Source organism: Cydia strobilella, chromosome 17 (assembly GCF_947568885.1).
Source record: "Cydia strobilella chromosome 17, ilCydStro3.1, whole genome shotgun sequence".
NCBI classification, from domain to species: domain Eukaryota; kingdom Metazoa; phylum Arthropoda; class Insecta; order Lepidoptera; family Tortricidae; genus Cydia; species Cydia strobilella.
In genome coordinates, this window is record NC_086057.1 from 4,581,553 (window position 1) to 4,653,641 (window position 72,089).

The window sequence follows — 72,089 nt, forward strand, 5'->3', positions numbered from 1 at the left end:
AAAGAGGGTCATTTTTTTTTATTGTTTCGGATTCCAGTCTAACCTCACAGACGGGCGTACCGGACCGCGACCTTGCTTCGCTCTCTTATATAGTCTGGCAAACACAACTTGTCAGGCAGTAAGACACCAGGAAAACTATAATCATCCCTTTCTTTTGGGTACTTGGGTGGGTCTTTAGCACCCAGTATGATTCTCTCTGTGTTTGAAATAGGACAGTCCGGGGAAAAACGGGCCAAACTATGACTGCGTCCTTAACTCACCTTTTGAGTAACCGTGTATCATAGACATAATTAATTTTAGTTAATTAACAAGGTTTTATAATAGAAATTAGTGAAACTACTGAAAATAACTGGCAGTTGGATTTGAAATTTGACAGTCCCTTGAGGAATATAAAACATTATCATTATTTTCAGTTTTGAAAAATGTAGTAATGTCTACATTCAAAGCAGCTATTTTAAAATTTTTCTTGGTTAACACATAATTAAGCTACTTTCATGTACCTAAGGTTGCTGTTAATGTTTGGCCTAATTCACCCGAAATTATCGTGAATTTAGTTGTGAGTATTTTAATGCATAATTCCATTTTTTTCTTAGTCGTTTCAAAGTTAAAGGCGCTTAACACACTGCATCCGATTCGCACGTCGCGACGTGCGAGCGGGATATTGCTATAATACGCGCATAGCGTTGTCTTGCTCAAACATCGGAGCGACGTGCGAATCGGATGCAGTGTGCCATGCGCCTAGCCCGACAAGTTACACCGTCGCGATAATGCATAGTTACCTCTGCCTCCCACTGCCGTGAAATCGCACGTAAGTACCTAATAGTACCTAGAAGATAAGTGCAACGATTTTGATAGCACAGCACGCAGTGCAAGTGTGCACGTAAAACTTCTATGAAATTATGACGTATAAAATGACACTCGCACTGCGTGTGCTATCAAAATCGTTGCAGGCCATGAATCTAGTATAACTGGATCGGTCATGAGGGGTGGGGGGAAATGACCGAACGGGGTAGTCTTATGTATCTTTCAGTAGGAGTAGCAGAGAAAGCGCTGTTATTGTTTGTCCTTGTCACAGTCTCACTTTTTTTTATATTCCCCACCGTAAATTTGTATGGTTTATGGTGGGCTACAAATCTAATACACCAATCATATTGTCGCATTGCGTATGTTCCGTTCCTCACGGGCGCACGCGTATAGCTCATCTATGTAATGCTAGGTCAATGTTGCAGACTTGTCTTGGCTATTCATACTCCTACAATGCAGTCCGCCTCGCAGGCGCTATTTCTAAAAAAAATATAGCTATTTTGGTGATTTTTGATCACATACACAGCGAATTCCTTTATATATTTCAATAAAACCTGCTAAGCCCGTGTTTTTCATTGTAAAGAAAATGGCGGACTGCAGTCCTGCATTAACATTCACGGTCCAATTCACTACATAGTCCAGCTACGCAGGACGTCAGACCACACCACAGACAATCCTGCGCGGCGGACTGCAAGCGCTGGGCCGGGCTTGTAGGACTTGTAGTACGCCACGTAGTCCATGACCACATTCACAATCCTACATAATGAGGCGGACTACCATGGGAGTGTGAATGAGGGTATTTCTACGCGATTTCACAAGCCCGCTCCAGACTACGCGCCGCGATTCGCGCACGAGTGTGGAGGACCCTTAAGGCTTTTTTGTGCTTGCTGCATGCCTTTGCTTAGTGACAAAATGGCGGCAAAAGGTTGAAATTCAATGCTGTTCCTTCCTTCCTAATCCAAAAACACTCAACTGCAAAAATAATTATTATTAATTAACACACTTATTAATAAGTTATTAATAATAACCCATCAAAATCAACATTAAGAACCTAATCAATTGTCAATATTAAATCAATGATATATGTCCACAGATTTGTCTTGACTTACCTGACTCATCCTCGCAAATGGCAATATATTCAACTTTAAGTGATGCTATGAGCTACAAAGTATACGATTTGGTGCCAAATTCTCTTACCGCCAAAAGTTTAATCAGTTCTGGCAGTACAAATTCAAACTACAAACGACGTAAAAGCAAGAACAAGTCAGTCTATATCTCTAATAATCATATGCACTTGCGTGCCCTCACTGAAGAAAAATCCGAAAACAAGCTCTTATCTTCTTTTCAACTAGCTGCGAAATTGTATAAATCTAATTCTGATGAATTCAAAACGCCTCAGAAAATGAGTAAGAAGAGCAACAAAAAGTCCGTGTTGACTCTTCCTAATGAGCCAGCTGTACTGCCTCAGTCTTGCACTGTAAGCGATATGAACGACAGCGAATATTTCAAACGTATTCACAAACCTAAGGCGCAAAAGACGAAAAAAAGCCAGCCTCGGAAGAAAAATCCCAAGCTACCAGATTACAACTGTGAATATTATGACAGAGACGCAGACTACTGCTCCCAAATGAACGTATACCTAGATTGTAGTTCTGTAGATGTTGTTAAGAATTTTAAAGGCGACTGCCGGAGAAAAGCAAGAGATTCTTATAATTCCAAAACTGAAACCAATGCACCGTCTCCATCTGATGTTTGGTCTGTGTTGAGGAATATGAATAGATTTCAATTTTATCCATCTCCACCCATGTCTGATGACAGTAACTACGAGATAAAGCCGAGAAAAAAAGTAGTCAAGAAGAAACTTAATAGAGGGTGAGATATCTTTGTGATCTAGTCTTTCCTATGAGAGAATTAATCAAGCTGCCAATCTTTAGTTACCTATAGACAATCAATTTAATTTAAAATTTCATAAAAAGTTGACTATGAATCAAAATGTTTCTGTTTCAGCGTTTATGAGACGTGCCGAACTGAGCAGATTTATTTCCAAACTGAGCTTAATGTTCCTGGAGATGGCAGTCTTTCAGCGTCTTCTCAGATAACCGTGATCGACAAAAATGAAGAACTCAATAAATTTTGCAAAAAAGTGGAAATTACATCTTTTGAACAGAATGTACCACTGGTTACTCCAAAGAATAAGAAGCAAGATTCGCCAAAGTCTAATAACAGAAGATGTAGAAATTCCAACCTTAAATTTACAACAAAGAAAAATTCCGCTAGCAAAGATACGCTCATTGACCAAAAATCTAAACTATCTGAAGTATCGATGAAGCCAGATCAAACATTAAATAGAGGTGATGGCAGCTTTGAAGATTCACAGACAAAACATATTTGTACGACAGTTGAAGTGCAAACCGAAACGGATAGTGATAGTAAGTATTTAAAAAAGAAATAAATATTATTAAGCTATATCACAATACTTCTTTTTTTTTGCCTTATCTCCACTACATGAGTTTGTCTGGAAGAGATCGCTCCTTAGCGATATGACCGCCTGTTGTCTACCAAAGAAGTTGTGCTTAATTTGAAAGTCATGTTCTTTTTCATATTGGTGAACAATAAAGAATATTTGTATCGTATATCAGGAATGTTGATAGATTTGATAGTATTAATAGAATTGTATGTTGCAGACAAAAAAGATGATAAACCTCAAATAAATTCTAACGTTCGTGTACACAATGCTGTAAGCAACACCGGGAGTATGAGCGGTGATATACCGAAACAAATTATGAACAGTCGTCTGGACATGAGAGCGCCTCCCCGACGTCCTTTACCAAGTCGGGTACCCTGGACTAGCACTCAACCGCGTCCCAATATTCCACCGGATCGCCCCTTAACAAATGCTTCTAAAGTTATACTCATTCCACCTCATGGCTTGATGTTTTCCAAACTACAAGACAGCCCTAGAGTCCCTTACCAGGCCACAGCGGATCCAATGCACCCGTTAACTCAAACCGCCATACGCAGAATTGTAGCCAAAATCAAATTCCCATTGGTTATTTTGGAAAAAGATCAAGTCAGTGGCACATTTGAACTAGAACATTACGATAACCCACAATTCAGAGGATTAGATGAGCATATGTGGCCTTTCATGGTCAATTGGATGGAGAAACCTAAATCACCTGAATTTGAAACGGCGGCGCAATTTAAAAAGCAAACTTTCAAGGACAAAGGGCCTATTTCGACAAACTTTGATTGTACAGTTCGCAACAAAAAGAAACAGATAAGTTCAACTCTCAGTAACGTGGAATCTAAACAGAATAGTGTCGCCAAAACAAAACCAGCATCCCGATTCCGAGATAACATATTGAAGCTTTTGTATAAGAAGACTTCTAATCAAACGATGGGTAATGATATCTTACCTAAACGTGTCCAGCGGGACGCGAATGTGAACCCGTTGCCAATCAGCAGCAATAACGTTGGTTCAAGCAAATGTAAGACATTGAGCGTAGTCACCAGCAGTAGCTCCATAGCAAAATCTCGAGCATTGATTCCACCTCGAGCGAGCGGTCCATCTCGAGCGAGGAGTCCACCTCGGGCGAGGACTCCACCTCGAGCGAGGACTCCACCTCGAGCGAGGAGTCCACCTCGAGCGAGGACTCCACCTCAAACGAGGACTCTAGTGAGAACAGAAAAACCAAGTTTTCCAACATCACCCCTGCCGCCGACATCACCGTCCAAAATTTTTATACCCCCGAAAAAACGTGAACCTCAAAGAATGTGGGGTAAAGCCAAATGGGCGAGTGATTTTATTGAAAATGTTATTAATAAGATTAAATGTGGCATATATACTAGCGAACCGCAAACGAAGAATATAAATTTGCAAAAACCTCCTCAGAATCGCACAAGCGATACCAGTGACTTAAACAATAGTAAGTGTGGTTTGTCTTAAGCAATTATGATTGTGTAATAAGGTATGGATCACACCAAAAAGCTCGGCATAAGACCAGTGCGCCGCCTCATCCCGACACGCTTAGTGTTCTTTGTAGGAAACTTTATACCGTAACACACACTGATTGGCTTCGGAACAGCATTGCCTAGCCTGTCTTCCAACTGGTTGTCACCGCGCTTGCGGCTAGCTGTCATCGCAGAGACGGCGCGCTTAACGCCCGCGGTTTCCCCCTCGGCACCATTGTTAACACAAGCACTGTAAGCGCACTGTCGCTCAGCTGTAAGCGCGTTGTCGACCAGCAGCAGTAGCCATTCCTACACGTTAAGTCGCTTCCGTTACGTGCTTGCATTGCGAGCGGATGATTTGTAATTTGGGGCGGCGCTGGTCTGATACCAAGCTTCTTGGTGTGCTCCAACTTTTAAGATTATTGTTAAGCTATTCTGTGAGTTACAGATGCAAAGGAGGTGTCCATTCAGGTGACCATGCCCATAATTACAGAAGATTTCACGCCAAAAGTCACTATACAAAAGAAAAGGGAACTTACTGTAATGTTGCCTGGATTTGATGATGCTATGCCGCCACTGGAAATAAAATCAATGACTCGGAACTTAATCGCAGTGAAGCATTGCATTATGAATGTTTTACTACAATTTGACGTGAACGTACCGCCAGAAGCGGACCAAAGCGGTCTCGCCATCAAGCTTTCTACTTCTTGCATACCTCTCTCTGCAACAAAGAGCAGGACCAAAGTATTTAAATGCAAAACTGGTATCCTTAATGCTGCATTGCCTGCTGAACTTTGCAGCATTATACCGAGGGTGATGACGCAATTTTTGAATAAAGACACGCCACCGCCCCTAACATTAAACGAACCAAAGAAAAATGCATCTTTAAGCACCATATCTGAATACACGACGACATCTGATATCCAGGAGCCAAGCATATTTCCATTGTTGCCTCAAATAAGAATGTCTTCAGAGCTGATGAGATTAAGAAACGGGAGATTCTCGAAAAATCCAAAGTCGTGGGCAGAAATGTCAAATGAAAACATTTACATCATTTCAATAAAGGAATTTCCATATCAGTACCGTAACATAGTAGGAATATTGTCACCGCAAACATCACTATACCGTCAAGACATTGTAGTACATCCGAGTTGCGCGTTAGTACTGAATTCAACCAAAACTCAATGTATTTCGTCGAATCTTCCAAGTCAAAATTCTGCATCTAAACCTAATTTATGCACAGATTTAGTTCCGTATACAGGTAATAAACTATCATATGGTGGATGTATAGTACAAAATACACAACTGATAGCGTTAAAAGAACTCTTCAATAAAATGTTACAAGTCAATACAAATTCTCTCTCGGAGTATTTACCTACCATCAAGATGCAAACCTTTAATAATCATGTCTACGTGAACTTGACTATTGGCAACCATCAGGGAATAGGTGCTTCTTTGTGCATCGACACTACACATTTTAAATATAAACCGCTAAGCATTGTTACTACGATAATGTCATCCACCGCTACTGTGAAATATGAACGTTCTGAGAAACAAATTGAGTACATAAAACTTGCGGAGATAAAAGAATCTAACAGAACAGAAACAAGAAAACTAGTGCCGAATTCATCAATGACTAAAATTAGAAAGAAAGGTCACGTGAGATACGTACATCTTTATAAGAAATGCAAATCCACTTCGCACATCGTAGCGGAACGAAGGAGCACGCCTTTGAGTAAAGTGACGAATTTGGACGAATTCTTTCAAGCAATGGGCGCGGGGAAACTGCTATCCAGTGTTTTTGATGGCAGTTGTGAGAAGAAACTTCTGGCGTTCGTTTCAGACGTAAGACCTATTGAACTATTTTAGATTGAATCATTTTGAATCCTTTAAACGCGGCGCGTTATCGTCAACCTTGCCGAAATGCACGGAGGTTGATGGGCTGTAGCTGCGCGCGTCAGTTGATATCTTTGGCGGTCAAGGTGTACCTAAAAGATACCTAACGCCATTACATCAGACAATATTTTTTCAGCTGAAAACTTACATTTCGGGAATAACACCGAGGCAAGCTTTATTAGTCATGTTACTGGCAAACAAGAAAGATACGTGCAATTTAATAAGATTTCGGCCCGTAATCCTGCAGGGAATAGCGGTCCATAGGATCACATGCGCTAGCGAGTTGAATATGGAAGTCGAGGTCATTGAAAAGGAGAAATTCAATAGTATGCCAGAGGTACCTAAGCGTTGATTTATGAAGTATAAAAAGTAGAACTAGCCAATTTACAAAATATTTAGAACAACGGTTACACTCACTTGAATTTTTTGTCGCTATTGCTAAGTGCACGGAGTGCAGCCGCCGCGAGCACTCGAGCCTGAAGAAGGACCCCCGATGGTCCCAAAACATGTCGCCAATAGCGACAAAAGAAACCAAGTGATTTCCGTTGTTCTAATATTTTAAAATATGTCTCAAGAAAGTTTAATTTTGATTAGCCAATTAATTTACCCTAATCAAACTATCTATTATATAGATAAATACATACTTAAGATAATATATAACATCCATATAGCACTAAGCCTAGTTCGGACAACGTTAGTAATTTAGTCGAGTGGAGAGTATTACGTGTCTGTAAACCAAATATTTTGTCGAGTAGATTAGTCAGCGAATTAGTCTTGTGGATCCATTTTATTCTATTTTTTCTGGCGAGTGAGCCTCCCCCACCACTCTTACTTATCTACTCGACAAAATTTTTGGTGTTCAGACACGTTTAGTAACTAAAATACTCGCCACTTGACTAAATTAACGTAGTCCAAACCAGGTTTTTTTTTTACATTTTATTTTACGTTTAAATTTTATAAGTTTTTATATTTGTATCATTAATTTCCACGTCACAATAAATAAAACAGTAAATAACATCCATGCATAGATCGTGATCGGCAACGCAGGCTTCGTCAAGTGGACACAAAAGCAAATCAGCAACAGGCTTCGTCATCGACTTACAAATGATGTAATCCGCAACAGGCTTTGTCTAGCTTAACCACTAAATTAAACTATTTAGGCTATGGTGCCACCCCGGACCGTAGCCGGCCCAAACGTCCCCATGACACTGGCAGCGTTGCCCCGTTGAATTGCCAAGGAGATCTGTTGGACCAGGTACGATCCGGAGCGAGGATCGCAACCCCTATCTCTCAGTCGCCGACCCAATTCCCACACAAACTCCTTAGCCTCCGCACCCCAAGGTCCTGCAGTCTCCACCGCAACTGGTATAAAATCATACATTGGTTCCAAGGCAGAGTACTTCGTATGCTTCTGCTTAGCCGCATACTCCGCAGCTGAACCAGCAGCACCGATGGTGTGACTCAGATGGGACGGGGCAAAGGTGCTAACACACGTTGCGTCCCATAAGAGGCACCGACCCTTCTGCCAAGGAACCAATGTAAGACCATCTGGCCTTTTGCCATCAGCCCGGCTCAATCCCGGAGGCTCCAGGACACAGGGAACATTGGCTGAGACCAAAGCCCTGCGAACTACCTCATTTATCGCATGGTGACGTGAAAAACGCCCCGCGCACCTCTGACAACTAAGGCCATGGTGACCGTCCTCCTGAACCATGGCTCCACATATACACCTATGTACCTCGCAAACCTTCGAACCCAATCGTAAGGCAACCGCAATCCTCAAAGAATCGTTATCTAGTAACGTGCCTAACTGAGGGGAAGGCAACGCATGAAGCCATGCTCCTGATTCGCACCTAGATGCGGCCTTGAGGCGCGCTAAATCTGAGCCAATAGCCTCGCTCAGCAAATCTGCAACCACCTTCTTACATAGGATGTCGTCCCAACCTCTTTGGGTCGCAGGATTGCTTGGCGGTTCCGTACCCTGACAAAACGATGACCACTTGACAAATGCCTCCGCAGCAAAAGGTATCTGGGAATTGCCACCATTGTCAGACAATATTCGAGTGACTAGTCCCAAAGTACCATGTGCCGAGGCAAGGAAAGCCACTACCAGGAAAACCAGGGAGGGAGGGAAACCAGGTTTTATTTTCTACTCACCATGCTGCGTCTTATCTACGTAAGCGAACACTCGTGAACGCGAAGCGAAGCGGGCCCAAGGCGTTCGCGTTCGCAACGAGATCGCCCACGTAGGACACTTATCTATTTATGCTAAATTATCATTCGACTAAAAGTGTTTCTGCGATACGTTATGCGAAGTGTATTTTCTGAAACGAAACCGCGAACGCGAGTGTGGAGTCGATTTCGCTGATTAGCGAACTAGACTCCACACTCGCGTGTGGAGGGCCCTTGACAAGCAAAGTTATACCAGATGAGGGTAACCCGTGATGAACACACAGATAAATCTGTCGAAGTCTAGTCAAAGGTCCCACTTTGTCGCTTACCATAAGGACGAGATTTGCTTGTATTTTTATACGAATATCCTGTCAAAACGTCCTTGGCAAGCGACAAAGTGGGACTTTGCAGGGAAACGCAAACGACACAAATGCTCTTATACCAGGATTCGAACTCGGGGTCTCCTGATTCGGAGGCAGGGTCACTATATAGCGACTATAGGTACAGAATAAGTAATAGTATTATCATCTATAGGCTAGGAGGCCGGACAACTCGTGCCCATATAAATATGAAGCAGTGAATTGAAATATGAGCTTTAGTTGTTTTTTTCAGTATCCGGACGTGCCTCCCTCGTTAGAAAGTAAGGAAAATAACGATAATCTTTTGGAAGAATTGATTTGGATAGCGAAAACTACTGTGAGATTTTTTTTATTTCTTTTCACACTGCACCCAATCAATCAATCAATATCATTTATTTGCAAGAATACTTAATTTTACCTACCACCACCACCTTAACTAATTTCTGTTCAGCCCAGTGGTTGGCTGGTAGAGAATGCCTCAAGGCATTAAGTCCGCCTTTTGTACTTTTTACTTGTTTTTTTTGCAATAAAATTTTAAATAAATAAATAAATAATATAGTTGGTCAAACCAAACTGGCAGTAAGTAAGAACAAAAAAAACTATACTCATCCTTTTCTCTTGGGTGCTAGTACTTAACCCTTAAATGCATAATGATGTATATATGCATCGTATATTTGATGGTCCGTGGCTCAATATGCAGCTATCCAAAATATTATTCCCTCAATCTATACAACATGACACATCTATTTCAATTTATTAAAAAGTTATACAAAAAATCATGCATTTAAGGGTTAATTGACGATTGTCCGCACGGCCTGATTTGATCGGACAATTTTACTAAATTGGCGAAAAATTGTCCTCGTCTGGATAGATTTAACGGACACACGGTGGACCGCCACACACGATCGAACGTTCGTCTGTAAACACTACGATCGTGGCCGACATTCCGTTTCACGAAACATCGTTAACAATATTTGACATGTAAAAAATACTTTGTTTCGAATTGCCAAAAATGTTTATTATTTCTACGAACGCATTTGTTTGATATAGTTGGTCAAGCAAATCTTGTCAGTAGAAAAAGGCGGCAAATTTAAAAAATGTAGGCGCGAAAGGATATCATCCCATAGAAAATTTGAATTTCGCGCCTATTTCTGCTGACAAGATTTGCTTGAACAACTATATTTTTGCAGTTCTATTTTTTTACATGAAGAGATATTGTAAACGATGTACTAATATTTCGTAAAACGAAAACGATCCTTTAGCCCGATATCGGAGCTATAACCGCGATTATCGAAGTTAGCATTTCTCTTTTCTCTCTGTCACTCTTATCTTATTATTACGCCTTCATTGAAGTAAAACAAACATGAACGCTGAAAACATTACACTCTTTTTTTTGGGCAGTCGTGTAAAAAGAAAGATCCCCGCAGTTGCGGACACAAAAGTCGCTTTCGTGCGCGCATCACGGGCAACTTAGTCGGTCGAGTCGAGTCGCGATTTATTTGTCGAAGAGACAAATAAATCGCCTGGCGACTAAGTTGCTCGTGCGCGCATACCCATGTGAACAAGACCAAACTTATAGTTGGGCAAGCAAATCTTGTCAGTAGAAAAAGGCGCTAAATTCAAATTTTCTATGAAACGACATGCCTTCGCGCCTACATTTTTTAAATTTGCCGCTGTTTTCTACTGGCAAGATTTCCTTGACCAACTATATATATATAATTTGGGCCGATTTATATTTTGTTTTCGATTTTTTTTCGGATTTCGATAAAATTTGGTGAATAGATACGAGTTCCCTATGCTACCGCATTTTTAATGCAATTTTACGTATGTTCTATGAAATCTCCCTCCGAGTTACGAAAACGTATGGAACTAGAATTACAGTTTTTTTTTGTCCCAAATGGGGGATTTCGTGTTTAATCCACCCAAAATGAGCCTCACCAAATTTTATCAAAATCGACGAAATAAAAAAACCTATTTTCGCCCGAAACAAAAAAAAATCTAGTTATCCACCTGACGACCTAATTAATGTACAGGCATCGGATTATCAGAGACAGTTCGACGGATCCTCTGAAAAACTGCTAAAGACCCTATTAGGGAAGAGAAAGAGGTTGAACCCATCGTACCTGCGAGTGATGGCGCGCTACGTGGGCCTCGGGCTTTTGAAAACTCCAGTGAATCGCTGAACTCTGAACCTGTGCAGTTTGGAATTTGCTTTGCTTTGAAATTGTTTGTGAACGTCTGTTTCGTCATGTATATTATCTTGTGGAATTATCTATTCATCATAAATTATTAGGTTCGGAATTTCTGGTTTTATTTTGGTCTTGTCTTGTCTTGTTACGTTACATGGCACACACACAATGTGGTGTCAGTGTGAATTAACAAATTAAATCTATCTTACTCTAACAAGTATATTGTTACACTTTCTCTTTCACACATGTAAAACTATTGAATCAAAAACAACCCACAGTTCCTAATCTTAAGGACTTCGCTCGTGCATGTGCTTTAAGTACCTTGCCTTGGTAGCCTAATATTTTGTGAATTTGTTTATTCGGTAAATATTCGGCAGTTCGACCAAACTATTCGGCCGAATACTAACATTTGGAAATATGCCAATACCGAATATTCGGCCCATCCCTAATTAAAAAGTTAAATCAAAAACAACAAATTAAGGTTTTACATTTTTTTTATTAGTTTTGAGTTGATCACTTTTGGGGAGCACTCTTGTCGGAGCTCTTGGAGTCCCGTATCGAAGCTGAGCGCCTGCGTCTGAGTTCCTCTTGGCGGCGGACCTGAGAAAAAAAATATATTGGATTTCTTATATTCCGCTGCGTTACCTACGATTTTTTTTAATTGCTGCAGAATCAGATACTCGATTTTACCAAAACAACTGCCATCTCAACTTTCACCTCGATGAAACGGAAACTAGGCCTTATTAGGATTTAATCGGGTTTCCTCACAATGATTTCCACCATATTTTGCTTGGAAGATGGTTTAGATTTTTTGTTACATCTAGCTTACGTAAGATGGACGACAGTACGATATCGACGTCATATCGTTTTTAGGGTTCCGTACCCAAAGGGTGAAATTGGGACCCTATTGACTATTACTAAGACTCCACTGTCCGTCTGTCTGTCACCAGGCTGTATTTCATGAACCGTGATAGTTAGTCAGTTGAAATTTTCACAGATAATGTATTTCTGTTGCTGCTATAACAACAAATACTAAAAAGTACGGAATCCTCGGTGGGCGAGTCCGACTCGCACTTGTCCGGTTTTTTTAAGAGGCGCTTTCAATCGCGCGGCGTTTTTTAAAAAGGTCTGTCATAAATGCCTGCAGAAAAGTAATTTCTCTAGACGTGTGTGGCTATTTTAATATCTCAGCTTACATCGACAGTATGCAGAGGGGTAAGAAACAGCACATAATCTTACAGCATGATATAATCTCCATAAATTGAATCATGGTTATATGATATCAGCTGTCACTACTTTTGCTTTCATACAAAGTGTCTTTTTGTATGACAGGAAGGTAGAACCCTCCCTTTTGCGTATGCACACTGGCTGGTTCAGTTTTGAACATTGTTTATTTATTTTATTTTGGTACATGGAAAACCAACAGCGCTATACATATCCAAAAACTATAATAGAATTAGAAAGCCAATTATAGGTTTTCACTTATAGAAACGGAATAAAATGTAACAAGCTTATTGCCCAACTTAATTACACATGTACCAGTTCATACAGCACAAGAACAGAGGATCGATATGAATATGATCGATTATTACAAAAAATAAGTAGAAAAGAAGGTAAAATCTGTTAGGTAGTGCATTTAGCCACAGTACATTAGCCCTGACCTGCGCCAGAATCATTGTCACCCATAAAGTATCTAATTTATTTATTTTTTATTATTAATATGCTATCACTAAATATTTCGATATTACAATTTATAAAAGCTTTATTTAAGCTCATGCTTGCCCTGCATAAGAAACTGTTTTTTCTATATAGTCATACTTGTTATGAACAAAATGCTGCACTTCATGATAAAAGCAAGCCGCTCTGCACAGTGATAGTAGGGACCAAACTGAGCGATTTGACCCGCAGCAGCGGCAGTTTCACCCCTTAGGAACAGAGATGGCGCCACTTCTTTAAAAAATATTTCAAAAAATTCTACAAGCTAAACCAATGAACCGATTTAAATGTTTAATATCTCAAATGAAAGCGCATTATATACATTACTTTAAAAAAAATACTCAGAAAATATATACTCAATACTTTTGATAAAAACGGGAATTTTAAGTTTGTTTTTTTACTCAAGTGATAGTTTTTACTTGATTTCTCAAAAAAATTGTATGGAATATGAATAGTTTAATGCATGTATATATTACTGAATAAATAACAATTATTATAAAAAAAACCCGACACCGATATCTCTCATACTTCTCGAAATATGAAAGTTTGAATGTGAGTGTAAATTTCTTTAAGATATATTCCAAATAATTCTACAAGCTAAACTATTCGACCGATTTTAATGTTTAATATCTCAAATAAAAGCTCATTATACATACAACTTATAAAAAAATATTTAAAAAACATATACTGAATACTTTTGGCAAAAAACGGCATCTTAAGTTTTTTTTCTTACTCGATTGATAGTTTTTACTTGATTTCATAAAAAAAAATATGGAACATGAATAGTTTAATAAATATATATATATAGTACTGAGTATATAAAAGTATTACAAAAAAACCCGACACCGATACCTTTCATTCTTCGCGAAATATTTAAGTTCAATTATGCACGTTCTTACAAATAAATTCTTTAAAAGAAATCTTCAACCGCAGTAAGTGCACTGATTTTAATATGAAATGTGTCATATGAAAAGAAATCACCCAATTTATTTTAATAAATAAAAAAATTAATAAATAAAAACTGAATAAAGTTTTTTCCTGGTGCTGAATTACAAAAAAATATAACAAATCTAAAATTAGGAATTATTTTTATTTAAAGTGACTACATTTGTAAACAAAAAACTTAAATGTCCTCTTCGGGTTCACCGGTAGATGTAGAACTGAAAAAAAAGTCGTTTTGAGAAGTACTCGTACCATTTCAATACTACAAAATCACCGATCATACATGAACTGGTTGCTGTAGATTACTGTTGGATAATTTTTGTGCCTGTAGATTTACTGTTGAATTATTTTTGTGCCTAGTTGATTACCATTAAACCTATAATTTTGTGCCAGACCTATAATCAGTGGTCAACATGCAAAATAACTCTGGATTGAAAATTACATTAACTTACTTTTGATTTGTACAGCCACCTTTGCATGATTTACACTGGGCTGTGCATGGTAAGCTGACGCGACGACACTCACAACGCATAGTTTCGCAGCCAGATTTGCAGCCACAATGGTCCAAGAGGCTTAATTGCGACCAAATCGCTGTAACTGCCGACCATTCCGGAGTCCTACATGGTATGGAAACTTCTGGTTTCATAGCGTTTCCCCATATATGGCCCGCTTGGTAAGCCGCTCGAAGTGCATGTTTATAGAGAGCAGCTGATGTAGGTGGCAGGCTTGTCACAAGCTTGTTTTTTGAAGCAAACAAATATTTGTGAACTTCATTTACGTTTATGTGTTCCGTTTGGCCAAACAATAACTCAAATCTAGGGTAACTTTATACTAAAATTAAAATATGTAGTTACACACCTGACAACTGACAAAATCAAAAACTTAAAAGTTGACATACTCCTATTTTCCCGTCTTTTTATAGTGGCCATAGAAAGGCAGCTTGATCTGAACGAATTCTTCCAGTACGAAAACCAAATTTGTCCACCTTCGTTGTCAGTCAATGGAGGGCGTCGTTCAGGGAACAAATCTGATTTGGCCGAGAAATTAGAACCTGCCAACCCTGCCACCTACATCAGCATGCACTTCGAGCAGCTTACCAAGAGGGCCATATATGGGGAAACGCTCTGAAACCAGAAGTTTCCATACCATGTACATCTTTTCGGGGATGGACTGAGGAAAAAGAGAGTTGGACTCCGGAATGGTCGGCAGTTACAGCGATTTGGTCTCAATTAAGCCTCTTGGACCATTGTGGCTGCAAATCTGGCTGCGAAACTATGCATTGTGGGTGTCGTCGCGTCAGCTGGCCATGCACAGCCCAGTGTAAATCATGCAAATGTGGCTGTACAAATCAAAAGTAAGTTAATGTAATTTTCAATCCAGGGTTATTTTGCATGCTGACCACTAATTATAGTCTGGCACAAAATTATAGGTTTAATGGTTATCAACTAGGCACAAAAATAATTCAACAGTAATCTACAGCAACCAGTTCATGTATGATCAGTGATTTTGTAGTATTGGAATGGTACGAGTACTTCAAAACGACTTTTCTTTTTCAGTTTTACATCTACCGGTGAACCATATAATTTGACATCACCTAATAATAATTAGTTGCCCGTTTATTTTTGTATTTAATACACTGACAATTATCTGATTCAATTCGGCTTATATGTATAAAAACTACTAAATTGACCTACTTTTATATTATACACATAGATTTAAGATTAGATCCTAAGTATGCATGTAATATTGCTATGCCCCCACGGGGTCCATGTGGAACTACCAAGAATTTGTAATACCTATAAAACCATGGTTACAATAAATAAATATGAAATATGAACCCGAAGAGGACATTTAAGTTTTTTGTTTACAAATGTAGTCACTTTAAATAAAAATAATTCCTAATTTTAGATTTGTTATATATTTTTTGTAATTCAGCACCCGGAAAAAACTTTATTCAGTTTTTATTTATAATTTTTTTATTTATTAAAATAAATTGGGTGATTTCTTTTCATATGACACATTTCATATTAAAATCAGTGCACTTACTGCTGTTGAAGATTTCTTTTAAAGGATTTATTTGTAAGAACGTGCATAATTGAACAAATATTTTGTGAAGAATGAAATGTATCGGTGTCGGGTTTTTTTGTAATACTTTTATATACTCAGTACAATATATATATTTATTAAACTATTCATGTTCCATAATATTTTTTTTAAGAAATCAAGTAAAAACTATCAATCGAGTAAGAAAAAAAACTTAAGATGCCGTTTTTTGCCAAAAGGGTTCAGTATATGTTTTATAAGTATTTTTTTATAAGTAATGTATATAATGAGCTTTTATTTGAGATATTAAACATTGAAATCGGTCAAATAGTCAAGCTTGTAAAAAAATTTGAAATATATTTTGAAGAAATTTACACTCACATTCAAACTTTTATATTTCTTGAAGTATGAGAGGTATCGGTGTCGGGTTTTTTTTATAATACTTGTTATTTATTCAGTAATATATACATGCATTAATCTATTCATGTTTCATACATTTCTTTTGAGAAACCAAGTAAAAACTATCAATCGAGTAAAAAAAAAAACTTAAGATGCCGTTTTTTGTCGAAAGTAATCAGTATATTTTTTTTGAGTATTTTTTTGAAAGTAATGTATATAATGAGCTTTCATTTGAGATATTAAACATTTAAATCGGTTCATTGGTTTAGCTTGTAGAATTTTTTGAAATATTTTTTAAAGAAGTGGCGCCATCTCTGTTCCTAAGGGGTGAAACTTGCGCTGCTGCGGGTCAAATCACTCAGTTTGGTCCCTACTAGCACTGTGCAAAGCGGCTTGCTTTTATCATGAAGTGCAGCATCCGGGCAAAAAATGGCCGTAACAAGTATGACTAATACCTAGTAATAGCTTGGTAATTACTGATGGGACGAAAATGCCTAAACGTCCTTGACGGAACATATTATTAAGAGATCTTATTAAGCAAATTTGAACAATCTACATTACCTTTAATAATATTGACTAAGTACCTATGTCTGCAATTTCCCGGCGCTTAACAAGTGGGATCAAATGATGTTTCTTAGACAGCTTGAGGTAGTTGATAGAACTATAGTTGACTCGCATTTTGTAACACAGAAATTTGATAAATTTTGACTAATCTCTCAATCCTATCAACATAAATTTGATACTGAGGATTGTTTACACTATCTCTCGACGAAATTGCTGCGCGTTCTGTATAGCAGCCTCGCCCGAGGAAAACTCACTAGCAAGTGCTATGCCTTGAGCAAGATACACAGTGTAGACACACGAGATAGAATGGCACGAGGTGCTCGTACATCTGCCTATTGAGTAAAAAGAATGTTAGAAGTTACCTTGGATTCCTTCTTCCTCTGAGCGAGCAGTTTGGCGTAGTCGGCCTCGGCGGTCTTGCGCTTGGCGAGGCGCTTCTTCTTCAGGGCCAGGCGGTGGCGTCTGCGCTGCAGCACCACTGGCGTCACTAGCCTCTGGATTCTAGGGGCCTGGAATATACAATAGATATAAAGTTTTTAAATTATTTAATTTAAACAGTGATTAAACTAAATCTAAACCTAAATTAGCCTGAGGCATTGTTCCCAGGACACTGGCCGCGTTCCCCCTCTGCACAGTGAGGCTGAGCTTCTGCGCAAAAAATGCGCCAGCTCGTAGGTCGCCAGACACCCAGACTAGTTTGGTAGAAATTTCTTTTACTAGTTTTCTCGTGTCTGACGACCAAGGACCGAAAGTTTCAATCGCAAGTGCCGCAAATATATAATTAGTTTTTAGAAATGCATATTTGCGGCACTTGGCAATTTGGGCGTCGTCTGCTGCCGACCCTGGCTTCCTGGCAGAGCGCCGGACGTGAGATGGGGCCAGCGTGTCAACGCATGTTACATCCCACGCCAGGGGCCGCCCTAGGAACCAAGGTACGAGCGAGCAGCCGTCGGGCCTTTTGCCATCCGCCGCAGATAGACCAACTGGCTCCAGGGTTGCTGGTATGGAGACGGTACCGAGTGCTCTGCGGATTAGATCGTTTAGAGCCGTGTGTCTATAAAATCGGCCCGCGCTTGACTGGCAGTGGAGTCCGTGGTGCCCATAAGCGTCAACATGGCTTCTGCAGCGGGAGCAAGCGTGTGGCTCGCAGACTTTTAAACCTAACCTGAGGCATACGGCTACGCGCAGTGACGCCGGGTCCAAAAGGGAACCAATGTTCCGCGACGGCAAGGCGCGCAGCCAATGCCCTGACTCGGGTTCCGATACTGCGAGCAGTCTAGCGCGTTCGCAGGGGTTCGAACTATTGTCCAAAAGGGATTTGTGGGTTGTTTTTATTTTTATCAGGTCCCAGGCTGCTTGGCTGGCTTTTTCGGTAGGTGGGCTCTCGCCGGGATTTCCAGCACTCCAAGTTGACTCTGCATCTGCCAAGCTCGCCACTACCACACCCGTGGGATTGGTGACATTAAGAATGCCACGGATGAGATGGGCGACGCTGTGGACAGACGAGAGAAAAGCGGGGAGAGCCAGATCGCCCGTAGAGCGAATGCCCAGGCCACCATAATTAATAGGCAGAGTAGCCTGGGACCAGCTTTGAGAGCTGAAAGAGACATTTAGAATTTTGCTAACCGAATTTTTTAATATGTTGTCTATGGATGACGTGAGACTCGAGAATTTCCAAACAGGGCTACAACGTAAAATGTATAAAAATTTAGGAGAAAATAAACACAAACGTAAGATGTAAATGGCTATATGGGCGTTAATTTTGAATAATAAATCTGAACAGTTGTGAAAGTTATCTAATTTTGAATTTATTGCTAAAGGGATGGCGTCTTCGAAAATAGGGGCGCCAAGTAACACGAGGGAATCTCGTGTAACAAAGGTGAAATTGGGCGCGACAGAGTTGAGACTTAGAGTCAAAGCAGTCCGGGCGCTAGCTGAAAGTTTTTCTGAGATAAAAACCTCACACTTATTAAAGTTAAGTGTGAGTCCTATCTCAGCGAACCGCCTTGTGATTATATTTAGGTCGTTTAATACTGAAGAAGCCGTCCCTGCAAGTGTCCCGTCATCCAGATACCATAAATTTAGTTCTGATTTTAGCTGAGTGATGATTGGGTGAATGGCGAGGCTAAAGATGACGGGCCCAAGCGGATCTCCCTGCTGGCACCCGATGCATGAAGCAATTACTTTTTCACCAAACATTAATTTGGACGGATTGCCGTAGCATTGTTTTAGGTATTCAAAAATTTCCGGGATTTCCTTTTGAATTTCGTCTAAAAGAGTGCTTCGGTCGATAGAATTAAATGCGTTTCTTACATCAACTTTTACCAAAATTTCGAAAATTGAGTTTTCCAGGAATGTCCGTGTGGCGTGTACTGCGGCCTCACAACCGCCTCTGACGCCGAAACCAAGTTGTTTGGGCTTGAATTTGTCTGTGAGGCGGTCGTGAAACTCGCGGCAACACAATTTGGACGCTAGTCGCCGTAGTGTGCTTCCCACCGCTATCGGACGAATGCCGCCGTCTTTTTTTTTTAAGGCTATCAGGTTAGCGCCGTATAAAATGGGAGTGATTTCGCTACAGATTTTACCTGAAAGCATTAAATTTATCAACGCGGTCAGCTCTTTGAGGAGGGTTTCTCCGGCATCTCCCATTAGCGGGCTAGTCAGGTCCTTGAGGTGCTGCGGGGTTATGCCGTCAAGGCCACCGGCCGAACCATTAGGAAAAGAGCTAATCGCCTGTAAAGTTTCACGTTCCGTAACTTGCAGTGGTTGCGAGGAGATTTGAGACGGCACGGGAAGTTGTACTGGTGAAGTTGAAATCGGATGCTTTTCTTTAAGAGAGGAGAACACTTCGTCGGAACGGGCGGCCAAGGTGTCACTAGAAAATAGAAGTTTTGTAGCGCCTCTTATGTTACCGTCAGAAACCTTATTTTCTATTGACTTAACTTTATAGTTTAAGTGAGTATTGCAAAGATTTAAGAATGGAGATTCCGCGGAATCTATGGGAAAGTCAGGATGGAGTATATTTTGTTTGATAATAGCTGATAAACTGCGATTGGATTGGTCTTGAGGGATATGAATATTTTTGTAAGTAAATGTAAGTAAGGCTTCCCATGCGGGTAAATTATTATTAGACACAACCTTGGCCACGCATTCCGTGAGGCTCCGAGCTACAGCAACCCTAGCGCCTTTTGGTATACGTTTAGCTAATTTAGTGTGAGCTTTTAGTACTGCTAGACGAGTACATAAATCTGCAGGGGGAGCCGCAGTGTTGGGAACAGAGGCCCCAGATCTGTCGACATGAGAGGAGTCGGTCGGGGGTAGGTCTATCCGAGGAACATGTTTCTTGGCAAGATGGATCTTGAGTCCATGTGCGCCCTTGTAGGGTTTGTGGTCTTGACATATAGGGCATTCCGTGAGCTGGGTGGAGGCAGGATTCATTAACACAAGACGACAAACATTACCAAATTATTAGCACGTAAGTAGAAAATATAAGTCAATGTTGACATTTTGACACCGATATCCTATGTTGATATGTAATAGACACTGAGATGTCACTTTTCAGATATATTTTTCGGGCGAATCGATTTGGTGTTATTAGTAGAAATAAGACACCAAAAACATGGCAAAACGTCTTTCACTCGCCGTTCTTCCCGTGCAGGTGATATTTACGGCAATACAACACGTAAAATTCGTAATAAATTTGAATTCATAATATTATATTTTTGCTTGTACAGTTGACATTTGACCGTAGTCCAAATTACACAGAATAATACTCAACTGTAGAGTGCGGAAAGAGAAGAGTTGTGAAATATATGACTTTTGTCTTATCCCACAGACTCTAGTCTAATTAATTCAATGTATATAAAGAACATAATCTAGACAACCATAATTGCCTTATAAGTGTCATATTTGGTAGTAAGCATGTACTTTGAATGTATGCATACCTGTTAGCTTGGCCCGGCGGCTATTTCAGTGACCAGGTCCAAAGGCAGGTAAAACAATACTCACTTTTCTTAAAATCTCAGTGCTGATTTTTATGTTTTAGAAGGACAATTTCCGTCGGCGGTAACCAAGCCGCTTTTAAAAAAGTTTGGTAACTTTACTTATATTCTCAGTTTTGATTTTTATATATCAGGGAAAAAAAGAATAGTACATTCGGATGCTAGTGCGGAAGAATGACATTTCCGCACGTGTATCGAACGACGCTTTTTAATACAGTTGCGAAAAAATAAGAAAAACAACAAGTAAGAAATTCGAAACTATTATATTATTAATTCTGTGACATCATTGACATTATGAAGAGGTGTTTTTCAAGACATTATTTTGACGTAATTTGCATCCGTCTGCCGCCCATTGGGGATTACATGCATCATCCAGATAACAAGACCGAGGTGAATGATGATCTACAGTAGAATCCGCATTTAATGAAATCGAAGGGAAGTGACAAACACGTCATACTAAGCGGATGTCATATGAAACATAGTTGATTAACTTCTTACTTTTGTTAATTTTTAAATTAATCTCAAACTCCTTTGTGAGAGATGTTTTATTAATCTTGTACAAACTACTTGTCACTGCTGAGAATAAAAACTAAAACAACTTAAACGCCACACACGCCCCAAACGTCCTCGCAGGGAAAGACGTGGGGACGGCCACGAAAACCAGCGAATGTGTCGTATTACCGGGCATAATTTCATGAAAATAGGATTTATAGGTCATAGTAAGTGATTTGTCACTATAAGCAAAGTCATCTTATCAGACTTTGTCACAAAGAATTTTATATGAAAACCAAACTACGCACAGTAATTATGTCATAAGTAAGCGGTTGGTCAGTATAAGCGGAGTCATAATAAAATAATAAACAAATGTTTAGCACACTTGTAAAGAACACAGGCATGAGACCTGTGTTACCTGCTCGGTGCCAATATGCTTTTCCCTGATGCTGCTGCTTGCTACTATTAAGAGAATAGCAAACAATATTTAAATCAGGGCATTCTTTTCTTACAAAAACAAAATACAGTCCTAGATGGCAATAGATTTTTGTATTAGTATGTATAGATGCAGGTTCCATTTCGACTTTTCTGTATCTAAAAATATTAAAGAAGGGCAAAACAAATAATCACATTTTTGATACAGCCTTTAGGAGATAGTCACAGCTAGAAATTTTAAATGTAACAGTGGGAGTGGGTGGGACAGCAATATAAATATGCGCGTGCAGCCGTGCAACAGAGATAACAACAGGCGGGTCAGTGTACGAAAATTCTTGTAATAATTGTCTATTCTTTATCATGGTCAATCTCCATCATAACTTGTTAGACGTGGGTCATTCTCAAAAAATATGTCTGCAGTGTAATTGCCGTGTCCCATACAAAAACCGGCCAAGCGCGAGTCGGACTCGCGCACGAAGGGTTCCGTACTATTAAGCAAAAACGGCAAAAAAATCACGTCTGTTGTATGGGAGCCCCACTTAAATATTTATTTTATTCTGTTTTTAGTATTTGTTTTGTGTCCTATACAAACTCTTTTCATCAGTTATAGAAAAAAGAATAAGCACCATCCTAGATAGACACCAACCACTTGAACAAGCGGGCTTCAGACGGGGTTTTTCAACAGTAGACCACATACACTCGTTCGAACAAATCATAGAAAAACACCAAGAATTCAACACACCACTTTATATAGCCTATATTGATTACAAGAAGGCTTTTGACACCATACTACATTCAGCCATTTGGGAAACACTAGAAAACCAACAAGTTCACAACACCTACATAGCAGTAATTAAAAAGATTTACATGAATAGTACCAGCAAAATACAACTTGACAAAATTGGCCCATCATTTCCCATTAAGAGAGGGGTAAGGCAGGGAGACCCACTATCCCCAAAAATTTTTATAGCCGTGCTAGAATCAGTTTTCAGACAGCTAGATTGGAAATCACTTGGCATAAATATTGGAGGAAAAAACCTGACACATCTAAGATTTGCGGATGATCTGGCCCTGTTTGCAAGAAGTAGTAAAGACTTAGAATATATGATGAACACATTGAACATAGAGAGCAAAAAAGTTGGACTTGAAATGAATTATAGCAAAACTAAAGTTATGTCAAATAGCAACAAAAATCAGATAACTATAAAAAATGAAAATATAGAGTATGTCGACCAATACATATACCTGGGAAAACAAGTAAGCTTCAACCCAAATGCAAACGAACAGGAAATTGAGAGAAGAACTAAAAACACCTGGAATAAGTACTGGAGTCTAAAAGAAACCCTAAAAAGCGACCTACCTATCAAGCTTAAGAAGAAGGTAATGGATATGTGCATACTCCCAACAATGATCTATGCATGCCAAACATGGAAATTCACTTCAAAGGCCAAAAGGACCATAGTTTCATGCCAAAGGGGCATGGAACGGAGTATACTTAAAATAAGAAAAATTTACAAGATCAGACATTCCATAATCCGAGAAAAAACTAAGCTTATAGATGCACTAAGCCAGGCCCAGAAACAAAAATGGAGATGGGCTGGCCATGTTGCCAGACTCCAAGACGAGAGGTGGACTTTTCACACAACGGCCTGGAAAGGTCCAGACGGAAAGAGGAAGAGAAGACGGCCATTGGCACGATGGTCGGACGACATAATTAAAACAGTGGGGGCCAACTGGATATGGGAGGCCCAAGACCGAAGAAAATGGCAGATTCTGGAAGAGGCCTATACCTCTTAGGAGGGTTCTGGAGTGATCATTAGATATTAGACATTTAGAAAAATTTAGATTAAGTTTCATCCCAGAAATAAAAGGCTTTTTTATTTTTATTTTATTTATTTAGTATTTGTTGTCATAGCGGCAACAGAAATACATCATCTGTGAAAATTTCAACTGTAGCTATCACGGTTCACGAGATACAGCCTGGCGACAGACGGACAGCGAAGTCTTAGTTATAGGGTCCCGTTTTTACCCTTAGGGTACGGAACCCTACGAAGTATGAAAAGAGTTGTGGTAATTAGAGTCAACTGCAGACATATTCTCAGTGAATGACCCACAATCATGATAATTGTACACACACCTTTGATCTGGGCTTGGCATTCTCCTTGCCCTCCTTGGGCGGCAGCACGCGCTTGACCACGTAGCGGCGCACATCGTCCTCCTTGCTCAGGTTGAACAGCTTGCGGATCTTGGACGCACGCTTGGGGCCGAGACGGCGGGGCACGTTGCCGTCGGTCAGTCCGGGGATTTCCTGTTGGATTTTAAATTTTGCTTTGTGAAAGGGCAATTCAATTCTTCTTTCAGATAGCCCACTAATTAATAATTCTAAAATTGTAAATTATAAAAGTAAATTGAGCTACCTGATTTGTTGCAAAAGGTCAAAAGACCCTTTTAACAAATTGAGAATCTCCTATAAAACTCCCATGAGATTCAAACATATTAGACTATTTCAAAACAGGTCACTCACGTATTATTAAGTCAAATAGCTTGACACGTTTCGAATTGGACCGAAACATGTCGAGCTATTTAACTTAATAATACGTGAGTGACCCGTTTTAAAATAATCTAATATGAGAATCTCCTTTATAAGTAGGTATGTTAAAAACCTCAGCAATGGAAAAAACTGGTAGGAATCACAATATTTGAGTAATTCACACCACCCAGTCTTTAATAATATTCCTTTGCTAAACCTTAATTACAAGCTATGAATGTTGGGTGTCAAAGAAATGCAAGTGAACTTTAAGTGCACAAGCCTGTGTTTAACACCAGTCATGTTATACCCTGCCGCATATAATTACACAGATTTGCAGATCTGGGAAACAGTAAGAACAGGGATATTTATTTTATTGTAACACAACTAAGCACCACATTTTTTACTGGCAGCTTGAATTAAATGAATACAAATGTTGTAATTTTTAATTAAGTTTGTTGATATACAATGTAAATTAACATGATGCTAAAAGTAAATAGAAATAGATTCAATGGCACAAAATAAATTTACTTTAGAAACTACTTAATTCCTACTCAAGTTGGATTTTTATGTGTTTATGTTTGTATCGTTTTTAGCATACTATTCATAGCTGTAATGATATTGTAAAAGAACTACCAAAGAAAAATAAAGGAGTTAATCTTACCTGGGTGCCCTTACGGACAATAACCAGGGCCAGCACAGACAGGTTAGCGTCAACAATGCATCCACGGACAGACTTGCGTTTCCTCTCACCGTCACGACGCGGTCTGTAGCAGGAGTGACCCTTGGACATCAGAAGACGTACACGGCCTGCAATGCAAAACTGTTTTTATTTATTGTGACATTTTTAAACAATACAGAATGTTGTTGTAGGTTAGTTCTAATTAACCATAACCATAGTGAAACAGTGGGTACTCAAATACTATATTTCGGCCTATTATCATTCTTTCGTAAACTTTCACTTGAATAAAAAAAAATACTGCATGGCCAACTAAGAGGAACTATTACAAGACAGTTTATGTGAAATTGGATTGGTTTAAAAATGCTAGATGATAATAAATAAATCTGTTTATTTAAAAGACAACATAGGTCCACACATCACAATGTAAAAAATCATAATTAAAATTAAATTAAAACAGAACAGCAATTTATAAAGAATATTTGGACGTTGATGACATTTATAAAATCATTAAAATAAAAACTATATAAAAATGTCCAGCACACTTGTAAAAGAACACAGGCATTGGAGCCTGGGTTTCCTGCTCGGCACTGTTATGTTATTCCCTGCTCTCGTGTTTTGCTAGTCATTAAAGATTAGTAAAAATAATAAAAGATTCAGGGTTACGAGAAACATAACCTTAAAACTTGAAATCATTAACCAAGTTAATTTAGGCATGTAAACAACATTGGAAATGTAGTCAGGTCAACATCATACAATATAAATAAATAGAAAGTATACTAACTGTTGGTCAGGACTCCCTGCTTCATGGGGAAACCTTGCTTGTCATTGCCACCGGCGACGCGGAGGACGTAGCCCTTCCATTCGTCTCCCAGCAGGTCAGCCTCCACCTCCGCGCCCATGCGCTTCTCGTAAAAGATACGGAGCTTGTGCTCGTCCACAACCTCGAACAACTTCTGGCATCCCGTTGCCGGGTACGAGACGTTCAACTATAACAATTTCGAGGTTATAAACACAACACAAATAACAATTCAACTTACAGAAACGGGTTTCTATTGAGTACAATTATCAGCAATGATATTTTTGCTGAACTTTATTCACTTTTTAACGAGAAATATGAAATAAATCAACACATGATAAAGTTTCACTCCACAACACGACTAGGAAATATCTATTTTTTTCCCAGGAATCGCACCACTTGTTGAATAAAAATCGTTGCTGACAATTAGTTTGATATATAAACTATTGCAGTTTCACATTATTTTTGCTTTAAAACAGTGAAAAATATAAAATAAATGTTATAAACCTTCATGACTGCGGTTGAGTTCTTCGAACGTCAGCCATGAAAAAGAACCAGAGACAAGTTGATGTGCTAGAGATGGTCTCCAAGGGACGGTGACTATCGGTTAATTGTAAATACCGGTAATGAATCGAAAAACATCCCATTCCCTTCTGCCACAAACTATGAAAGAAATATAAAAATAGATTAAACATTATGGATGATTTTAACGGAAAAACTAATTCAATCAAATAAATTGTATATAATTATAAATACGTGTGGTTAAAGATTTTTGCTTTGGTCTTCATCTCCACCAAATGGAGATTTGTAAATAATAAATAAATGCACTGGTTACTTACTATAATAAACATACTCTCAACCTCTCGGATGCTATCATCATGATGCGATGATCATGGAATTCATGGATGATCCTGAAGGGCCACCGCAAACACCGAAGTTCACAATATTCAGGCAACTTTTTCTTTTACTCCAATTAAAAGGCATAATTAGAGTGACAGAGATAGTTGCTCGAAATTAACGAACTTAGATTTTCGGGGTTATAGCCCTGAGGGTCTACTGCGAACCACGTTCGACGTGTTGCCTCTCTGTCGCACTTGTAAATTCGTACGTAAGTGTGACAGGGAGGCAACACGGCGAACGTGGTTCGCGGTAGGCTCTCTGCTCTGATCTTGTTAAACAATCAAAACCAGAAGACAATGCGGCCACAAAAAGATTTCGATAAAATTTTTTAGCCGTTTAATATTATAGAGACAAAATGTATCTTTTATATCATGCGAAGTTGCGTCATCCTCATCCTGTAAGTAATGGATCGGGATGGTTGGTGAATATAAGCCAAATATAAGCCAAATATAAGCACTATATTATAGAACCTCCTTTAGCCATTGGTCTACACAATAAGTTGGAAAATAATTAAATATCGTTTGCAGACGTTTCTGCTTGATACAAAATTTGGCACGTGAATAATTGTAATATAAATATGTGATTCTTTATAAAATGTAAGAGACAAGAGCTATAGATTTTCTGACAATGTTTCATTAATTAATAAAATACTTTTATTAAACTTGCGTTTGTACAAAATCGGTAATTAACGGTTAAGAGCTGTGTGTAGCTCTATTTTTTATGACAGCTGTCATTGAATGTGACACGACGTTGGTCGATCCGAGTTGCGTGTTGTGGTCAGTGTGGTCCTATAAACTTATCTTTACGGATAAGGATACCACTTATTATAAATATGAATTTTTAGAATATTATTGTATTTGTAAAAACTCAGATAAAAGAAAATTTTCTGTTAAGTAACGTGTTCATATACAGGTTTATACAGTCTGAAAGTGTATCATATAAATGTCTTTATAAAGATTTAGCCTGAGTTTGGACTCATATAAATGTCTTTATAAATGATTTAGCCTGAGTTTGGACTATATTTTGACAGTTACTTCACCCTGCTATCATTCCTCGCCCTTCACCTTAACTTATGAAAAGTAAGAGGCAGGATAATGTAAATTAGCTGTGATTAAAGTATTAAAATATTTAAAAAATGATAGTGATGTATTAAATTGCCTAGTAAATAAACTGCCTCACACTGTATCAGTCGGTACATTGCCAAAGAAGCTAGTGATAGTTTCGGTTGGAATATTTTTATATCTCATCCGGTTGTACATTTAGAAAAAGAGAATCATCATGAGTAATCAAGAAAACCTGGAAATGGCCCACAGGCAACATGTGAAGTATTTCATGCGGTTCCTAGATATTTTGCCTTCATCATTGTCTTCACATGATACTACAAGGCAAGTGTTATTGTGACTAATTGATGAGAATATTGAACTTTCAGTAGCAAACACTGATTACATATTTTATTGCTTTATTAATTATGCAGCCAATAAAAGCTAACAAATATAATTAAAAAATAAATAAATTATAGGACATTCTTACACATATTGATTAAGTCCCACGGTAAGCCCAAGGAGGCTTGTGTTATGGGTACTCAGACGACGATATATATAATATATAAATACTTAAATACATACAAAACACCCATGACTTAGGAACAAATATCTGTGCTCATCACACAAATAAATGCCCTTACCGGGATTCAAACCCAGGACCATCGGCTTCACAGGCAGGGTCACTACCCACTTGGCCAGACCGATCGTCATCCGCCGGTATTATTTATATGTGCCTAAAAACATGTGCTTTGTAATTTCTTGATAACTTTATACTACACATTGCATATACTACACACGTTTATACATTGTTAATTTATATGTATATCGGCATTACCCGAATGTATATTATTGCTTAGTATCCATATTACATACCTGGCTTAGTTTAGGGCTAGGTTGCTTGTAAGGTTGTTCCTAAATATTTATTTATATAGTTAGAATAAGTTGAGTCTAGACAAACATTACAGTCAGAGACTACAATGGAAGTGTCTAATAATTGTCAAGTTACTATGAAAGTATTACATTTTATAATAGGCACTTTCACACTTTGTCACATCATATTTGGTGCAGAGTTAGCTAAATTAATCCTTTAACAGATAAAAAAAAACATGATTCAAGCCTCTTAAGTCCTAAAAATTCTGCTAAAGTAATAAATACAAAAAGACGCATAATATTAATATTTTTTATAAGGTACTGACACCCTGAAAGATCTATATCTGTATTATTAGCTACTTACTTATCTATTATTGCTACAACTGCCATTGCAAAATTTGCACTGTGCAGTGCATGGCAAGTTGATTCGACGCGTCGGCAACCATAGTGGATTGTGATGCAGCCTGTCTTGCATGCACATTGCTCCAGGGAGGCGCAGTTCCAACCAAATTGGTGCCACATCAGACCATGTTATATGGTGGTCATATATGCTAAAAAATATCTAAGTGTGCCTTATAAAGTGTTATATGTTATTTCAGGGTAACAATAGCATATTTCTCAGTGGCCGGGCTGGATGTGCTGGGCTCCATCACGTCCTTGTCATTAGAGCTGAGGTCCCGGATTATAGAATGGCTGTATCATCTTCAAGTGCATCCTAATAAAGAGAGTAAGTGCTCATGTTTTTACTTGTTTTTTAAGCACATAATTATAGTAAAAACTAAGGCAGTAGGATAGGAATACTGTCCAATAAATAAATGTGAAACATAGGCCAAATTTTATGAAAGCATTAAAAGTAATAATATTTGAAATAATCTCCAAATGGCACCTTAAGGCGGTTCCCTGAGCCAGAAGGCGAAAAATCTCCTTATATGATCCTGTTTTTCTAAGAGGCGTTGATAGTCGTAGACGTGGAGAAAATATATGTAGTTCTTGACTATATTATCTTTAATATCATAGCTTCCGATACACGAATTATGATACTTCGCTCAATACAATTAATTCCCAAAGTAACCTCTAACTCGGACTTTTAATCCAACTTTACTCGGTTATTTATTATGTGATACTATAAACAAAAAAAGAAGAAAAAACATTCTTAACTTACATAGTAATTTCATAGCTTTCGAATTTCGATATTGTAGGGTAACGTTTTTAAAATAAATAAAAATCGACAAAATTCGATCAAAATTGACACTTGGCGCGCATGATCTTTCCCTTTCTTTCTTGCGAAATGTGACAGAGACAGCGGCAAACCGATGGAACGGCCTTAACTGACTACAGCAAAGCCAATTTATCGATACAAAACATGTATTTTGAAACCTTACATGGCTCTTTGTTCAGCTAAAACCTAGGGACTAGTATCTAAACCTAGGGACTGCCTAGGTAGTTGTCAAAAATGGGTCAAGGGATCAAACATAGGTGCAATTCATGTTTTTTCTATGGCAACTTGGCTGATGAACAGCCAAAAAATTATTTATTGAAATATTCAAGTGTATAAGGTTATGCCAATGTTTTCTCAAAATTTAAGGAAAAACTTGTCTAATAATAATACTATTATTAGTCTTTCAATAAATTTGTAATTATGATTAAACAGTGAATCATAAAACTTTAAGAAGAAGTACAATTTACTCATACTTAGTTTACATTGAGATTTGGCAAATTCTTTCTTATATTGTTACTATTAAAAGGTATTAAAAAGGCGCTCGAGTATTTAGCAAGAAGATAGGGTACGTGAGCCACCTAAGGGCGCACCAGAGAGTGGATCCGCTACACTCTAATAACGCGAATTTAAATTGCCTACTCCAGAGCTCACAGTCGCTGTGGCCGCAATCGGTCAGGAGAGCATCATCATCATTAAAAGGGAGTGTGATGATTAATTGTGAGTCCTATGTCCCTTAAAATAGTAAATCGGCAATGCGCTTGTGACACCATTGAGTTGCAAGCATCTATAAGTTGCGCTGGTCATTTAAAAATAGGCGGGCCGTACGCTTGTTTGCCACCATCGCGGTATTACAAAAAGGGAGTACTGTACATCTGATTGTTAGGTGTAATGTTAAATAAACATGATTTATGATGATAAATGTATTTACAAAAAGCCTTGCATTGTACATGAGCGGTATTGTGTGCTGTTGAGTAAACATTGTAGTTTCTTATCATTTTAATGGCTTTTATATGGCGGTTAAAAGATTATAAGTAGCTCCGCTTGATTTGCTTTACTTTTATGACTTTAAAATACATGACTTTGGTCATGACACAATTAACGTAAATGTACCTACTTTAAACATAAAACCACAATCACAATAAGATATAATATAGTCTTCGGTTACCGCGATAGTTACTCATGAAATGAAACTATGAAAACGGATTATATCGCGTATATTGAATTTATACTACATCCCGATGTTTCGAACCCTTTACAGTGTTCGATACATCGGGTTCTTCGTTGTCAACAGGTGACCCGTTACTCGTGCCCGTGTCACGTTGACCAGGAACACTGTAAAGCAGTGGTTCCTAACCTTTTTCGTACTGTGACCCCTTTGACTAACAACTAACTAGGGAATTCAATTTTACCGCTCCTTCATAATCATTAATATTTTTTCTTATAGATAGGAACCCCTGTAAAATGCCAGTTTTACCCCCACGGGGGTAATTACCCCCAGGTTAGAAACGTCGGGATGTAGTATAAATTACGATGAACCAAACACAAGTTTGAATATGTCGTAACACTTATAAGTAATCACACTTAAATACTAGTTAAGGCGAAGTTGTGTACTAAATGCAAATTAACGTAGCCAACCCTTATTTTCAGTGAATAGCACGACTGATATCGTGGTTTATGCTAATTAAAACTGAGCGCTACTCTTAATAACATTGGTTCCTAATTGTATTTCAGCTGGGGACATGTCAATGTGTGGCTTCCAGGGGTCGTCAACCATCAACATGGAGCTGCACCCCGAAAATGCGCACTACCGCTGCGGTCACCTCGCCATGACTTACACCGCGCTATGTACCCTGGTCACACTTGGAGACGACCTCAGCAGAGTTAACCGGAAGGCGTTAGTAGAAGGTAAGTCGGAGGGACATAGCTACCAATTTTGTACTAAATAACATGAATGAAAACATTGGAGCAATCGAACTTATCATTAAACTATTCATAAAACTTTACAAGCCTTATTTAGTTAATTTTAATCCATCTCTTTCTTACAAATACATAAGTCAAAATTACATAATAAGACAATCATTTATAAAACAAACGAAATAGAGCAAAAACAAGTTTTGTATAAAAAAAATAGATTTGCTGTATTTTTTTAACTACGGTATCTGAAGCTACATAAACTAATTACAGACATAGATATACCTTATCCTATTGTAAGTACAAAGTTTCAGAGCGATCTAAAATGAGATGATTTCGTTTTAAAATGAGCGGAACTACGTTTGTACGGAGAACCGTGCTTGCCGGGGCCCCTTAAAGTACGATGCCATTTCAGGTGTAAAGGCGCTCCAAACAGAAGAAGGTAACTTCGCTGCGACGCTGTCGGGCTGCGAGTCCGACATGCGGTTCGTGTACTGCGCGGCCTGCATCAGCTACATACTCGACGACTGGTCCGGCTTCGACAAGGAGAAGGCGGCCGATTACATCATCAAGTCGATAGTGAGCAATTTTCCTATCAAGACTAACAGTTCATCCATTAATTACATCAAGAAAATGTGACATGTTGTAACAAGGGGAGGGGGAGTCACAAACTTTGTGACGTCACTAACTTATTTAAATTATTTAATTCGTTGTACAGTTAAATAGCAAGTTTTTGGAATGATAATCGTTTTTATTCGTTTAATTTTCTTTCCTAATTAGTTGTGGGTTATAAAATTTCTAATATTTCTTTTGTCAAAAATATTTTGATAAAATATGCCGATTTAATTGAAAAAATGTGACGTCACACCAGGGGGGAGGGGTTTGCCAAATGTGAATGTGTGTGTGTTTGTGTGTGTGTGTGTTTGTTTGTGTGTGTGTTTGTTTGTGTGTGTGTGTGTGTGTGTGTGTGTGTGTGTGTGTGTGTGTGTGTGTGTGTGTGTGTGTGTGTGTGTGTGCGTGTGTGTGTGTGTGTGTGTGTGTGTGTGTGTGTGTGTGTGTGTGTGTGTGTGTGTGTGTGTGTGTGCGCGTGCGTGCGTGCGTGCGTGCGTGCGTGCGTGCGTGCGTGCGTGCGTGTGTGTGTGAAGGAAGGGAGAGGGGTCAAATAACCTCGAAATTCGTGTGACGTAATTAATGGATGAACCCTAATGATGACATTGCCACACTTTGCAAATGCCATGCAGAGTTAGCTTGGGCCGAGTGTATCACATGTTTCTTTGTAGGGCTACGATTACGGCATCGCGCAGTGCCCGTCGCTGGAGTCTCACGGCGGCACCACGTACTGCGCGCTCGCCACGCTGCAGCTCACCGCGCAGCTCCACAAGCTCTCCGACCGACACGTCGAGGGCCTCACGCGCTGGCTCGTGTTCCGCCAGATCGACGGCTTCCAAGGCCGACCCAACAAACCCGTCGACACGTGCTACAGTTTCTGGGTCGGAGCGTCACTTAAAATGCTCAAAACTTTAAAATACACCAACTACGGAAGTAACAGGAGTTACGTATATGAGACGCAGGACGTTATCGTTGGCGGCTTTTCAAAATGGCCGGACACTTGCACGGATCCGATGCACACGTATTTAGGTTTAGCCGGGCTTAGTTTAATAGGCGAGAAGGGACTTTTGAAGATAGTGCCGACTCTAAATATCACTAAACGGGCGTTCGAACATTTGAAGAGTTTACACGAGCAATGGGCTAAGGAGTCATAGTGATGGCATAGTTTCTTAGGCGTAGAATACATGAGGTCGCGTGAAAAATTCGAGCGATTTGCCTACCGTTTTGAAACAGTTGTCTAACCATTTGTACACTTTATTGCAGCCAAATAAGATCTACACACGTTTAGTAAAGGTCAATTCGGAGAAGATATAAAAGTAGGTCAAAGTTCCAAATCACTTGATAGGGCAACGCCCGCGACGCGCGATTTCGTGTATACTGCATTTAATATCCTGTTATCTTGTTAAAATCAGATTAGAAAGATATTGTAACATGTTTTATAATTTTAACAAGTTCGCGAATTACGCGAAGCTGGCACAAATATATCTGAATTATAACATATGGGTCTGTATTTAGATGAAAAATTAGTTTTGCTTCGTGACATATCTCTAGATCTTATTTTTATGGATTGTTTACATAGCAATTTCTACGATGTCTTCTAAATTAATGTGTATATTAATGTTCAATGTTCCTGAAATGCATTTTGTGTTATTAATTATGGATAAGTACTTAAAGGTCGGTGCATACGTGACGTGGGTGAATTAACGATTTCTTGCTGTTCTGTCCCGTCAACTATTCGACAATAAATAATAGTAGGACAGTTTGTTACAAGAACTCTTGTACAGTCGCCATCAGATATATCGGAGCGGCCAAGGTGCTCATAAATATCTGAACATGCCTCTATTGTCAAGGCGTTAGAGTGCGTGTTCAGATATTTTTTAGCAGCTCGGCCGCTCCGCTATATCTGATGGCGACTGTACCACGTTATTTTATCGTGCTTAGTATATGGCTCATAGTGGAAAGCGCTTATAACTACCTAGGATTTAAAGTGACCCAAGCGGCCACGGCGGCATGGATACCATGGCAACGTGAGAAAATACAAGTTATTTCACCAACGTGATCTTTGCCGTACGAAGCGTATAGTCTGTTTTTTTAAACTATAAAGTAATGCCCATATGAATTAGTATGGGGCGCTCGTTATTTGCTTGCATAGAATATAAATGGCGTAGTAAATTATAGTTAAAAAAGACAGTAGTTTAGCAAGCGAGCGCCAGGCGCGTACAAAATTAATCCTTTCACCGTCTTGGATGGTAAAAATCACGGATCGTATGAAGCGACCTTCAATAGATAGGTTCTACATAATTCTGCCTCAACACCCAGAAAAAACAACGATTATAATATTTATAATAGTATAGCACTTTGGTACAATGTATGTTTGTGTCCTGTGCCATATAAGTCGTGTGAAAGTCGACAGTATTGCTGTAGTTAGGTATTTATGAAATTATTGCACAAATTTATGTAATTTATAAGCTTTTATAGTTATAATTATGGCTTTCACTTCGTCGAATTTACCTGTCTAGTAATATATATATTTACATGTTTTTGTTAGCTTATTTTAGTTAGTGCTCTACTGATGGGCAAACATCTCCTCCCATTTTTTCTAACTTCGCATGTATATTTTTGCTGCTGCGCTGCAAGGCTGTAACAGATGCGCGTACCGGACCGCGACCTTAGTCCGTTTAGCTTATCGCTTTCTCGCTTTCACTTATAGATGCGTCCTTCACGGACGTACGGCGAACCACATTCCACTCGATCGAACAGGCCCCGGACTATACCAAATCGCTGCCCCAATAAGGGTTCTATGTTTCACTTCTATCGAAGTGAAATTTGAACTTTATCATAGTGACATTAAGTCGAATTTCAACTATCTTGAAAATGTAACATAGAACCCTGTAATATTGGGGCAGCGAAATCGTGAGGAGGTACGCCCGTCTATTACCGATTTTGTGTATTTAACTTGCCCCAAAAAGGTGTTATGGATACTTGCCAAGATTATCTTCACATAATCTTCAATCCTCTACTTGTTATTATCATAAGTAGGGTAAAACAACTGTTTATTAGCATCCAGAATACCACATCAAAAACGATAATTCTATTTATAGTAAGAATGATTTCAAATGATTTTTTTCGCCCAAACCGACACAATGACTTTTGTTTAACAGCTTAGTTAAACAAAAGTCATTGTGTCTTTTGTGCGCCGCGGTGGTTGTGCGCCACGGTGGCTACCTCATTTCTCATCAGTGAAAAGGATCACGCCCGTGACTCCATACTCGCAAACTTCACGGCGATTTCGCAGTTTGGTTCTCGCCAAGATGGCGGAAAAGCATCAGCTGATCGAGCTTAACTGCTAGTTATCTATGGCATCATACGTGATTTAGCTATTTTTCCATTTGGTTTTGTTGTAAAACCGTAAAATATAGCCGCTTTATATAATAAGGGCCGTCAACACTCGTGCGCGAATCGCGACGCGAAGCCGCGAACGCGAGTGTCTAGTTCGCTAATCAGCGAAATCGACTCCACACTCACGTTCGCGGCTTCGCGCCGCGTAGTCTGGAGCGGGCTATATAATTATTATTTATCTTGCCACATATGAGTGAAAATAGTGTTTTTTTTTTATTATTTTCAAAAAAGTATAACACATTTTACTGTAATGTGGAGTCTTGTCAGTTCGCGCTTCGCGCATCATTTGACGCGGGCTAATAACCCGACAAAAAACGGGGAACTAGGCGCGAAGGCGTGAACAATCTGCGAAATCGACGCCACACTTAAGCCCGCTCCAGACTACGCGGCGCGAAGCCGCGAACGCGAGTTTGGAGTGGATTTCGCTGATTAGCGAACTAGACCACACTCACGTTCGCGGCTTCGCGCCACAATTCGCGCACGAGTGTGGAGGGACCTTTAGATATTGTTGCTATGTCTAAGCTGTTTTTATCACGTACCTCGTAAGGCCACTGTTGAATAAACGTTTGTATTTAAGTATTCCAAATTTATGCTATACGTTTAAGTTATTAAATTTACGATTAGTTAAGAATTGTTTTAATGTCACTTATTCCATTTACCTACGGAGAAACAAGTTATACCTAAGTGATGCGCAGTGAAAGTTGGTGCCTGCATTGTGTACGCATTTATTTATTGTTTTGTGTTTAAAAAATATACAAAAGATTTTTACCGTTTAATTTGTGGTTTCATTGATTGTGTCTACAAATGGCTTTAAAGCTCCCTCCACACTCGTGCGCGAATCGCGTTCGCAGATTTGCGAAATCGACGCCACACTCGCGTTCGCGGCTTCGGTCCGCGATTCGTGCACGAGTGTGTAGGGTTTGGTAGAGGGGGCTTAAGGCGGAAACACATTCGTGTCGCGTTCATAATAAATATTCAAAACCTGATTCTTTCAAATCTGAACATTCTTGGGCTCATTATACTCAGAATTGACGGCATTCTCCATCCCTCCATTAAAAAAGTCCCAAAATGTCCATTCCATTACGTCACGTTTTAGTGTGAACAATTTTTTCACTTGGTGCGTGACGTATAGTGGAACGTAAAATTTTCATACAATTTTTTTTATAATCAAAATTGGATACCTATGCTAGTGATTTTGAGTTGAAAGAAACCAAAATCGCCACGATCTGTGATAATCAGGTTTTCACTATTTATTTTAGAAAACGCCCATTTACGAAAACGGGGTTTTCGTAAATAAGCAGGGATTAAATGATTTTATAAAGGATTAATTTTCATGAAATTAGAAATGGTGAAAATAGTGTTGAAAGCATTTACGAGACAAAGTCGCGGGTAGAAGTTATAATAATTTGATAATTACATCGCCGACTCTATCGCGCGCAATCACCGAACGCGTCGCACGTCGCACCGTCCAACTTTCCCGTAATCGTTTTATGAAAAAGTTGTAACTCCCATCGTTCCGTAGTTTTCCTTCTGCATGGCGCGGATAATACCTACTGCCAAAGAGTTATTGATTGTAGAAGACGTGTGAAGTCTATGGAAAAATCGTGTCCTCGAGTTTGAAGGCCCAGCCCATAGACCGAGCATTATTACATAGATGAGCTATACGCGTGCGCCCGTGAGGGACAGAACATACGCAATGCGACAATATGATTGGTCGAGTAGATATGTAGCCCACCATAAACCATACTAAAATTACGGTGGGGAATTTAAAAAAAATGCGAGACTGTGACAAGGACAAACAATAACAGCGCTTTCTCTGCTACTCATACTGAAAGATACATAAGACTATCCCGTTCGGTCATTTCCCCCCACCCCTCATGACCGATCCAGTTATACTAGATTCATGGCCCAGCCAGATGAACCTACTGCCGAACTGCCAAATTGTATTGATTGTAGATGACCTCTAAGTAAAGGTCATGTGTAAAAAATCGTGCCCCCTAGTTTGACAGCCGAACTAGATATACGTACAGCCAAACTGTATTGAATAAATAAATAGTCTATACTATTCCATTTTCTTTAGTACTTTTCTTTAGTTTATGTAGTAAGACATTTTATTTCGACGTAAACAATAGGACATGGAGGAGACAGTAAAAGTAATAAAAAATATACATAATATAATATTATACTTATTCTTTAGTTTATTTGTTTTTAGGGTTTCGTAGTCGCCTAGAAATCCTTATAAATAAATAATAATAATAAATAAATATAGGACATTCTTACACAGATTGACTAAGTCCCACAGTAAGCTCAAGAAGGCTTGTGTTGTGGGTACTTAGACAACGATATATATAATATACAAATACATAAATACATAGAAAACACCCAAGACTCAGGAACAAATATCTGTGCTCATCACACAAATAAATGCCCTTACCGCCTTATAGTTTCGCCATGTCTCTGTCTATGTAGGCTTTCTTTGCTCCGTAATCGTTAGTGCTAGAAAGCTGCAATTTGGAATGGATACATAAATCATGCATTGCGACAGAACGGTAAAATAAAGAATATAAATTATTTTTAGGGTACCTGCCATACAACAATTTTTTTTTGAAAATTATTTTTGCTTTGTCCCAATAGAGTAAGGTATCGTTGGATAGATCTTTCAAAACGAATAAGGGTCTCCAATAACCATTTTTTCATGTGTTGTAGAAGACCTATAATTAAAGTAAACTAAAAAAACGTGCCCCGTGTCTTACAGCTGCCCCCTCAGGCGTCTACTTCAGCCTTCAGAAGTACGAATTTTTCTTAGACTTTGGATCTCTTCTTCTATTAATAACTCTTCGCTTACTGCGAAACAATGGGGTTTAACAGGGATACAAACTTTTCTTTTTAACTCCGAAGTTTTCCAAATTAGCATACCTGATTACAAACCTCAACCCTTTTATTAGGATGTACCAATTAGCTAATTACTTTCGTAGCGAGATAATAATTTATTGAGCTCGTCTTGTTACGTCATTTAATTTCCTAGTATTATGTAAGTTAAGTACCTACTTATACTTTGTAAACTGTCTAAGTTCCATAATTGTAAAGTTGGATTTATCTTGCTTTCCACGTGTTTTGAAGTTTACAAGGTAGATCTGCCTTACAATTAGAGAGAAGATGTATCTATATTACAATTAAGTAATCAAAGGATGACTCACGTTAGACCGGGCCTTGACCGAGCCGGAGCTTCAGGCGCTTACTTTTCTATGACATGACATGTGATCACGTGATGCTTTCCATAGAAAACGAAGCGCCGGAAGCTCCAGCCCGGTCACGGCCCGGTCTAACGTGAGTCATCCTTAATGGTGCTCCCACATTGATATTTTTTAAGTGGGGTTCCCATACAACAAACGTGATTTGTTTGCCGTTTTTTTGCGTAACGGTACGAAACCCTTCGTGCGCGAGTCCGACTCGCACTTGGCCGGTTTATGATACAAGCTTTTATCGCCGGCGGTACTTTTCTTTCAACAGCAACTAGGTAATACTCATCGCGACAATTCTAACAAACTCAAACACAAATAGTTTGCTTTGTTTTATCACAGAATGGCCACCTCCTGTGTCCATCATCAGATCAGCTCGATGGTACCATAATATTGCATTGTCATTCAATTTACCTACAATTTACATAATGTTTGCAAATTTTCTGCTTCAGCATTTGGACCCACTTTTTCGACTTTCCGACCCTGGTTCTTTTCTGGTCTTAAAGCTGCTTGTTTTCTTAATAAACTGTTTAATTTACTTTTACTATAATACGCAAGTCGACAAAGTAATTCGGAATTAAAGGAAATATTTCGTAAGCGATTCGCATGCAAAATGCGCTAATAGTTTGTAGGTACTACACGTAGACATTGCATAAATAAAGAATTTTGTTAAAAAAAAATTGATGAAAAACTTACCGTTTTCATGGAATGCTCCTTCAAAGGAAACCAGGAAGTGAGTCAAATTTAACTTGCAAGATTTGAACCGTACAAACATAGGTACATTGCCACATCATTGCCAGTTAAAAATAAGTTAAATAAAAGCTTGTAAAAAATTGTATCGCTCGAAGACGTATAATCTGATCAATTGATAAAAATTCGAATACACCATTCTTGATTCGGACATTTTATCTCCCCGGAATCCATCTGCATATTCGGCGGTCGCAAATACGCACAAATAAGCAATTTACAATTCTGATCCTCGGAGTGAGCTCACCTATTCATCATTTAGATTTATAGCCCCTTATCTAGCCGATCTGTTTTCTTGTTTAATTAATGGAAGTAAGAAAATTTCGGTCCGAATGCATAATTAAACTATTAGAGTCGGCTTTGGATCCTAGCCAATGTCTTTTGCGTTTGCGGGAGATTATTTACTTTCTTTTCATCACACTTGCTCGGTAAGCGTGCTATTATTTCACGCATGTGCAGTGGGAGGTAACAGTAGATTGTGTTACAAGGGAGCAAAATGACATATTTACGGCGAGGGCGTACATTGAATCCTAAACGAAGCGAAGGATTCTATTTTAATAGAATCCCGAGAGTAACGAGGGATTCTAAAGTAGAATCCTGAGCGCAGTGAGGGATTCAAGTGTGTTACGCCGAAGATGGAAATAATTTTTCTACCATGTGAAATACTACTGCTTACTTATACTGCTATACGTATAAACGGTACAACGCTCTGCGCGTTCAATATAACAACGCGTACAGGGTGCTGATGGGGTTGCCTTGATTCTGTAGCGCGTCAGGGATGTTCGCGGAAGCGCGGGTAGACTGCTTCTACACCACGATGCGCAAACGAGTCACATTCCTGGTGCGCAGAGTACGGGCCAGCTCCAACAGCATCCTGACCATGATTGCGGACAGGGTTGATAGCCTGTATATAAATAACTGCTGCATGATTCATGTCCGCAGGAATACGGAAGTAGGCAGATTAGCCTTAAGATAAAACTGTCACTAACACAAATTGATCCAAGTTGGTCTTTAATAAATGATTTATTATTATTGTTCGGATTACCTCTAGGACTCTCATATTATTAAAGGTGATTAGAAAGTCAGATGGCAGTCGCTTTCGAAAACAACAGGTTTGCCATAATTCTTGACATTAGATTACCAACTCCCCGGAGTCTACTGTAGATTCGATCTGATTTATGACAAAAAAATTATTGTATATTGGCTTCGCACGTGTGCACTGCTGATGTATTATATATATATAAACCTTCCTCTTGAATCACTCTAGCTAGTCTAGCTATAAAAAAAACAGATCAAAATTCGTTGCGTAGTTTTAAAGCATACATAGGGACAGACAGACAGCAGGAAGCGACTTTGTTTTATACTATGTAGTGAAGTGATAAGCATTTGTCCTTGATTAAGGGTAACTCGATCAACAAACAGCTGCGTCAGAGGCAAGATTAGGATCTATTTACCTACACAATAATTGGATAGGACGTGTGGAAACAAATTACAATTGTAAACAAATCAGGAAATGTGCATCTAATATACGTAATCTAAGAGCTGGCGTTTCACCACGGCGACAATTGTCGCCTGGGGGCCTAGTCAAGATGACAATGTTGATAGAAAATCGAAATTTAAAGAATATAAGGAAAAAATCACGTGACTTTTTGTAGTATGTCGATGTGCGATTGTCAGGCTAGGCTCCCTGACTATTATAATTCACCATACATTGCTGGTCCAACAAATTAACATTGACGAAAGGTATCGTCATTTCAAAATATTTAGATGTACGGTTACACTCACTATTATTTTTAGCCGCTTTTGGCGACATGTTTCGGATTTTTGTGCACGATGTACAACCGCCGCGGACATTAGTTCCTGAGGAAGGATTCCCAAAGAATCCGAAACATGTCGCCAACAGCGAAAAAAAATAATAGTGAGTGAAACCGTACTGATCTAAATATTTTGAAATATTTTTTAAATTTAAAAGTGGAAAAATTACTGCCTTGGGTGAGACTTGAACTCACGGCCTCTGGATAGATACTCCAGCGCTCTGCCAACTGAGCCACCAAGACCTCATCCATAGTCAGCAAATCTTCCCACTATATGGGTCTAGGGGACCCTAGCGACATCTACCGTAAGTGTGTTATACTTCTTAAACGGCCACCGGAGTTCCAAGTCATATTGGAAATTCACCAGTTACGATGTGCTACCCATTCTAAATTAATTTTTAACAAGTAGAAACGTCTGCGATCGATGCTATCAAGCTTAGGATAAATTTAAAAGTGGAAAAATTACTGCCTTGGGTGAGACTTGAAAACCAGAGGCCGTGAGTTCAAGTCTCACCCAAGGCAGTAATTTTTCCACTTTTAAATTTATTCTAAGCTTAATAGCATCGATCACAGACGTTTCTACTTGTTAAAAATTAATTTTGAAATATGTCTCACGATAGTTTAAGTTCGAGTATCGTCATTTCTTACTAACTCAAATATGCACAGGAAATGGTCATTGTCCGACGACAATTATCAGCTCGGCGACAGGTACCAGCGCCTCTGTTGTCACTGTTGTCAAATTTAAATGCAAGCCTGCAATCAATAGAGCGTCATAAATAATGAATTAATCGGAATTATACTCCGTCCTTGTCCGAGACGGGTTTACAAGTAGTAACGCTGTCGTACAGCGCCTTAGTCACTATTTCAAAGCTAAAAAAAAAAAAACAAAACACCTTCGTTTTGACAGATCTGTGGTAAGTCATTACGTTCTTAGTGCATGCGCCGGTCACTGTGTTTTTTTTGTAAAAACTCGTAATTTATCAATTATTTTTGGTACTATGTTCTGTGTTCTCGATAAATATGATCCATATAGTGATATTTTGGTGTTGTTTTTTTTCATATTCTTGTTTGTGTTAAAGTAATATTCAAGATTGGAATGAAAGTTTCAATAAGGTTTGTTTCCTTGGTAGTAGACTAGGAGACACTAAAGGTATGTAAGAAAAGCTTATAATTATGTTTCGACCAGGAGTGTACTCTGCGGTAAATAATTTTGCGTATTTTTGGTTGTATGCAAGTTCATTTATATGAAAAAGCAAGTTCCTTGTATTTTGTGTTTGGGCACAGATAAGATATGAAAAACACCGCCCAGGGGCTAACCTCTATTGACGTTATTCTGACGTTTTAATCTTCTCTCTCTTTCTTTTATTTCCGTTGTGTTGGTATCGTTCGTTTTCTTTTCACTGCGCGCGCCAATTTATCGACATTGTCATTGACATCCGTGTTTAATCTGTGTGAAGTTTAAACAAAGGCGTCGGTTTTTTCTTTCTCGTGGAAATTTCCACTGCGTTTGTATTATTAGTGAAAATGTCGAAACGAAGGATCGAAGAAAGTGAAGAAGATTATTTAAAACGAAAAATGAAGCGTTATAAGAAGAAATTGGAGGAGCTCTCTATGAAAGAGGCCGTCGATGAACAACCACAAGTCGCCGAAAAAGAAATCGTTCCAGGTACGCAAATGTAAATTCCTCATCATACTTTGAACGTTTGGGTTATGGTGTGACTTACGTAGCTACTCAGCCAGCTTACACTGCAAGTTAGCGCTACCACATGTGGGTAGACCTTGCAAAAAAAACTGTTTTTATTAGTATTATATATAATAGCGCTATCACGTAGCGGATAGACTAACAGAAGTATATTAATTATATTTAGACATATCATGAAGTGCTATCATTAGACGGATAGACCCATACCTCAAATAATGTTAATTATGCGCTATCACTCAGCGGATAGACCTTATTCACAAGTTTAATGCTGTACTATGAATTTTCAGAGGAGGACAATGAGTTACCGGAGGACACTGAATTAATAGAGGACGACCAGTTACCAGAGGAATTTCTTCTTGCCCTCGACAGTGAGGGCGCAGAGAAAGAGGTTCGGGGAGATGAAATCCGACCGGAACTGGCAAACCGTTGGATAAAATTGATGAGTAATGGACTGGGTAAAGAAGCACAAGAAGCTATTTTCAAAAAATATCCAACGCCATCAAACTTTGACAGTGCAGAGGCCCCGAAGGTTAATCCAGAAATTCTGGCATCTCTCTCACAGATAACAGTTAAAAGAGATATGAGAATTGTACTTCGGCAGAATTTGACTGGAAAAGTAATGTGTGCCTTAGGCAAAACGCTTACAAGCATTCTGAAGGGCGATATAAATTCTAAGCTCATTATAGAGCAGGTTAATGATGCAGCAAAATTATGTGCCGAAATTTACTATCAAGATTCTTCATCAAGGAAGTTTTTTGCCCTCGCAGGAGCAGACCAAAACATCAAAGATGCTGTTCGTGACTCTAAACCGGATAAATTCCTTTTTGGAATGAATTGTGCAGAGAACATAAAGGCTGCACAAGCCTTAAAAAGAACTGGATCCCAGATTAAGGCTGCCGATCCCAACCAGCGGGCACGTGGGGGCATCGTCCACCTCCAACTCGGAAGTACCATCAACACCAGCGGGATCCAAGGAGGGGTCACCGGTTTCGTCACACGCATCGCCGTTAGACCAACAGGTACATGCGGGTAGGCTGAAACATTTTCTTAATAATTGGCATGAGCTCACTGGAGACCAAGTAATATTAGATTGGGTCCAGGGTAATGAAATTCCGTTTAGTCACACACCACCGCCATTCCAGTCAGCCCAACAAGTTTGGTCTAAAAGAGAGATTTTGCTAATAAATAAGAAATAGATAAACTAAAAGCTCTTGGTGCAATTTCAGTATGCTCTTATAGTGAGGATCAATTTACATCTCCAATATTTTTAGTTCCAAAAAGTAATGGTACATACATTAAAAGCATATGAAAATAATGTAGAAATTTGCCCTGTTAGAACTTTAAGAACTTATATTGAGGCAACAAAAGCTATAAGGAATGCTTACGGTCGACTAATACTTACCTTTAAAAGACCGCACCATCCAGCGTCTACACAAAGCTTAAGTCGATGGATAAAAAATACTTTACATGAAGCCGGCATTGACGTGAACATAATTACAGCGCACTCTACAAGACATGCTTCGACTTCTGCCGCTCTTAGATCAGGCATATCTGTTGATCAAATCCAAAAAACTGCAGGATGGTCTGGAAGTTCAGAGACTTTCGCAAGACACTATAATAGACTAACCACGGGCTCTTTAGCATCCTTTAGTCATGCAGTTTTGAACACCGCCTCATTGTAGGCGTCCTGTTAAGTATTTTACTGTAATATTAGAAATACTATTGTGCCATGTTATTTACTAATTAGTTAAGTATAATAGTAAGATAATAGAAACAGACTGATTAATAATATGAAGAAGTTAATGTTTTTTGTTCTTAAGTTTATTGTTGTTGTACTAAATGTACATTAAGGAGAATAAAAGTTTATGTTACCCATTTAATACCGTTTATTCATTCACAACCCAACTTTAAACATCTACTTGTAAACCCGTCTCGGACAAGGACGGAGTATAATTACATGATCAAACGAACTTACCTTAAGTGAAGTTCGATCATGATTATACGAAGCTCCTTGTCCGAGACGGCAGTCCCGTACCCACCCATAAGCCTAGCGGCTTTATTCCCACATAGAAGGGTTGTTCGTGAATAGCTTTAAACTAAATGACTTACCACAGATCTGTCAAAACGAAGGTGTTTTGTTTTTTTTTTTTTAGCTTTGAAATAGTGACTAAGGCGCTGTACGACAGCGTTACTACTTGTAAACCCGTCTCGGACAAGGAGCTTCGTATAATCATGATCGAACTTCACTTAAGGTAAGTTCGTTTGATCATGTAATAAGTAATTGTTACGTAAGCCCCGAGTCGATAAAGCGGCTGTTGTCGATTTCCGTCGAATTAACTTTGCATTATGAATTATTCAGATATTTAATTTTACATCGTTTCCGCGCGGCCGCGCCGCGTGCCTCGGAAACGTCTGTGCTTTATACTTTACTGATATACCTACGTCAGTACCTACGTCAGGTTCAATTCGATTAAAACATTATCCCCCTTTCTTTATTAGGGTTCCGTACCCAAAAGTAAAGTAGTAACCGACCTGTTTATACTCATCATATCGGAATATTTCCTTGATATAAACTAAATACGTAAGTATGTATAATGAATTCAGACAGGCTGTCAATCGAAATTTACGTCGTGTTTCATTTTTCCTTACGTCGATGGCTCTTAAAGAACAAAAATAAAATGTAAATTATTTTTAGATGGCTGGTCTTTTTAGGGTTCCGTACCCAAACGGGACCCTATTACTAAGACTCCGCTGTCCGTCTGTCTGTCACCAGGCTAACTTCAGCGTATCATGACCGATAGCTAGACAGTTGAAATTTTCACAGATGATGTATTTCTGTTGCCGCTATAGCAACTAATGCTAAAAAGTACGGAACCCTCGGTGGGAGAGTCCGACTCGCACTTGTCCAGGCTGAATTAGATCGTCTTAGATCTCCGTCTCAATAGGTATAGACTGACGAAACGAGAATAAACTATTCGAAGTTTAAATTCCAATTTGCACGCCAATTATAGATGCAAATTGAGCGTGTGCTGATAGAAGTTAGCTCTCCATTATATTTGTCTGACTAGGCAATTAAAAAATCCAGCTCAATCAAATCAGCATTTCAGAAAAATTTAAGATTAAATCTCTATTTACAACCATCTGGTATAATGTAGGGTCTGGTAAACTTACGAGTATTCTCGTAAGGCGCCATTCATTTATTACGTAAGATGTTTTTTGCCAGTTGTTGACCCTCTTCCATATGTAAGAAAAAATAAAAATAGGCTGACCACCTCCCCCCTATACTACGTAAGAATTTAAAGAAAAAAAAAAGTTTATTTGTACATTAAAAGGTATACTGGAGCCCGTTTGAGCTGACGCTGCATCGTGTTTGATAGCATAGAGTGTTGAAGTATTATTTTAAACGCCATAATCATAGATCTTTAAATAAATTCACATCTGTAATCTTACGTAAGAACTATGAAAACCCCATCCCTCCCCCTTGTAAGAAAAAATAAGTTGTGCTCGATCCCTCTCCACCCATAAATCGTCCTACGTATTAAATGAATGGCGCCTAAGTATATAATAACCATTAAACGATGCTAGCTTCGATTCCTTCAAAGAGCTTCGTGGCCAGTGCTTCCTTTTATTCGTTTCTAAGCCAGAGATATCGTATAATTGAGGGTTTAGATCTAGTCTAGCACTAAGCACACAAGTGGCTCAGTCTGAGCCGGTTAAATCCGCATGGATTGCTCGAAGACTTCCAGCGTTTAGGGGTTTAACGCCTTCATTCACACACAAACGTGTCGGTATTTCATCAACTCGCGTCTAAAGTGGTGTTACAGTGCCTCCGATCCTTAGAAAACGTTGAAATTATAGTATGAATTATCTCAGGTGAATTTTTCGGGCTCGGGCCCTAATCTGTTAAACAAAAGCTTTTGTTTAACAGATTAGGGCACGAGCCCGAAAAAAATCATCTGAGAAAATTCCCACTATATGACGGTTGATGAAACTTTTTTTAACAGACTTCAAAAAGGAGTAGGAGGTAGGAGTTTGTCAGAATCCTTGCTGTCGTCACGATTTCTCGAAGATGGTTGAACCAATTTGGATTCTTTGGTTTTCACAGTTGGTCTGATGAGGGCATTCTGGAAAAAAACAAAGAAACTGTAAATGTTATGGGCGTGTTTTATTTATAGTAGTTCGTGCATTTGCTTTCGGAAACGGTTATTCGGTGAAGTGAAACTCTTGATTAAGGCCATAAAACGATGGCATGTTACATGGTTTCGTGAAGTGGGTTTTAGGTTATAATTATTTACGTTACGACCATGGCCGCAACGTTGTTTTTTGTGAATTGATATTATATTCGTATCGTGTTTTTGTTTCTGAATGCTGCCTTTTACCAATCGACGAAAGTCGTTATTTGCAGTCGAGTCCATACGATGAGTCCTTTGTGGTTAGTAATAGTTGGTAATAGTCTTAAGATAATAATGGATCTGCCAAAATTATTATTTTTATTTAGCTTGTGTGAGAGTTTGTAATATAGGTACTTATGTTGTATTTTTACCTAAATAAGGAAAGGTTATCAGTTTTTTGTAGCTTGTGAAAAAATAGTAGTTTAGCTTGTGTTGCAGTTGTGAAAGGCTAGACCATGTAACTTTTTATAATATCTATGTAAAACCCTTTTTATGTGCAAATAAATGATTATGATTATGATTAAGATTAGTGAGTGTTTTTTATAACGCTCATCTAATGCGGCTCTAATTTACCTAATAGTCAAAATAAATGTATTCATTCATAATTAGAAGTAATTACATTGGTCACAAACCGGACACTACATGTAATAAAGCTTTTCAAACAAATATAACTTTAGATACCTACCTAACTACATTATATATTACGACGAGTATATCTACGAGTATACACACATTCCACATTCCACTCCTTAAAGTTCGCATATCGATTATTTTATTATGTCTACACTTTCTGAGGGTAATTTGTTTTACAGGACCATAAAAACGGCTTTCCGTGGCTCTTAATTATACGATACCCGTACGTAATTATACCGATACTCGTACCAATAAAAGCGTTAATCAGGTTCTTCCCGGTTTAAATGTTTCTAAATAAAAACCCGGGGTGGGCTATCGAATAGAAGAGGAAATGCTGTACTGAATACAAAAAGGGGAAAAATTTCGCACTTCTTTTAAAATGTATTTTCTAATAAGTAACATGTATTATTTTTCCACTTAAGGAAGGTTTCATATATTTTTATTGTTTCAGTGACTATTATTTATTCAAAAAGAGCACAAAGTTCATTTAAATTGAATTGATTTGTACACGCATTAAAATAATAAGCCTGTTAAAAGTTAAGAAACTTACTCGTAGTTAGTGCGCTTTATAACGTCAACGTCAAACGTTGTGGGTTTCGTTAGGGTGATCATGGCTTAAAAAAAACTTAAACTTCACAACTTAACTAGACGGAGCCGCGCAAACATCTAACCTACTTCATCATCATCATATCAGCCTTCTATCGCCCACTGCTGAGCATAGGCCTCTCCTCGAGTACGCCACTTATCCCGGTCCTGAGCCAATCTCATCCAGAAGTGACCCGCAGTCTTCCGAATGTCGTCCACCCAACGAGCCAACGGACGCCAGGCACTCCTTTCGTCTGAAAGCGGCCACCATTCCGTTAACATTTTGACCTACCTACCTCATCATAACTCTTAAGAGCCTGGCTCTTGTCGGTGGAGTAACCGCCACTCCGTTCTTCTTTCTGCTACTGTTTTGAGCTCCTGATACGTCACTACGTTGATTTTCTATTTGGCTTGGTCCAAAAACGCACGTCTCGGTCTTCCTCTGCCTCTCCTTTTTTCTATTCTTCCTTCTATTATAGACTTTATGTAAGTATAGTGCCGTATCAGGTGCCTCAACATATTTCCCCTTCTGTTTTCAATTATTCTCAGCAGAGATCGCTTCTCACCTCTCACCTACCAAAAGACCTACCTTCTTACCTACATACGCTTTTTTCCCCAAAGTGTAATGTTTTCTCGGACGTTAGGTTTGTTAGGTAGCTTCAAATGCGCGAAGGCCAAACCGCTCCGTCTAGTTAAGTTGTGATTATGAAGGAAATGTTTTTTGAAAAGAAACAGTCCGACGAACTCCAGATTTGATGGACACCCCAGCGTATTTCATAGTTTTGATGTCAAAATGCCGCGTCAAAATGCAAACGGCGTCGTTAATGCCTAAGGTATTTTACATATTTAATGCCGACTTTTTACAAATTATAACCTTCGGAAATTTGCAAACCGCTTCGCGTTTATGATGGCGCCGTTTGTAAACGGCGGATTCTTACAAAATGCCTGCGACACATACACCAACGCTACGTCGTAGCCCGTAACAACATTTTTCGCTATGTAGCGAACATAATTCGTAGACCGTAGCGTAGATGCATCACGCAACTCATTCAATGCTGCTCCCGTAGCGTTACATTGTGGTCCATGATAACATACAGCCCAATTCGAACGAGCATCTGACATCAAACCGATATTTGAATGATATTGGAATCATATCAGTGACCTTATTTGCTCGTTCATTTCGCTGTGACTTGTTCGTACATGCATACAGTAACTTATACTAGAGCGGTACTGTCATAGTAAATTTTGTAACCCCAGTAAATTCACTGCCATCTGTCGACACACTTTAAAACTAAAAATAAAATTTATAAAAATACGATAAAATGTATTTAAATATGGATAAATGATTTTTTTTATTTGCATTAATTATTTTTATGATTTTGAACCATGTTCTTTCACTGATATGCGTTAAAATTGTTAAATAACAAACGAAACCGTCAACGCCATCTATACGACAGTAGGCCAAAGCTAGTAGCGCCCTCTGAATGAGAATCAAATTTTCTTCATTTTCGAGGCACGTTTTTTCCTTAGACTGTATCCATCTATTACGGAGTTATATCTATCTTTGGTACATGTATCAGGGTGTGAGACGCCCGCGCGAAGTGACAGCTAACTGATATTTCCAATATGATTGAAATATCGGTTTGATGTCAGGTACACGTTCGAATGACCCTGTTAGTTTTCCTAGTATATTCAATATTCACTCCGTGCATGACTGTGGCGCCGCCCTAGTGGATGTGAGACAAATTGCTAGAAGCAAAAAAAGATGTCGTCCCATGAAAGTTCATATGTTTTACCACGTCGTCGTGCGTTCGTCGCTTGTATTTCCGCCATCGCCAACTTCGCACATAGCCGATAGCGAAAATGCTTCGTGAGGCGTAACAGTAATGGTCCCTTTGCTTTGATGTATTACCATGGGATTGGAATTTTCTTCCTATTTGTCTTTGTCACCCAGATAATTAGGTGATTACTGATGAACAGAATCAGAAACCCGTTAGCAATGCAAATGTGCCGCAAAACAGGTCGTCTTTCTGCGAATTACAAGCGACTAATGAAGCAGAATCGAGGATAATCGTGCTATTTGATAAGAACTGCGGTTGTTACTCCGTAGGTAGCGCGTAGTCGGTCGCTTAGCTGTCTCGGATTTTTTTTATTCGATAGTTATTAGATAGGCTTACAATTACTAAATATAAGTTATAACAATTAGATAATTGTTTTTTCTTATTAAGCGATAAATGAGACGATGTTGTTTGGTTTTTGATGATGTTTTAAGTATTGAAATGATAATATTGTCTTCGGTTACCGCGATAGTTACTCATAAAATAAAACTATGAAAACGGATTATATCGCGTATATTGAATTTATATTTATTTATTATTACTTGAAAATAGTTGTATTGTATAACTAGCCTTATAAACCGATTTTTCATGTACAACCAGCCTTAAAGTTTATAGTCTATGATGGTTCATTATTTTTAGTATGTGGGTATTTTTGCACTTTGTAGTTTTTCCTCAGTCACCCGTTGACCACGATCGCTGTAAAGGGTTCGAAACGTCGGGATATTATAAATTCAATATACGCGATATAATCCGTTTTCATGGTTTTTTTATTGAAATGATAGCTAGGCCCTCAATAAATAGAACGTTAGCAACGCGCGCTTACCACAAAGCTGCCTGCGCTGCGCGGGGCAGATAGAGTGGCAGCAGCTAATACTGCAGTAAGTCGCAGCCGGCCGTCTATCTGCGTATTGCAAGCAACTAATGAAGCGGAACCGACTACATAGATCGGTGTTCGTGCTATTTGACAACAACTGCGCTTTTATTAAATTGTAAAATGGGACGTAATTGCGTATTTGTTTTAAGATTTACATCAGACGTTTCGAGGACGGCGTTGTCCTCGTGGTCTCAATTTAATAATGTGTAGAAATCGTGAAAGTTTAAATCAGTGAACTGCGCTTTTGGTACGATTTAGCGCGTAGGTAGTCGATTGATCAGGGGGCTAAGATCACGCTCCGTATCGATTCGTTTTCTACAATCGAGGACCTTGTCGTTGACACTTACAAAAGGCTAGCCAACATGCAATCTTTATCGTTAATGCCAGGTGAACTGGTAATTTTAAGCACGAACCAAGCCGCCGCCATTCAATCGAAGCCAGGCGTGGCTCACTCCGCGATTTCGTCGCGTCGCTACAAGTACATGCGGCCCACACCATTTTTGGTGTCTAGCCATAGTATATAGTTGCCACGCACCGCTACGGAACAGACGTCTGTTCGCGCTTGCGCCACCTAGCGGTCATATCTGTCGTAATACTCGTAATAGACGCGTTTTGTTAGAGAGTGAATCTTCTGTACCTAGTATTATTATTTATTCTGTGTCGAAGTTACGCTCTCATTTTAAAACGACATTCTGAAATAGGATGTATATGTATGTACACGAATATTTAAGTAATATATATCTATACTATGTCTATGTCTGGTACTAATTTTCGATGTTAGAAATTGTAATGCAAAGAAACTAGAGCGAGTAGAACTGTTTTCTTTCTATAGCAATTTTTCGAGTCGAACTTGCAATCCTGCAAACGCCAGGTGGCAATATTTATCTATAAAACAAAGTCACTTCCTGCTGTCTGTCTGTCCCTATGTATGCTTAGATCTTTAAAACTACGCAACAAATTTTGATGCCGTTTTTTTTAACAGATAGAGTGATTCAAGATGAAGGTTTATATATATATAATACACCAGCATTGCACCCGTGCGAAGCCGGGGCGGGTCGCAAGTATATTATAAGAGGTATTGGTCACACTTACATTGGTTTACTATAAGGTTTAACTCGCTTGCTTTAAAGGAATACTTGGCTTGGAATACAAGCTCTGGTGCTGGCATGCCCTATACAAGTTTATCCTCCACGATGGCTTATTTATAATACGATATCCTTAGCATACAAGTATATATACATAAAACTTGGAATATTACAGTTGAAAAATGTATAGTATGATTATCTCTGTCTATGTTTGAAATGAGACAGTCCTTTGACAAACTATACATGACAAACCTGCTGGCCGGTGGTAAAAAAAAACTAAGCATTTTCCGATCGCCTTTTGTTTTCTCTGGTTTCCTAGATCCGGGTTTAGTCTCATAAATATAAAATAAAACCGGCCAAGTGCGAGTCGGACTCGCGCACCGAGGGTTCCGTACTTTTTAGTATTTGTTGTTATAGCGGCAACAGAAATACATCTTCTGTGAAAATTTCAACTGTCTAGCTATCACGACTCATGAGATACAGCCTCGTGACAGATGGACAGACGGACAGCGGAGTCTTAGTAATAGGCTCCCGTTTTTACTCTTTGGGTACGGAACCCTAATAAAAGTAGTAGTAGTAGTAAATCACTTTATTGTACAAAACAAAAGTTTCTCAGTATCACCTAAATACATATTCAGCAAGCAAAATATGACTAAGGGTTGAAAAAAAAAAAAACAACCTTTATGTACCTTATCGGACGCCCTCCAGAAAGATGTGTGAATGACTTAAGACGACACGCGTGCCGCAAGGTCCCAAGTGGCGAGAGACAAAAAGCCTTGGGCGGATTTACAGAAATGTGAAACGGGCAAACTAAATGTTGCAAGAGATAAATATGTACTCATAGATGTACTTTGTAGGTAGGTGCTTACTTGCTTAGAAACCCTATCCTTCTCAAAGCCTGTAACATGCATAAGAACAGTTCTTGGCCAGTTTTATCTACTTACATTCCCAAAGCTACTAATCCCGTAAAGCAAATAGCTCTAATCGCACCCCGTACAAAGGCAATTCAAGCGACTCGGATCGGACCCACGAGCCTCTAGTATGTAAATTCCACTAAGTTCGCAACTCTGCGGAATTGGGTGCCGACTTAGTAATTGCCATCACGCTAATCGTTCCTTCTCCCTGTCACAAACTTAATTGTAAATTATTTACTGAGTCCCAGAAAAGTTGTGTAATTAAACGCTCAAAGCAGAAAGGCACTAAACAAATTGTTTAATTAATATTTTAACTCTAAAGCTACATATTAAATTACTTTGTTAATTCAATTCGACGGTAATTGCTTGCAGACAAAGGCCAAATAAGACACGAGGCAAAGGAGTGAACAAAAAAGTGAGAGTTAATTTGTAATTCTTGCTTCGTGAATGCGCAACACAGTGAATTTGACTGTCGCTCCGTGGCTTAGGCAGAGATGTCTCATAGAAATAAAAACGCGGCGCGATTCGGGAAATGAATTAGAGATAAACTAGATATGAAATAGTAAAGATATGTGACGTTCTACTGCAAAAGGTACCTTATGGCGGCTGGCGCTTACGTCGCATATTCGCATATGATAATATTAATTGGAGCGGCATTAATAATAGCGTAGGCGTCAACCGCCATAAGGTACCTTTACTCGTGGGACGTATCGACATATATTTACTATTTCATATCTAGTAACACCTCAGAATCTCTATTTCCCGAATCGCGCCGTAAGTCTCGCGTACAAATGTCCAAGTAGCAAGATTAAATTAATAAACTTCCTATTATACTCGTATCTCAATTATTTACAAATTTAAATAAATTCTTAAATTAATGGACAGCTTTCTTTCTTTATTATAAAAACGATCTACTCATGTATTTGTGTGTCAAGCGTTTTTGATAAGAATAGTTATTTTTCTTAAATGAAATTAAACGCTTGAGAGTCATCAGCCCTTCGCTGTTGTCCATTTAGGTGCCTTGAGAAATGCACGCTTAAGACAGTGATAAAAGAGAACTTACTTTAAAAGCAATTGAATGTGTTGGCCAATTTAGTAGCGCATCGAACTACGGGCTTATTAGGGTTCCGTACCCAAAGGGTAAACACGGGACCCTATTAGTAGACTCCGCTGTCTGTCCGTCTGTCCGTCTGTCACCTGGATGTATCTCATGAACCGTGATAGCTATCTAGACAGTTGAAATTTTCACAGATGATGTATTTCTGTTGCCGCTATAACAACAAATACTAAAAGCAGAATAATATAAATATTTAAGTGGAGTTCCCATACAACAAACGTGATTTTTTTGCCGCTTTTTGCGTAATGGTACGGAACCCTTCGTGCGCGAGTCCGACTCGCACTTGGCCGGTTTTTCTAAAATCTTTTGTTTACTTCCACCTGTTTGTTGTCTGCTTGTAATAAAATCTAAGTTAAATGTGACCTACTTCACTTTTTATTAGAGTTCTGTACCTCAAAAGGAAGAAACGGAACCCTTATAGGATCACTCGAGACTACTGGACCAATTAAGTTTAAATTTGGTACACATATGTAAGTTTGTGACCCAAAGACGGACGTAAACAAATGAATTTTAAACATGGGGGCAAACAATGAAAAAATTAAAAAATAAAGTTTTTCTAACTATATCGTGTTACATATCAAATGAAAGAGCTCATTGTAAGAATCTTAAATGTATATTTTTTTATAATTATATAATAAACAGTTTAGAAGTTATTCAAGAAAATAGGCAAAAAACTACCATTCCCCCCTTTGTCTTCGAAACTACTGGGTCTAAAACTTAGAAAAAAAAATGGGGTCCTAGCTGTTTTATAAAGTACCTCGGTCTCGGTCTCGGTCTGGGAGCAGAAGGCAGCGCAGCGGCCCGAGTGGCGGCGCCTCATTCACGATCGAGTCACTGATTTCGAGACTGAACGCCGCAGTGAGCTCGTCAGGAAACGAGATGAGCTTAAGGCTCGGCCGCCAACCCCGATTCCCTACAACTATGTAGGTGGTGCGCTGACGTGCCCAAAATGTGCTCGAGTATTTAGCAAGAAGATAGGGTACGTGAGCCACCTAAGGGCGCACCAGAGAGTGGATCGATTTGGTTGTAATATATTTTTCTTTTCAAGGTAATTCGTTAACCTCATAGACATTGCTTTTTCAAATAATTTGGATAAAACTGGAACTAATGTTATAGGTCTGTAATTGTTTGGATCTATGCGACTACCCTTTTTAAATAGTAGTTTTATAATTGATAACTTTAGTTGTTCTGGGAAAATGCCTTGACTGATTTATAATATGTGTCAGGGGATGGGTAAGGCTTATTGCATTTAATTTCAAAATATTCGTAATAATGTCATCATAACCACAAGCTTTACTGTTATTCAGCGACAGAATTAATTTGTACACCTCATGTTCATCAACTGGTTTCAAAAACATTGAATTTATTTGCTTATCCAGATTGTTTGTTGCTTGGGGGGGTACTTGTATTATAACTAAATTAGAACTGGTAATATTAATGAAATAATTATTAAATAAATTACAAATTTCTTGTGGATCGGTATATGTCATATTATTAAATTCTATAGAGTCAAGATTGTTGTTGTGTTTATTATTAGATGTCATCGATGATATTATATTCCATGTCGCCTTACATTTATTCTTATGATGATGATGATGCTCTCCTGACCGATTTCGGCCACAGCGACTGTGTGCTCTGGAGCGCGTATTTCACCATACCATAATTGAAAAAAAAAAAAACTTGGGTGCTTAACTGTCCTTGTTGTTGTTTTATTAGGTACGTTTTTTAAGATAAATGTTGTTCAACAAAATAAAATGAAATAAATTGGCATTTCGGTATTTAAGTCATGTAAATTGTAATATTGTAATAATTCTTATTCCAAATTTCAACTGATTTATAAGAGCTTGAATATTAACCAAAAAAGTAATTTGATTCACGAGCCTCGCACTAACGGCCATATTCGAGCAATGCTTATTAGATGTCACACCGATACGATACTGATCTGTCAGTGACGAAAGTGATATTTCGTCAACCAAAAACGTCCTTTTGACACTGACAGATCGGTATCGTATCGGTGTGACGTCTTATAAGCATTGTTCGAATTGGACCGTAAGAAGCCCGAATTACTTTTTATTGAAAGTATAACTTTTGTGGACTTAATGAAATTCCCATTCCGAGTAAGTATCTCGTCTGTTCTGATTTCGGCAGTGATTGTGTAAGCCCTAAATGACTTAGGCCCACTTACACCATCCCACTAACCCGGGGTTAAGCGGTTAAACCATTAACCCAGTGTCAAATTGTACTGGCAACATTGGTAACCGTGGTAATCTAGGTTAAACTTGTTAGCCCCGGGTTAATGGAATGGTGCAAGTAGGCCTTAGAGAATAACCATAATTTTATGATTAAGCAAATTTTACAAGCTTTTTATTAACTTGCAATGTAACTTTGTACCTATGTATGTATGTACGGGTCAAATCTTGCAAGTTTTTGACCCACTTCCTGACTTCCAATGAAGCTGAAAATTTGCACACATATGTAAGTCTGGTGACAATGCAATATTATTATATATATTTTTTTATTTGAAAATATGATGACTTTACAGAAATCCAATGCGCCATGAAACTTAAAATTAACATTATGCTAAGCTAATCTGATTATGAAGACGAAGAAGGTGGCCATAGGAACTTTGTGATAAAACAACGAAACCTAATTTGTGTTCGGGTTTTTAGAATTGTCTCGATGAGTATTAGTTACCTGTGGAAAGAAAAGTACAGTTAGACTAATTACGGTTTAACTTACGTATTTTTATTCACTGGCGCGACATGTTTTGAAAATGCGCTACTAAGCGCCACTTGCACCATCCCATTAACCCGGGCAGTGACTAAAAATACGCGAGATACCGTTAAATTAGCATAATGTTAGGATGACTCACGACAGTTTACATTCGCATAATTATAAGCTTTTCATTGTGTCTTAATATAGTAATAAAATGAGGCATGTACCGACTAGTCGGGAAAGCCGACTATCCGGCCACATTTGTAGTCGGCGATTAGTCGGCGACTAGTCGGCCAAAAGGGCCGATTAGTCGGCCTGTTATTAGAAAAACAGGGCATAAACGTAAAAAAACAGCCAATATTTAGCATGTGTTTTGTACCTGTTTTACTCAAAGCAATACCGACCTATTTAGTATGCACCATACGAAAACTTTTGTTCGTATCTATTTTAACTTACGTATGCGTATGTCGCTATCGCGTCCCTATAATAGTTTTCATCACACTCGCTCAGTAAATGTGGAATAGGGTATTTGACTACTAGTCAAATCAGTTTCTTTTTTCGAACTGTCAAAACGATTTTGCTACTATGGAATTTATATGAAACACTAGCATGTGACGTCACAATCACATGCGTATGTCGCTATCGCGTCCCTATAATAGTTTTCATCACACTCGCTCAGTAAATGTGGAATAGGGTATTTGACTACTAGTCAAATCAGTTTCTTTTTTCGAACTGTCAAAACGATTTTGCTACTATGGAATTTATATGAAACACTAGCATGTGACGTCACAATCACATTACCTACTCTTTATAGTCTTATACGGGTTTTAAAATAGATATTGTGTCTAAAAATAACTGCTGTCTATGTTTCTCTATTAATCTTTTGGTGCTTTATTTCATGCATGGTGTAAAATAATTTATTTTAAATACAGTCAAATTCCCTATTGCACGCAGGCTTAGCGGGAACTATAGAAAAAGCGTTTTCCGTAGGGAGTTATGAAGTTTCTAGTAATATAATTAACAGTTTTTTGTCTTTATACTTCATTTTTGTATCGCAAGTGTGATGAAAAACATTGTGTGTAACTCGGGGCGTAATAATATTGCAAACTCGAGTCTATAAATTTTTAACTATACTCTCGTTGGCAATATTTAACTTACGCCCCATGTTGCACAATGTACTATTGTAGTTGGTTGCAATTACAATCGTAATATTACAGTGGGTAATAATTTTTATTTATGCTGTTTGAAGTGTCTTTAATTAAGCTGCTAACAAGAACGAATTATGAATGAGATAATCTGCAGGGTAATTATTAATGTTTTGTGTGATGGTTCGCTGGGGATGGGTTCTTGACTGGCTACTACGTACGGGAAACAATCCCCTGTAAAGGTCCCCAATAAAGTGTACCACAAATCGGGTCATGATTACTGAGAATATTTAAATAGGGACTCCACACGATCAATCATTAAGTCTCTGAACAAGCGGGAAACATCTTTCAGTTAATATGGTAAATAGCGCGTCGCAAAAATCAAAACGGATTGTTTGTGGCCGACTAGCCGACTAGTCGGCCGAGCGCCGATTAGTCGGCTAGTCGGCTAGTAATAAACTTTCTTTATCTTTATCTTTGTCAGCCAAACCCATCATGGGTTATTTATTTAATCGTATGTCATTATGTTACATTATGATACAGATACAGAGAAATCATAAATCTAACTCCAGAGAATTAATCCACTTGATAGTTTCGTCGTTCAGTTTTATCGGATCTTCCGGGGGGCCTCCAGTATATCGAGTAGATGGGCACTCTTGGAAAATATGTCAGATACTCTGTTCGTCGGTATGGGTGTCGGCCAAACACACTATGATAGTTGGTACATCACTAATTAAAATAATTGTCTTAAAATCACAAACGGCCTCCAACTAAAGTGCTTTCAGTTTATGTTATTCCCTGCTATTGTAGATGGGTAGTTGGGGTGAATAACAATGAATATGCTAAGTGCTATCGTTGATAAGATAAACCGTCCGGAGAAGTGACAAGTAGACACAAAATCGATCGCTTAACAACCACGAGAAAAGTGTATAAAACATTATTCTTAAAGATTGTAGCGGAGCACACCGGCATTGTGATTAGAAAGCAAAGTAGATTTAAGCGTTTTTAAATACCGTTTGCAAACAAGAACCTGATGGTAAGTGATTAACGTAACATGTTTACTCCTTTACCCAGCGTACAGTACGACAATATTATTTATTGCACATGTAATCCGTTTTCATAGTTTTATTTCTTCTACAATAAAGTTTAAAAGTAGCGCATTCTAACTCCTGAATCTCGTTTTGAATTGATGTTCATTCTACATAACTCACGGTGCATACATCGTGCGTGCACGATAAAACAATAACAAATCATGATGTGATGATTGTGATGATGTGATGGGATAGGGTATTTAACTGTTTTTAAAATAAATCATTTTACACCATGCATGAAATAACACACCAGAAGATTCATAGAGAAACATAGATAGCAGTTATTTTTAGACACCATTTCTATTTTAAAACCCATATAAAACTATAAAGAATAGGTAATTTGATTGTGACGTCACATGCTAGTGTTTCATATAAATTCCATAGTAGCAAAATCGTTTTGACAGTTCGAAAAAAGAAACTGGTTTGACTAGTAGTTAAATACCCTATTATAGATACTTCAGGCAGCTCAGAGAATTTGGCCCCATTACTATGAGCATGAGCGTAGGTAAGGTTAGGAAATGGTTAAAAATGATGAAAAGTTCGCCACACGTTAGGATTTTTTAAGGACTGTCACCCTAATTAAGAAACCAGTTACTTAAGTACTTACTAATTGCTTATTATAAACAAAAATACTTGATAGCTAGTCTTTTGTCCCGTAAGTCCCAGTTCTTAAGCCAGCCGAGGCCCGAGGGGCGAGCGCTCGACGCCGCCACTTTTTCAGGGACACGAAAAATGCATTTGTGATTCCGTCATAAACGTTTCATTGCGGGCTTATATCGTTGCTTTACGTGCCCGACCGACGAAGTGGACGAATTCTAGCTAGCCAGTGGACTTCAAGAGTAGAGAAAAACCTAATTTATTATACAATCCTTCTAAATGGAAAAGTGTCATAAGCCGTAACGTTACTGTACTCGTCTAACTGAAAAGGGAGGATACTGTTTTTAGGGAGTGTGAAAATAACACACGTGTGTGTGTGAAGTAACACATATGTGTTACTTGAATGTAATGATATGTATTTAGGTAGTTTTATAGTTGCCCGACTTTATAGTATTAAGATTTTTAGTAGGTAAGTGAAGTGTTTATTAACTACAGATAGTACCTAGTAAGTGCAATGCAGTGTAGTATAATGAGTGAGCAGTATGTTTCCATCCACTGATTTCTATGTTTTTTATTACTTGTATTTATTTTACTACGACAATACTATCGCATTTATGCGGCTGCTTCCTATATTGTATAATACTAAGCTATTACAATATAGGTTTCTATCAAAAGACATGACTACCTTCTATCTGAATTTCCACGTATACCTATTTTATAGGTATTGCCAAAAGCTTACAACTGTAATAAGTTGTTACCTAGGTAATCCCTTTGTAGCAACATTGTAATATATTGTAAGCTTCTTATATCGAATAGTGCTCTTCCTAAATCTAGTTTAGTACTTACTCAGTAAGAACAAGTAAGTAGATAAGTTAGCAGTAAGCAGAAAGAAAGAAGATGATTTTACGAGTTTGGCTTTAATGGTAGGTATTAAAATTTTGTAAACAGTGGTAGAGCAAAAATCTAACAATATCTGGTGGAATGCTCCACTTTGTATATTCGATAGCATGATTTTCGTTAGTATGTTATTTAAATATATATTATGTTTAATATAAACTATTTCAAATTGTCGTCTATGGTAAAGCGGAAAATCGATTTCCCAAATCTTTGTATGACAAATATTTTCCTGCATTTGAAGCTTGGGGGAGGCCTATGTCCAGCAGTGGACGTCTATCGGCTGACATGATGATGATGATGATGATGATTTAAAGCTTTTACAAAACAGGAGTCAATTCACGGTATTCTTCGAACTCAAACTCAAAACTCAAAATGTTTATTCTGTAAATAGGCTTTAGCTAGCTCTTTTACATGTCAACTTATAACTATATATACATAATTATTATATTTTAACATAAATCCATCCTTATCTTCTACGAATTCCTTAACAGTATAATAAGCTTTATGTAAAAGCTGTCGTTTTACAATTGATTTGAATTTATTCATTGATAATTTCGTTAAATTAGATGGTAACTTATTATAAAAGCGCACACTGTTCCCCATAAATGACATATTATTTATATACTCTATTTAAACGGAATTTCGGAATCGCTAATTTATTATGGAGGCTATAATTTATCTATGGAGATACGATGAGTAAGTTTGCTAAGACAAAGCTGTGATTTAATTAAGACTGGTCATTCCTACTTAATATTATAAATGAGAAAGTAACCGACTGTCTGTCTGTCTGTTACCTCTACGATTAAACCGGTTACTTTCACAAACTGACAGACAGACAGTCAGTTACTTTCTCATTTATAATATTAAGTAGGAATGAGCCGTGTTAATTAAATCACAGCTTTATCTTAGCGAACTTACTCATCCTATTATGTCTCGATGACCCAATTTCTGTAAGGAAAAAAAATACGATACATGTAGGTATCGGAAGTGAGCTAATAAATGTCCACCTTATTGATACCTACAGCAAACAGCTCACATTCCATCAATAAGAGCACAAAAACGCCTTTGAGTCCGATTTCAGACGAATGGACCCAGTTTGTTCCTCTTGGCTCCCATTAACCCTGTAAGATAGTACCATAGATTTAAAAACGTGCCAAGCGAGATAGCTTGAGAAAGACGCCTGTCTCTTTCTTGAAGGTGACTATGGAATAACTGTTCACACATGGTTCACACAGCTAAACATAACATGCTGAATGTCATTATTATAACTCACTTAAGAATATTAAGATAAGTTGGAGTTATAAACACATAAACACGTCAGATGATAACCAAATCTGACTTATTTCTACTTCAAGTTTAGTTACAGTGAATCGTACTTATAATAAAACAAAGTTGATTTTTACTATTTTTAGTTGATTATTTGCAATTATTATAGTGAGTTTTGGTTGTTACCTGATGATATGTTGATAAATTATTTTTTAATTTCATGCAAAATTGGTTAACTAACGAATAAGCTTTATTTTTCCTGAATTGCAACATTTAAAAAGGGACAGAGGTATTCCTCGTCCACCTCCTCCCCCTCCTCCCCCGTGCCTCCCTCCTCCGCCTCCCTCCGTTCCTCGTGCCTTTCGCTCGTCATGTTATACTCCTTCCTTCTAACAAAAGAAATTTAATATGGGTAATAATAATTGAGTAGGTACTTATTTATTGGCTTTTTTTGACAGTAACAACTCCTTTTGTATAAAACCTCCTTGGATAGAGACCGACCTCGGCGACCGGACCTAATCCGGGCTGTTGTTAATACCAATAAGTTCCTCCAAATTTACGAGGCCCGAGGGTCGGTGGCGTCGTTTAATACCTCGTGCCTCACGCCGCCTATTGACTCGCGACTCTAAATTTATTAGGTTGGTTACCGGTTAATGAAATTAAGTTTAGGAGGGGCGAAAATACGTTATCTCGCCTGGCGCTTGCTTGTTCGATAAAGGCGCGTTCCTGCCGGGCTAGCACATGATTGGCGCGAGAGTATCTCGGCGCGACATAGACTACCCGTCCCCCTTTAATACATACAGTTATAGTAAAATACGGGTAGTCTATCTCGCGGTGAGATACTGTCGCGTCAATCATGTGCTCGGCCTACTGATGACAGCAAGGGCCTGACACTCTTTGATAGAGAAAGATAGTCTTATTGCGATTCCTATAAGAGGAAAGAGGAAATAGTGCCATGCTTTGTCCTTATCACCGACCGGGTTTTTTTTCATGGTCGGGTTATGGCAGCATAGGTAGGAGGCGATGGCGAAATACCGAAATGTATAAGAGTGAAGAGAAAAATGATTATGCTGCCATACATCATAAAGTAACTTATACTAGAGCGGTACTGTTATAGTAAATTTTGTAACCCCAGTAAATTCACTGCCATTTGTCGACACACTTTAAAACTAAAAATAAATATTTATAAAAATACGATAAAATGTATTTAAATATGGATAAATGATTTTTTTATTTGCATTAATTATTTTTATATGATTTTGACCCATGTTCTTTCACAGGTATGCGTTAAAAATATAAATAACAAACGAAACAGTCAAAGCCACGACTACGACTGCTATACGAGTGTAGGCCAAAACTAGTGGCGCCATCTGATCGAGAATCAAATTTTCGTGATTTTCGAGGCACGTTTTTTCCTTAGACTGTATCCATCTATTACGGAGTTATATCTATCTTTGCATACATTAACCTGTCAATACATGAATATGTCTTTCTCTTACCCCTCGTCGCTCAGTTTCATGTCTATAACTACTATACTATGTCTATGGATGACAGGCGTTTACCAGGCCATAAGTGATAAAAAAAAGACAGGCGTTTAACGCGCTCTAATTTCAAATTTGTAGTTTGAGCCAGTGCGGTATTAAAATGTAATTCGGTCAAGGGCGACGTGAAATGCATGGAGGGTTTTTGGTGGTCAGTTTTATTGCGTGATAACTACTAGATGTGTATATTTCATGTCAGTCACTATAATATATGATGTTACTGTAAACGTTGTATGGACTTGTAAAAGAGCCCTTGAGGCCTACTTGATGTAGATAGATAATAGATACCTAATATATTAAGAGTCAAAAGCTTTATCTTCTAAATACCTATAACAAATTTTAGATAAAACAGACTAGTACTACTAGACTAGTACGATAGATAGGTACCATTGCTTCACCGGCAACTTTCATTCTTTGCTACACTGTACGTTTGGTATTTTAGTACCTATGATATTAGACCATAATAAATAAATTTAAAACGCACGCTTTATAGAACTTTATAAATTGGGTAACTTATAAACCTTATAATGGCTGTTGCACCAACCTGCCTACCTATGCTATGCACCTATATTCCCATACATTACTATTAAAAAACAATGTACATCGCATAATGTAAAAACAGAACAGACAAGCAAACACCACACGACAGATTATCGAAAATCCGATATACTGCATAGTGTAAAGCGATTACTGAGGCGCGCTGATGCGAGCTGACAAGTGTCGGGCATTGTTTAAAGGATGACTCACGTTAGACTGGGCCGTGAGTAGAGTTGTGCCGTTCCCGGTAACATTCCCCATTTTGTATGGGGAAATTTCTCGCTCGGTAACATTCCCCATACTAAATGGGTAATGTTACCGGGAACGGCACAACTCTAGCCGTGAGTGCCGTGATCGGGCCGGAGCTTCCGGCGCTTACTTTTCTATGACATGACAGTTGATCACGTGATGCTTTCCATAGAAAACGAAGCGCCGGAAGCTCCGGCCCGGTCTAACGTGAGTCATCCTTAACGCGGTCGTTCTATTCTAATCACCATTTTTTTTGTTGGAGTGGGAATGCACTTACGCACGGTGTGTGGGACTCGCCACTCCTTTTCCCTCTCTTGGCGAGAGGGGGGGAGAATTGGCCCTACCCACTAAACCTACTCCGGCGTTTCACCCTCTTGGCCGTTCGTGAGGGCGCACTGGGATCGATAACATTCCACCACGGCGCCCTCCGGACCATGCCTTGCCAATGCTATTGGTTGATTGCAACTCGTCTCCTCTCATCTCCGCCTCAGTGGAAGGGCAGTCTAAACATAGGTACAGTCAGATATAGTTAAATACATTTTAATATACATACATACATTTTTTTTGTACACTGGTTCACCTGACGCGAATGCTATTATGCGCTAGGGAACAGTATTCAGCTCATGTATGTTAACGCATCGGCTAAAGGGGCTGCTTATGAATAATTTTGAACTCGTATACGCGCGTTAGCAGATAATGCGTTTCTGACCAACCGAACGTCAGTTGCTTATCTAATCCACTGCTGGAAATAGGCCTCTTCCATTACGATGTCAATTCGTGGCTCTCATTTTGCTCTTGCCAGTTACCTAGTTTTAAGGACTACCCCCGTATCACGTATATGGGAAAGTTTGAAAGTAGCACCGGTAAGGGAGAAGATGAGTAGTAGGTTAGCGTGGTATGGGCATGGGCATGTAATATGCATGAAGTATGCATGTGCTTCTTAATTGCTAAGTCCATCTTTTGTATCATATTTTCTGCAAAATACTGTCGTTCAAAGAGAAGAGAAAATGTGTGTCACTTAAATATTCGGTTAAACGGGTATGAAAAAAAATTTCAAAGATTTTGGATAACGTGGGAAGTACGGATATTGGTCTGTAATTACAGGTATCATGTTTATTGCCTGTTTTGAAAACGGGAGTCACTCTTGCCACTTTTAAAGATTCTGGAAAGCAACCTTCAGACATAGATTGATACATTTCGTTAACGGTTCAGCTATTATATTTTTAATAGATTTTATTATTTTTGCGTTTAAACCATCTATACCTGCACTTGAATTAATTTTAAGTTATTTATTATTTTTGTAACTTCATCAGATGTGGTAACTTATTTTAGACATCATTTACTACATTATTTAAACCAAAGATAGATATAACTCCGTAATAGATGGATACAGTCTAAGGAAAAAACGTGACTCGAAAATCACGAAAATTTGATTCTCGATCAGATGGCGCCACTAGTTTTGGCCTACTCTCGTATAGAGGGCGTTGACGGTTTCGTTTGTTATTTATAATTTTAACGCATATCAGTGAAAGAACATGGGTCAAAATCATATAAAAATAATTAATGCAAATAAAAAAATCATTTATCCATATTTAAATACATTTTAACGTATTTTTATAAATCTTAATTTTTAGTTTTAAAGTGTGTCGATAGATGGCAGTGAATTTACAGTGGTTACAAAATTTACTATGACAGTACCGCTCTATCTTATTATATCCTCTTTGTTTAAACGAATGCATTTCGTCCGAACGGAAGCTGTGCATCCCTCGAGGTCTCATAGGAATCAAATTTTAATTTATTTCCGCTACATTAAACTGTAGTTTCAAATTTCCAAATATAATTTACGATTTGATTTGCATTTTAGGAAATTCATTTGGAAGTTTTCCACAGCAGGGTTAAAATTATTTTCTATTTGCGTTTCATAGCTATAATTTTATCCGGTTCTGTTTACAGTAATGATTTATTGTTACTGATTTAGTATAAAATTGACCCTTAATTAAATTAATCAAAAATAATAAAGTGACTTTTTTTTGATACCCGGCTTAGAAGGTTTTTTTAAACGCACATTAGGGTGCCGTAAGTCCGCTAGAGAGATTTTTTATAGGTTTAAATGTAATCTACCCTGAGTGAGTAGGTATTAACTCACGCAATAAATACGAATATTATTTATCAAAATAAAGTTTAAAACACTTAGCTCTCCGTCTTTGGCTTCGCCACAGGTAATAAGTACGTTACGTTATACCAAATAACTAATTTGGTTAAAGTCATTCGTGGTAAAAACACGCTGTGGGTGAGATCGAGGTGTGCCATCCTCCGGCAGACGTGTATTTAGCTGGATTTAGGGTCTTGTCGACAACATTTCGGAACCACGTGAGATGTATGCGGACGCAGTGAGAAAAAATCTATATTTTTTAAAATCTTTAAGTACTATTACTAGGCTAATAAAACTAAAGGGAACAAATCGTCAGACTTGTGATAGAGCCCTGGAGGCCTATTTGCAGAATAAACATTTGAATTTTGATTTGAATAAGTAGCTTAAATTCTCCTATCTGCTATCGGAAATATCGATGTGATTTTATCAAAGCTTCGCTTTATTCGCGAACGTTCCATTGATCAAATCCCAAATGATTTTAGTACATAGACAACTGCTTATAGACTCTGTCTTATAGAAGAAGAAGAAGAAGAAAGACATTTATTCCATAAAGCACACATACACAGGACAATACAATGAAAGAAAAAAAGATGTTTAAAAAAGGGAATATAAAAATAATAGCAAAAACAAAAACAGAAAAAACAAAACAAAAAATTAAATTATTTACACATTAAAAACATAAAAATTACACACGGGTCCAGCAATGTGTGCAGTAGGGAAGAGGCCCTGTCTCAGCATATTGTTGCAATTTGCAAGCGAGGCAAATTCCAACGCTGTTATTCTGCCAAGGCCTTAGGGAGTGACATATAAATATTAATAAGATGTATATAAATATATTAAAAAAAAACATAATAAATGAATAGTCATTGAATGCATTGTAATATTTGTAATTTTTATAATTTAATGTAAGGATATGAAAAATGATGTCAATTTAGAATAGTATTGTAATGTAATTACTATGTGTAAAATTGTAATTTATTAATAAATAATTGTAATTGTAATGAATACTTATTGGGTGATTTATGCAACATTTTTTGATATTTTAACGAAGAAAAAGATATACTTATAACTAACGTGCAGCGGGTCCAGATTTAATTTGAATGTCAAAGAGTATTTCACGCAGTTTCCGTTTCAAACCGAATTTGGAACATATAAGAAGCTTCGCAGTCATCGGCAATACGCGACTGATGACGGCGGGCTTTAATGGCTCCTCTACACGATGGCCCAGCGCTGGGCCAAAGAGACGGCCATGTGATGGTTGACAACCGCGTCGAAGCACGCACTGTGGAATGGCCCACTTGTAGATGCGTACTGCCATCGCTGGCCCACTACCTTTGATTTGTGGACGAATAACCGACAGCGCGGCCATCCCATCGCCATCCCGCCGCGCCATAAGCCATCCGACACCACTACCCTCTCTACACGCTGGCCAATCTTAGTAAGCCAGTATGATGGCCCAATCGTGTAGAGGAGCCATAAGGTGCAGTAGGTTCCGCCAGCCAGCAGAGTTTTTGATCATAATTCGGTTGCTAAAAGATATGAATAGCAATCTTGAGGCCTTTCTCTAATAACTACATCGATTTGAAACCTGATTTCGTGACTTTGAAAAAAAATCACGAACATATACCTAGGTTTAAAACGCACCTTAAAAAATTACAATTTTTGCACAAGAGCCGAAAATATGAAAATGCTTCAAATAATGCGCATATTTATTTTTGACCGAACTCATCGATTACTTTTATTTTGTAAAAAAATACTAAAAATAACAATTCAAAAACATGATATCCGCCAAGCCGGGCACGCACAGCTGTCTCGCTCACGCTCAGTGAGACTGAGAGAATAACCTGAACCCACGGGACCTTAATTCTTTAATGTAAAGTACAAAGGCACCTACCTACTACGTTGTGGAACGCACGACTCAATAGAAATGAATTATACGAGCTGTGAATAGTGTGAAGCGACAGCGATGGTTCATAAATAGGTTTTTTAATACAGTTGCTCAAAAAGTGCTACTTTTCGTGGCTGTTTAGCGTGCGGAAAGTTGGTTTTCGCGAACTAGTGCTTTTTACTTTTCCAATTTTTTAAAATTTTTACTTGTTCCAATTCATGACTACTTATTGATGAGTGTTAATATTAGTTTCCTTTAAATGTCGTAATCAACATAAAAACCTACTGTTAATGTAAGAATACGAAAAATATGCATATTTCATATTTTATTACTTACCTAATTTAAACTTTCACGATTTTTACTCATTATTATTTACAACGACGGGACTTAATCGCGTAAAATAAGTATTAAACCCACCTCCGACGTTTCGAGGACGGCGTTGTCCCCGTGGTCTCGGAGAAGACTATATGTTTTTAATATAATTATTACTTACCTCTTCATCATTATAAGTATATTAAAAACATATATTTATATTATTACACGTTTATTTTTTAATGTTGAAAAACCGTTCTTAATAAGTTGTCTGAATAGAACGAAACGCCTGTCAAAGAAGAGGCGTATTTTCTTACTGCAAGAATGTTTTAAGTTTCCAAAGGCAACATTCGATATTTTGTTTATAAATATACGATACACAAATAATCATAAATAACGATATTTAGGTAATAATAGTACAATGTTTTAATATTTACAATTGTTTCTGTCTTATAGAACATGCATTTGAAAAAAAAAAACTTTCATTGAAGTGGGTTCAATAAAAATCTATTCTAGTCGAATAAAAGCTAGAAAAACTCCTCTTCATAATGTCTTTATCAATGATGTCACAGAATTAATAATATAAAAGTTTCGAATTCCATTCCTTACTTGTTGCTTTTCTTATTTTTTCGCAACTGTATTAAAAACGTCGTTCGATACACGTGCGGAAATGTCATTCTTCACTCGTCCCGAGTCTTGCCACTCGCCTACGGCTCGTGCCAAGATATCTCGGTATTCGTGAAGTAATGACATACTTTCCGCACTAGCATCAAAATGTACTATTACTCGTCATAAGATGCTGCCACTGCTATAATTTTGTCAAAATGGCCCATCTATTGTGTAAGCGATCTACGTTTTCCTATAATGCCAGTTAATTTCCCAGCAGCCTAGCTAATTATTGTACACAATGTCTGATTAGCTACCATTCATGTTGACTCGGCGCAATCAGGGCGGCTGTAAATCACTGCAGTGATAACATTAACGTGCCTGTTAAATGATAACCGGCGCATGACGTCACGTGTGATACCATCTGATGGAATGTGCTGGGCGTTTGCGCCTGAATAGGTTGTGTATTGCGGATTACACGCGTGATTGCAAGACTAGGTCACAATTCCATGAAATGTGTATAAAGGCGTAGGTTAGGGTCACATTATGAGCGTTAAGCGTTAGTGCTAGCTAAATGTGTCGTTTTTAAGCAAAAGGTACCACATTGTCGCTTGACATAAGGACACTCTAAGGTTTTCGTATAAAGATACTAGCAATTTTTGTCCTTATGGTAAGCGACAATGTACCTTTTGATTGAAAACGTCACAAATGCGCTTTGGCAACTGCATGGATTTAGATTACATTTAGTAGAATGAGCTAACTTAAGGTTTTAAGGCACTTTCCCTCCAGGGCCCATATTTTTTCCACCCAATAAAATTGAACTTAAGGCGAAACAGTGGCAACACTAGTCACACAACAATTACATATTATTGTAAATTTTTGTAAACATGATGTTTTTAAATATTTGTCTGTGCTGGTTATTTTTCGAAGAATAGACTAAAAACCCAGGCACTATGACTAAAAACTCCCATTTAAAACTAGTTTTTACTAGAAATCACGTATACATCAAGGCTTTATGGAAAACTAGTTTAACTCAGGAAAACGCGTTTTCACTTAAAACGGGTTTTACGGTAACATATAAGTATTGCCATCCCTTAATCTTCAGGTGGGTAGAGAATCGTAGTTTGATTTGTCAGGACTAGTTATTTCGGAAGTTAACATATTTCCGCAATGTTTTCTTGACTTCTGATAAAAGCCAAGTAATATAAAAATTTAAGGTTTTCCTTCATGTTAAGTCATGTATGAAATTACTTTTCACAAAGATGTGGGTACGAGTATTACTTACGTTTTTTGCTGTTTCATTATTATACTCCTTATTTGCGGCGGAGCCTGTGGTTTCAGCTCGCAAATATATTAACGGGCGATTTTCTTATAAAAATATCATTGGAAAATGGAAAGAGATTTTAGCAATCTGAGCAAGTTTTTTTAGTTTGTAATTTTACACGTTTTTTTAACCAATTAACTTTTAAGCCGAGCTGGAATATTAGAGACAGAATACTAATTACAAACTTAGTTAAAATACAAATTTTGTTTAACTATATGCTGTTTTATGTTAAACTAACTACGTGAGATAATCCGTATGGGAATTATTAATGTTCTTAAGTATGTGTGATTGCGGAACGCTCGAGCGAGCCATTATGGGATGGGCTTAGAGGGAGCAAATGATATTGCTATGTCATTCCACCGCATAGCTGAGTCCCTTAGTGTAGAGGGGCCATGGGTCTTTGCTCGTAGAGTCCATGTCTATGGGGGTGGGATATTAATTTGCCACTACGTATGGAAAATAAAACCCTGGGAAGGTTCCTAACAAGGTGTACTGCTGATCGTTAGGTCTCTGTACCAGCACGGAACATCTTTTGGTTGATATTGTAAACAGCGCTTTTATATAGCTTTTATCAAAGATATTTATTTTAAATAATAATACCTAATTCGAATTGCCAAATTATGTGACGTCACACTAGGGGCAAACCCGGGAGAAGTCAAAAGATTTTGAAATTCATGTTATTTATAAATGACCCCTAACACCAAAATATGCATTTTTTATGTACTCGTAGTGTAGTAGTACATATACCTACGTACTTCAGAATTAAATGTAAAAGGTTTTTTAACTTACATCGATATTCAATAAAGGAATATAATAAAATGCGTTTTACGAATACGCTTTAATTTTGCTGTTGCCTATTATTGCGATGAACTCAAGATGAGCCGAATATTTTGTATATTCCTCTTTGATGTTGAAGTGGTACACACATTGACAAAAGAAAAGGATAGGAATGTCAATATATTATTATTGTCAGGCATTCATGACATTCCTGCAAAATATCATAAGGATAGACATTTTATAGCATTTACTTAAGAAAGTGGAAGTCCGCTTCCCTCTACAAATAGCCCCCATTTTCCTCTCCATTAAGAAGTATATGTCGTAACTTGATCGCGCCCGCATCCATATCGCGC

At 38.2% G+C, this 72,089-nt stretch overlaps 4 protein-coding genes across 6 annotated transcripts; 3 read left to right on the forward strand and 1 right to left on the reverse strand.

Moving 5' to 3' along the window:
• The first annotated feature begins 404 nt into the window (after nt 1-404).
• LOC134748799 (uncharacterized) lies at nt 405-11,483 on the forward strand. Of its 3 annotated transcripts, none has more exons than XM_063683591.1 (8): nt 405-556; nt 1,898-2,676; nt 2,812-3,233; nt 3,489-4,730; nt 5,198-6,600; nt 6,788-6,988; nt 9,436-9,519; nt 11,216-11,483. In XM_063683591.1, the coding sequence occupies exons 2-8, from the start codon at nt 1,931-1,933 to the stop codon at nt 11,363-11,365; spliced, it is 4,248 nt and encodes a 1,415-aa protein (XP_063539661.1). In that variant the 5' UTR covers nt 405-556; nt 1,898-1,930; the 3' UTR covers nt 11,366-11,483. The 3 variants fall into 3 exon arrangements, with proteins under 3 accessions (XP_063539661.1, XP_063539662.1, XP_063539663.1); XM_063683592.1 differs by having other exon boundaries at nt 406-556; nt 5,204-6,600; XM_063683593.1 differs by lacking the exon at nt 9,436-9,519 and having other exon boundaries at nt 406-556.
• A 364-nt stretch (nt 11,484-11,847) lies between these two features.
• On the reverse strand, nt 11,848-26,592 carry LOC134748830 (small ribosomal subunit protein eS6). Its single transcript, XM_063683640.1, has 6 exons — nt 26,476-26,592; nt 25,954-26,158; nt 25,155-25,300; nt 24,101-24,271; nt 17,398-17,544; nt 11,848-11,971 (listed from the first exon to the last, which is right to left on the reverse strand). Exons 1-6 carry the CDS (start codon nt 26,479-26,481, stop codon nt 11,885-11,887), a joined length of 762 nt encoding a protein of 253 aa, XP_063539710.1. The 5' UTR covers nt 26,482-26,592; the 3' UTR covers nt 11,848-11,884.
• A 1,291-nt stretch (nt 26,593-27,883) lies between these two features.
• On the forward strand, nt 27,884-35,990 carry LOC134748824 (geranylgeranyl transferase type-1 subunit beta). The gene is made up of 5 exons (XM_063683633.1): nt 27,884-28,253; nt 29,381-29,508; nt 31,732-31,905; nt 32,327-32,490; nt 33,192-35,990. The coding sequence occupies exons 1-5, from the start codon at nt 28,147-28,149 to the stop codon at nt 33,672-33,674; spliced, it is 1,056 nt and encodes a 351-aa protein (XP_063539703.1). The 5' UTR covers nt 27,884-28,146; the 3' UTR covers nt 33,675-35,990.
• Nucleotides 35,991-43,114: 7,124 nt separating this feature from the next.
• LOC134748962 (uncharacterized) lies at nt 43,115-45,269 on the forward strand. Its single transcript, XM_063683828.1, has 2 exons — nt 43,115-43,385; nt 43,709-45,269. The coding sequence occupies exons 1-2, from the start codon at nt 43,244-43,246 to the stop codon at nt 44,452-44,454; spliced, it is 888 nt and encodes a 295-aa protein (XP_063539898.1). The 5' UTR covers nt 43,115-43,243; the 3' UTR covers nt 44,455-45,269.
• Nucleotides 45,270-72,089: the final 26,820 nt, after the last annotated feature.

Coding starts and splice junctions, on each gene's coding strand:
- LOC134748830 (XM_063683640.1), bottom strand. Junction 17,545..24,100: donor ATGCCAAGCCCAGATCAAAG/GTGTGTGTACAA, acceptor TGTATATTCCAG/GCCCCTAGAATCCAGAGGCT. Junction 11,972..17,397: donor AGAGGAAGAAGGAATCCAAG/GTAACTTCTAAC, acceptor TTTTTTTCTCAG/GTCCGCCGCCAAGAGGAACT.
- LOC134748962 (XM_063683828.1), top strand. CDS start 43,244: ATGTCGAAACGAAGGATCGAAGAAAGTGAAGAAGATTATTTAAAACGA. Junction 43,386..43,708: donor CGAAAAAGAAATCGTTCCAG/GTACGCAAATGT, acceptor ATGAATTTTCAG/AGGAGGACAATGAGTTACCG.
- LOC134748824 (XM_063683633.1), top strand. CDS start 28,147: ATGAGTAATCAAGAAAACCTGGAAATGGCCCACAGGCAACATGTGAAG. Junction 29,509..31,731: donor AGTGCATCCTAATAAAGAGA/GTAAGTGCTCAT, acceptor ATTGTATTTCAG/CTGGGGACATGTCAATGTGT. Junction 32,491..33,191: donor ATTACATCATCAAGTCGATA/GTGAGCAATTTT, acceptor GTTTCTTTGTAG/GGCTACGATTACGGCATCGC.
- LOC134748799 (XM_063683591.1), top strand. CDS start 1,931: ATGGCAATATATTCAACTTTAAGTGATGCTATGAGCTACAAAGTATAC. Junction 3,234..3,488: donor AACCGAAACGGATAGTGATA/GTAAGTATTTAA, acceptor TGTATGTTGCAG/ACAAAAAAGATGATAAACCT. Junction 6,601..6,787: donor TTCTGGCGTTCGTTTCAGAC/GTAAGACCTATT, acceptor ATATTTTTTCAG/CTGAAAACTTACATTTCGGG.